The sequence below is a fragment of the Musca autumnalis genome, unplaced genomic scaffold, assembly GCF_047663935.1.
Source record: "Musca autumnalis isolate F117 unplaced genomic scaffold, ASM4766393v1 scaffold_4, whole genome shotgun sequence".
NCBI lineage: Eukaryota > Metazoa > Arthropoda > Insecta > Diptera > Muscidae > Musca > Musca autumnalis.
This window is the reverse complement of record NW_027411977.1, coordinates 38,170,864-38,235,789: the sequence shown is the minus strand read 5'-3', so window position 1 is coordinate 38,235,789 and position 64,926 is coordinate 38,170,864. Positions and strand designations below refer to the sequence as shown.

General features: G+C 35.1%; 3 protein-coding genes across 4 annotated transcripts; 2 read left to right on the top strand and 1 right to left on the bottom strand.

Moving 5' to 3' along the window:
• Positions 1-7,657: 7,657 nt before the first annotated feature.
• Positions 7,658-8,388, top strand: LOC141402886 (uncharacterized). The gene is made up of 2 exons (XM_073985012.1): positions 7,658-7,669; positions 7,735-8,388. Exons 1-2 carry the CDS (start codon positions 7,658-7,660, stop codon positions 8,386-8,388), a joined length of 666 nt encoding a protein of 221 aa, XP_073841113.1.
• Positions 8,389-13,837: 5,449 nt separating this feature from the next.
• On the bottom strand, positions 13,838-35,384 carry LOC141402885 (uncharacterized). The gene is made up of 3 exons (XM_073985011.1): positions 35,350-35,384; positions 14,548-14,602; positions 13,838-14,482 (listed from the first exon to the last, which is right to left on the bottom strand). The coding sequence occupies exons 2-3, from the start codon at positions 14,557-14,559 to the stop codon at positions 13,838-13,840; spliced, it is 657 nt and encodes a 218-aa protein (XP_073841112.1). The 5' UTR covers positions 14,560-14,602; positions 35,350-35,384.
• On the top strand, positions 35,301-36,581 carry LOC141401250 (uncharacterized). 2 transcript variants are annotated; one of them, XM_073981323.1, is made up of 2 exons: positions 35,301-35,870; positions 35,994-36,581. In XM_073981323.1, exons 1-2 carry the CDS (start codon positions 35,859-35,861, stop codon positions 36,282-36,284), a joined length of 303 nt encoding a protein of 100 aa, XP_073837424.1. In that variant the 5' UTR covers positions 35,301-35,858; the 3' UTR covers positions 36,285-36,581. The 2 variants fall into 2 exon arrangements, with proteins under 2 accessions (XP_073837424.1, XP_073837425.1); XM_073981324.1 differs by having other exon boundaries at positions 35,318-35,870; positions 35,997-36,581.
• The last annotated feature ends 28,345 nt before the right edge of the window (positions 36,582-64,926 follow it).

Here is a 64,926-nt window from a genome sequence, read left to right as displayed (position 1 = left end):
GTGAATAAACTCTTCCCGTTACTTTTATACCATAGAATCAGACTTCGATTAGATTTTACAGAATCAATATATTAAAAAATATTTGGAAATAACTTTAATCTACAAAAGTGTTTTCAGGGAAAAAAGTTATAAAATCCGCACCAAAAACATGGACTATAACGACGAATTTTTATTCTATTCCATTAAAGTGCGAAAGAATATTTTCTATTTTAAAGTCACATTTTTATACCCTCAGCCATTGGGCTAAAGACGGTCCGGCTGGCAGGCTGGTCAAAAATTTGGCATTCAAGATTTTGTTTTTCAAACATAGTTTAAGTTCGAAGATGGACCATATCGGTGGTCCACTAATTCCCGTACCTTCCCCACAAAAGTTCTACTATTATCGCTAAGATGGTGCGCACGACAACTCTCGAAGGGAATAACCGAATCGGCATAGATCAGATAGATTTGAAATTTCTTCAGCAGTTTGTCTTTACAGCCCCCTTTACGACGGTACAAATTTTTTCGGGGGCAAGTCCATACTTCCTGAGATAATGCCTTAAAAGCTCCAAGAAACCTTGACGGCAACAACTAAAATGAAAAATTGGCAAGATAACTCTTGCAGGATGTTTCTGATTGGTCCAAACTTTGCACATCGTGTTATTTCATCTAGTCATGTGTCAGGTTGGAATATGGACAATATTGGTCTAGCCCTTCGGGTACCTCCAACACTAAATTTAGGAAAAAGTGCAGCTTAACAGCTCATCTCGATTATTTTTAAATTCGTTCCAAAAAGTTCTTCTTGAAGGCCCTGTTACGACGGCGCAACTTGTTTAGGGAGGGCAAGCCCACTCCTCCTGAGGTAAAGGCCCAAAATCTCAAAAAAGCCTGCCGGTACCAACTACCTTGGGTAGTATATAAGATAACCGTCGAAGGGATAAATCTCCCACAGTCTCTCTTTTAAATGTTTCGGAACATGTTTTGTGTGCGGCCCTAGTTAAAACGGTAAAATTAAATTTCTGATCAATAACTTCATTGTTTGAGCCAAATCACTTTCCATCGAGCGATTTCCTTCGCTTTGAATAATGGAAATGGTCAGCATTTTTCCACATTTTTTCGTTTTCATCGATAGAGTGAAAACGTGTAATGCATTTTTGAGCTCGCAACTCTTTCAATATTGATCCACTCTCATATTTTTAAAATTCCCGGGAAATCCCGGATTCCCGGGAATGACGATTTTATGATTCCCGTTTCCCGGAAATGATAAAAACCGGGAAAACCCAAAACCCTAATTGAGGTACATTCCTTCAAGTACCTCCTCCGCAGTACTTTTGAACTTTAAATACATGACATGTCATTAATGTCCGCAGATAACAGTTTCAATTCACACAGGCTGAGGGTATATATCTGTTGGCAAATCCGACTAATACTTTTTTACTTGTTTTTTACTACTATGCCTATTTATACCCTACCTCACACTGTGGTAAGGGGTATTATGTCTTTGTGCATTTGTATTTAACATGCATAATACATTGCGATGGGCCCATAATTCCTTTTGGTGATATAGAATGACTTCCTTCCGTTCGTCCGTTCTCAACGTACAGGTCGCTTTTATTGTCTGATTTAGCTGAAAAGTGCGCAGTACATAAAGATTCGCATGTGTCGGGGTGACAGGTGCATTGCGGTCTTGTCCAACCTCAGGCCCTCAAAAAACAAACATCAAAGCGAGTGCATCTTTCAATGCTGAAAGGCATGTGGAGATGTAGAACATACGGACATGCCTGTGTGTATCACAAACTATCGAGGGAGACAGCAATTAATGATGATTACTGCAGTTTAGAAAGCTCGTAATATATGTACTTCTGCACCATCAAACATTAAGCTCTGAAGGATTTTTGCAAACAGTCAAGCGGCGCTACTAGCATTAAAAGCAAACACTATCAAAGCTAGTGAAAGAATGCCGAGAAGAATATGCTAAGTTAGAGCGTCTGACTAGAGTACCAAAATCTACATCCTTAACATCAAAGGCACAAAGTTCCTGATTGGCCAAAATCAACGGAACCTGTCAAGACTTATTCGAGTACTAATAGATATTTTTGTTCCAACAATTCATTTGTTTTGTTCAAGCAGTGCTATTGCAAATGCAAAAATACCATCGTTTGCTCCAAACATACAAAACAAAAACAACTTGTGAAATACCTCAATATTGTAAAAATCATTAACAATACATGTGGTAGGAACTATCATAATCTAGAATTTTTGCAAAAACTATTGTCAGCCCAGAAAACCAGTTACTGAAATTTTTGATTTGATCATATATAATTCTCGTATACACTTTTGGCATAACTTAGGTATAAATGTGGTCTGTTCCTTTACTTTTGAAAATGGTAAAATGGTGTAAGAAGTAAAGGAACTCTTGTCGAGTTAAAAGTTGTAAAACTTGAAGATTCTTGAACGTAAAGGAACAGAGCTATTATGAACATTGACAAACACTACACATGACCAGATTTTGCCAGGTCTAACTAAAAAGACAGCAAATTGAATGAAGAAACATATCTACTCCATTGCGCTCATCCTCCACGCACCTACCCCAACATAAGGAATACCATAAAACCACAAAAAATATGAAACATGAATATGAATGCGGAATCTATCACTATCTTTATAATACATATTTTGCTCTTCGAATATTGTTGCATCAATCATATTTTTTTTCTCTGCGTGTATACAAAGTCGTGGACCTATACCGGGGATTTCAGATAAATAGTTGAAGACTAAATACCAAAATTTAAATAGCAATATTAGTGGGATATTGAGCTCACAACTCAGGATATTTCTAGTTTTTTTATCTCAAGAAGATTGGACATGCCCCCGAAAACAATTGACCGTCGTAAAAAGGGTCGCAAGCGCAAGCTGTTTCCGAAAATTTATGACAATTGCAAAATATTTGTACAATGTTATTCCACATTCGCGGAACTTACAAAAAATGTACAAAGTTTTAAATGTAACAATGGTCCATTTACCCGTCATAAAATTACATAAAAATTTGTTTTCAATCAAAATTTCACAATAAAAATTTTTATAATAGTTTGCATGTTATGCCAAACGAACTATGCTCATATTTTGGCTAAAATATTGAAAAAAAAAACCTATAGGAGTACTCCATCCATTTTTCTCGAATCTCCAAAGAAAATTTGCGGATTTTGCTTTATCGACTTTCCCAGGAAGAAATCCTTACCAAATAATGGGTTTTAATAGTATTTTTTGGTAGTCGTAGCTACTTACAAACCTCTCTACCATTTTTTTAACATTCTGTGGCCACAAGAAGTTGAAAAATAAGCTAAAAATTGTATATTTTTAGAACAGTTGAGGTGGATTTTGTTTTTAATTTCAAAACACTTCATATTTTTATTTTATTTCGCTCTCTACTGGATTTGATCATGATTTATAGCCGAACACACTACACATTCGACCAAGCGTACGAACATTAAGGCTTTTTTAGACGCACATGTGCACCACAGAGCGTTGAACACAAATACCTAGGATTTGTAGTCAGATAAACATGCTCTGTGCCACCGTAATCATAACTTCCCAGCAAACTAAATGTCTGATATCCTACACATCGGAACAGTTTCGGAATCAAAATCGTTCAGATTTCGTTCTGATTTCTAAACGATTTTTCGTAGGGGAATTCGTTCAGATTTCGTTCCGATTTCGGAGAGAATGTCGGAAGTAAATTTCCCTTCGAATATGCTACTGTTTTTCTTCCTGATAGGCTGACAGACATATTCGTACACAAAGTTTACATTGTTCTACTATAACTACAAAATAATAACAACAGTGAAAATCATTAGATGCGTTTGAAATTACAATCTTCCAATAAGAAACATTACAAAGAAAAACTGATCATTAAAAAAGAGACGTCAGAAACAAATTTTTTTCCTTCGATATTCATACGACATTATTCCAAAATCGTTTAGAAATATTTACAAAGATTCGGAAGGTACCTCCGATTTTCATACGACATTATCCCAAAATCGTTCAGAAATTTTTACGAGAATTCTGAGGAAAAAGTTCGCATTTCGAATTTCCCAAGAATTTTCTTCCGATTTCGTTCCGCATTCTGACCGAAATCGATCCGAAACTTCACTTCATACAACTTTCGTTAAGATATCGTTACGATTTCGGATCAGAAATCGGACGTATAGTCCGAATTTTGTTCCGATTTTGGTACGATTGGTTTGCTGGGTTAGTAAGGAATAATATAAGTAGTTATTTTTGTTCACATTACTTTGTAATGGGTATTTATCAAAATTTCATTTGGATGCTAAGATGTAGCATCTTAGTATCTAAAAACCTATAAAACATCGGTAATTTACGCGGAGTGCCCACAATTTTTGTCCGCATCAGGTTTCAGTGTTAATGACTAAGTGAAAACTCGATTAAATACGAGATATTTTCAAAAACAGGTGAGGATTCTCCTATTTTGGATTTTTTCGTATCTCGTGTTATAGTAGATGGATTCTCACGGGTAATGATTTATTAGATCCTATATTTAAACAAGTAAAAAGTCGGTAAGTTCGGCCGGGCCGAACTTTTTTATACCGATCACCATAAAATAATCTTAATTAAAATGGAATAAATTGTTTCCTTTCACAATTTTAGATGGAAACATTTTTCGAAGAAGTAAAAAAAGTATCAGTCCCCAGCAAAAATCCTCATTACAAACTTCCTTTCCCACCCATTATTTTAACAAGGCCATGTCAAGCGATATATCTGGTTATTTTGTAACCACTGAAATAAGTAGTCAGAATCTACTCAGTATCTACTTATTTCAGTGGTTACAATCTACTTTGCTCAGTGGTTACAAAATAACCAAATATTTCGCGCTACATGCCCTTGTTAAAATAATGGGTGGGAAAGGAGGTTTGTAATGAGGATTTTTGCTGGGTCGGCTTACCCTCAGCCAATGTGAATTGAAACTTTAATCTACAGACAGATCGATTCAGAATTTTGTGACCCTTTTTTGGACATTTGAACTTGTGGATTAGGAATTAACTGCACTAATACACAAATGTTGAACTTTTGTGGGGGCGGTACCCTTAAGGAGGACCAATATGGGCGATTTTAGAAGTTAAACTAAATTTTGACAAAATATTAGGAGATCTAAAGTTTGGACCAAATTGGTTGCCCCGTTCGAGAGATATCATCCTACAATTTTAGTGACATTTTTTAAATATTGGGAAGAAGTTTCGGAAGTTGTGGACCGGTATTGCCCCATGAAACTAAGTTTGGACACAATATGACGAAGGGCATAGGGGTTTTTACACCTTTCGGGCTGTTTTCACAAGAAATACGGACCATGAAAAAAACTTTTACCGTCGTAATGGAGGTAGCGAATGCAAGCAGCTTCAACAAACAAAGTGATTCGAGAGGAAGTCTTAAAGTGAACTTACCCGAAATTTTGTGTGGGAGGTACCCGAAGGAGTCGAAAAACAGAGTCCATATTCGAAACTGATCTATATCTGGTGGATATATTAGGATGTGTAAAGTATTGACCACATCGGCCACTTTCGTTATCGTGCGCACAATTTTTCCAAACATTTTTTAACTTTTGTAGGGGAGGTACCTGAAGGAGTGGACCGATATTGCTTATCTTCGACCGAATCGGCTGATCCGTTTGAGAGCTATCTTGCGTTCCAACAATTTTCGGAGGAAGTATGGACTTGCCCTTGATGAAACTTGTACCGTCATATGTGGGGCAGTGAATACAAGATGTTACAGGAAAAATAAAAGCGATTCGAGAGCAGGACCTAAACTGAACTTTTCCGATATTTTGTGTGGGAAGCACTCGAAGGAGTTGACCGATTGAGTTCATATTGGAACCTCATCTAAGTCTGGTAAAAAGTTCACGATGTGCAAAGTATAGACCAAATCAGTTACTCCCTTCAAGAGTTATCGTGCTCACAAATTTTCCGAACATTTTCGAGCTTTTGTGGGGGAGGTACCGGAAGCAGTGGACCGATATAACCCATCCTCGAACTTAAACTAAGTTTGGACAAAATATTATAACTGCAGGGGGCCTCAAAAGTCAAATCACGGGTAGTTTCGTCAAACAATGTAGCTAATACCCTTAAATTATCGAAAATCGGGAAGTACTGTTATATGGGAACTATACCACAACATGGACCTATGTTGACGAATTTTAGTGAAGAAGTTTCGTGACCACAGAAAACTTCAAATGTCAAATTACAGCTAGTTCGATTTTTAGTGGAGATGTTTCGTGACCACAGAGAACCTCAAATGTCAAATTACAGGTAGTTCGTTTAAAAATTGTAGCTAAAATCCTCAATCTACCCAAAATCGGGAGGTATCGTTATATGGGATCTATATCAAAACATGAACCTCTGTCCATAATTTTTGGAATATAAGTTTGTTGATCACTAGGAACCCTAAATGTCAAAATATAGCTAATTCGGTTTGAAAATGTAACTAAAAACGTCAAAATTCCTGAAATCAGGGGCTATACTAAAACGTGAATCCATATAGCCCATCATCGAACTTGCAAACAAAAGTCGCAACTTCCAAAATTTCGTGGAGACATTTTTGTGGATTCCGGGAACTACAATCCTATAAATGATTGCTTGAAAAACTAGTTTGCGGAACGTGACTACAAAAAATATCAAAAAACACATAAAATCGTTCTTCAAAATGTCAGCATCTTTTAATGGTATACGCAGATCAAACTTTGAAAAGTTATACATTGATCAAATTTTGAAAAAAATTATACATTGTTCTATATTTTGTTACCTTCTTCTTTTACCTAGAATATCGTGAAAAGTGTGGTTTAATCATAATCGAGAAAAAACAAGAAAATATACATTGGATTCAACCCAGTTTTACCTATTTTCAACATTCATTTAAGGCCAATATTTCTTTCCAAGTCCAAAAGCATTTCTTTTTATCCAAAATCATTTAATTTGTATAATATATAATCACAATTCGCGGGTTATAAAGGGTAAACCTCGGCTTCAACTATGTTAAAAATATCAAAATCAAAAATATTGCCCTCTTCAGCATAACGACTGGGGGTATAATTAGCACGATTATTATAACTATTGGTACCTTCCTAAATCTTTAAAAATAACCATTTATTGCTGTCTTCATTTGCTCTTATAACCCGTTAACAAAACCATTTAATGATATCGTGGATACTCCCAAAAAATCTTAAAAAAATATCCGTTTCATGACCACTTCCCAATGTAATTTTCTTAAAAACGGAACTGATTCCATTATTGGGTGAACACAAACACAGTTTGAAAATTCGAAAAGAATGTTGAGTTGCAGCCTTTGTGCGGCTGAAACTGAAACTTGTTCATATTAAATAACACGTTTAATGAGCTCTAATTAATCAAACAACCTAATCTGTGCGTACTGCAAAATATGTCAAAACACTTGAAAATCGTATCCCATTGTAAGCGCAAAACATCGAAGTCTTAAAGGTCATATCAAAATAAAAGGAAATCGAAACATAAGAAGCTTGTAATGGCAACCAAATAATTGTCACACGAAAACATTTCAAATTATATAAAATAGCAAACGTTTCAAATTGAAATTATCATTCACTTCAGGCATTTTCCAGTGATAACAACCGAACCAACCAACCAATCACCTCAAGATGTTCAAATTTGTAAGCAATTTAAATTAAGGAATTTATTTATAAGAACTTCTAAGCTAAGTAATCCTTCATTTTAGGTGTCTTTCTTTGCTTTATTGGCCGTAGCTGTGGCTGCACCCGGCTTTGTGGCTGAAACTCATGTTGTCCAACCTGTGGTAAGCAAAGTGGCTCATGTTGTTCCCTCGGCTGTGTCTCACCAAAGTTATAGTCAAGTACATAGCACCAGCCATGTTGTTACCCCGGTAGTCAAGACTGTAGCCGCTCCAGTTGTGCACACCTATGCTGCTCCCGCTGCTGTAGTCAAGACTGTAGCTCCTGTCGTCCACACCTACTCAGCTCCCGCTGTTAAAACTGTTGCTGCCCCAGTTGTGCACACCTATGCCGCTCCTGTGGTTAAAACTATTGCCACTCCAGTTGTTGCCAGCGCTGTGACTCACCACTCCAACAGTCAAATTCACCATCACACTTCTGTTGTATCACCAGTTTTTAAAACTGTTGTTCCCGTTGTCCATGCTGCCCCAGCTGTCCATACCTACTCTGCTCCCGTCGTTAAGACCATCGCTACCCCAGTTGTCCAAACCTACACCGCCCCTGTTGTCAAAACTATTGCCACACCAATCGTAGCCAGAGCTGTATCCCATCATTCCAATACTCAAGTTCATCATCACACCTCGGTTGTTACTCCTGTTATTCATGCCACTCCCGTTGTCAAGTCTGTCTTTGTCCATTAGGAGGGAGATAGAAGTTGAATGATCGATAATTTGTTTGTTGTTTTTATTCTTTTCCGATATAAAGAAAATATATATAAAGTGTGAAAAAATCGATGTCAGTTTATTTTCTAAGAACGGGCAGGTTTCCTGGTACCTTCTGGTCTTCTATAAAAAATACCTGGACTTTCAAAAGAAACTTTCTGAACTTCTATAAGGAAACATTCTAGTCTTCTATAATGAGACCTTCTGGTCTGTTATAAAAATACCTTCTGGTCCTCTATAAGAAGACCATCTACACTTATATAAGAAGACCTTCTAATCATGTATAAGAGGTTCTTCTGGTTCTCTATAAGGAAACCTTCTTGTCTTCTATAAGAAGACCTTCTGGTCCTCTATAAGAAGATCATTTGACTTATATAGGAATATTTGCTGGTATTCAATAAAAACACCTACTGGTCTTCTATATAAGAAGACCTTCTGATCCTCTATAAGAAGACCATTTGACTTATATAAGAATATCTTTTGATCTTCAATAAAAACACCTACTGGTCTTCTATATAAGAAGACCTTCTGATCATGTATAAAAAGGTCTTCTGGTTCTTCTGCTCTTCTAGAAGGAAACTTTCTGGTGTTCTATAAGAAGACCTTCTGGTCCTCTATAAGAAGACCTTCTGGTCCTCTATAAGAAGACTTTCTGATCCTCTATAAGAAGACATTCTGGTCCTCTATAAGAAGACCATTTGACTTATATAAGAATATCTTCTGATCTTCTATGAAAAAGAACCTTCTGGTCTTTTATAAAAGGAACATCTGGTCTGTTATAAGAAGACCGTCAGGTACTCTTTATATAAAAAGTCCTTTGTACTTCTATATGAAAACCAGCAGGTGTTTAAAAGAATGCCCTTTGGTTTTCTACAGGAAGGCCTTCTGGTCTTCTACAAGAAGACCATCTGTTCTTCTATAGAACAGCATCTGGACTTCTATAATGAGATATTCTGGTATTCTATAAGAAAACGCTCTTCATTTGTAGGTAGACCTTCTACAATACTTTCTTCTATATGAAGACCAGCATGTTCTTAAAAGAAGACCTTATGCTCTTCTACAGAAGACCATCTGGACTTCTTTAAGATCTACTGGTCATCTATAAGATGAACCCCTGGTTTTTTATAAGAAAACCTCCTGGCCTTTTATAAGAAGACCTGTTGGTCATCTATAAGATGACCCTCTGGTCTTTTATTAGAAGACCTCTTGCCCTTCTATACGAAGACCTCCTGGTCTTCTATAAGCAGATCTTCTGGTCTTCTATAAGAAGATATCCTGGTCTTCTATAAGAAGACCTCCTGGCCTTTTATAAGAAGACCACCAGTACTTTTATAAGAAGAACACCTGGTCTTCTATAAGAAGTCCACCTGTTCTTCAATAAGAAGACCACTTGGTCTTCTATAAGAAGACCACTTGGTCTTCTGTAAGAAGACCACTTGGTCCTCTATAAGAAGACCACCTGGTCTTCTATAAGAAGACCACCTGGTCTTCTATAAGAAGACCACCTGGTCTTCTATAAGAAGACCACCTGGTCTTCTTAAACAAGACTACCTGATCTTCTATAAGAAGACCAACTGGTCTTCTTTGTTTATGAAGGCCACCTGGTCTTCAATAAGGGGACCACTTGTTCTTCTATAACAAGACCACCTTGTCTTCTATAACAAGACCGCCTGGTCTTCTATAACAAGACCACCTGATCTTCTATAAGAATACCACCTGTTCCTCTATAAGAAGACCACCTGTTCTTCTATAAGAAGAGCACCTGTTCTTCTACAAGAAGAGCACCTGGTCTTCTATAAAAAGACCACCTGATCTTCTATAAGAAGACCACCTGATCTTCTATAAGAAGACCAACTGGTCTTCTATAAGAAGACCAACTGGTCTTCTATAAGAAGACCACCTGGTCTTCTATAAGGAGACCACCTGGTCTTCTATAAGGAGACCACCTGGTCTTCTATAAGGAGACCACCTGGTCTTCTATAAGAAGACCATCTGAAGAAGACTTTCTAATCATGTATAAGAGGTTCTTCTGGTTCTCTATAAGGAAACCTTCTTGTCTTCTATAAGAAGACCTTCTGGTCCTCTATAAGAAGACCATTTGACTTATATAGGAATATTTGCTGGTATTCAATAAAAACACCTACTGGTCTTCTATATAAGAAGACCTTCTGATCCTCTATAAGAAGACCATTTGACTTATATAAGAATATCTTTTGATCTTCAATAAAAACACCTACTGGTCTTCTATATAAGAAGACCTTCTGATCATGCATAAAAAGGTCTTCTGGTTCTTCTGCTCTTCTAGAAGGAAACTTTCTGGTGTTCTATAAGAAGACCTTCTGGTCCTCTATAAGAAGACCTTCTGGTCCTCTATAAGAAGACTTTCTGATCCTCTATAAGAAGACATTCTGGTCCTCTATAAGAAGACCATTTGACTTATATAAGAATATCTTCTGATCTTCTATGAAAAAGAACCTTCTGGTCTTTTATAAAAGGAACATCTGGTCTGTTATAAGAAGACCGTCAGGTACTCTTTATATAAAAAGTCCTTTGTACTTCTATATGAAAACCAGCAGGTGTTTAAAAGAATGCCCTTTGGTTTTCTACAGGAAGGCCTTCTGGTCTTCTACAAGAAGACCATCTGTTCTTCTATAGAACAGCATCTGGACTTCTATAATGAGATATTCTGGTATTCTATAAGAAAACGCTCTTCATTTGTAGGTAGACCTTCTACAATACTTTCTTCTATATGAAGACCAGCATGTTCTTAAAAGAAGACCTTATGCTCTTCTACAGAAGACCATCTGGACTTCTTTAAGATCTACTGGTCATCTATAAGATGAACCCCTGGTTTTTTATAAGAAAACCTCCTGGTCTTTTATAAGAAGACCTGTTGGTCATCTATAAGATGACCCTCTGGTCTTTTATTAGAAGACCTCTTGCCCTTCTATACGAAGACCTCCTGGTCTTCTATAAGCAGATCTTCTGGTCTTCTATAAGAAGATATCCTGGTCTTCTATAAGAAGACCTCCTGGCCTTTTATAAGAAGACCACCAGTACTTTTATAAGAAGAACACCTGGTCTTCTATAAGAAGTCCACCTGTTCTTCAATAAGAAGACCACTTGGTCTTCTATAAGAAGACCACTTGGTCTTCTGTAAGAAGACCACTTGGTCCTCTATAAGAAGACCACCTGGTCTTCTATAAGAAGACCACCTGGTCTTCTATAAGAAGACCACCTGGTCTTCTATAAGAAGACCACCTGGTCTTCTTAAACAAGACTACCTGATCTTCTATAAGAAGACCAACTGGTCTTCTTTGTTTATGAAGGCCACCTGGTCTTCAATAAGGGGACCACTTGTTCTTCTATAACAAGACCACCTGATCTTCTATAAGAATACCACCTGTTCCTCTATAAGAAGAGCACCTGTTCTTCTACAAGAAGAGCACCTGGTCTTCTATAAAAAGACCACCTGATCTTCTATAAGAAGACCACCTGATCTTCTATAAGAAGACCAACTGGTCTTCTATAAGAAGACCAACTGGTCTTCTATAAGAAGACCACCTGGTCTTCTATAAGGAGACCACCTGGTCTTCTATAAGGAGACCACCTGGTCTTCTATAAGGAGACCACCTGGTCTTCTATAAGAAGACCATCTGGTCTCCTATAAGAAGACCACTGGTCTTCTATAAATAGACCACCTGTAGTGGGATTCTGTAACTCATTTTTGCTGTTACCGACAAAAATCGGTAAAATTAAATCGCAAAATTATGACTAAAAACATAAAGGAAAGTTGGCATCACTGTTTGCGTCGGTAGAAGCTAGCGACTACTTTTTATTCATCGTTAGCTTACCGAAAATTTTCGTTAATTATCGAAATTATAAGCATTTTAATTTTACCGACAATTATCGATAACAGCAAAAATGAGTTACGGAATCCCACTACTGGTCTTCTATAACAAGACCACCTGGTCTTCTATAGCAAGACCACCTGGTCTTCTATAACAAGACCACCTGGTCTTCTATAAGAAGACCACCTGATCTACTATAAGAAGACCACCTGCCCTTCTATAAGAAGACCACCTGGTCTTCTATAAGAAGATCACCTGTTCTTCTATAAGAAGAGCACCTGGTCTTCTATAAAAAGACCACTTGTTCATCTATAAGAAGACCACCTGGTCTTCTATAAGAAGACCACCTGGTCCTCTATAAGAAGACCACTGGTTCATCTATAAGAAGACCACCTGGTCTTCTATAAGAAGACCACCTGGTCTTCTATAAGAAGACCACCTGGTCTTCTATAAGGAGACCACCTGGTCTTCTATAAGGAGACCACCTGGTCTTCTATAAGAAGACCACTTGTTCATCTATAAGAAGACCACCTGGTCTTCTATAAGAAGACCACCTGGTCCTCTATAAGAAGACCACCAGGTCCTCTATAAGTAGACCACCTGTTCTTCTAAAAGAAGACCACCTGAGAAGACCACCTGGTCTTCTATAAGAAGATCTTCTGGTCTTCTAGAGAAGAACTCCTGGCCTTTTATAAAAATACATCCTAGTCTTCTATAAGAAGACCTTTTAGTCTTCTATTAGAGGTATAATATGACATTCTCATTTCTATAAAAGGACCTAATTGTCTTCTATAAACAGATGTGCTTGTCTTTAATAAGAAGAGCTACTTGTCTTTCATAAGAAAACCTTCTGCTCTTCTAGAATAATACCTCTTGGTCTTCTATAAGAAGCGTTCATGGTCTTCTATAAGAAGTCCTCCTGGTCTTCTATACGAAGGCCTTCTGATCTTCTATAAGCTGCCTTCTATAGTAAAGCGTATTATCTTCTAATTTCTACAAAAAATATCTCCTTGTCTTCCATAATTATATTTTGGTCTTCTAGAAGAATACCCTCTGATGCTCTAAAAGAAGACATTTTTGTCTTCTAAACGAAGTATATTGGTGTTCTATAAAAAAGGTCTTCTGTTCTTCTATAATAAAACTTCTTGTCTTTTATTATTATGTATTTATCACAGAGTACAAGATCTTCTATACATAGACCATCTTGCCTTCCATTAGGAGAAAATCTGGTCTTTAAGAAAAAAACCTTCCAGATTTCTATAAGAAGACCTTCTTGTCTTCTATAAGAAACCCTTCCGGTCTTCTATGACAAGACCATTTGTTGTTCTACAAGAAGCCTTTCTGATCATCTATAAAAATATCTTATTGACTTCTATAATAAGAAATTCTTTTCTTCTATAAGATCTTCCTATTTTCTACAGAAAAAACTTGTAGTCTTCTATAAAAAGTCCTTGTATGTCATTTTCTATAATAAAAACAGTCAATCTTTTTCTTAACATTTTTATATATTTTCTTTATATCGGAGAAGAACAAAAAACAACAAACAAATTATCGATCATTCAACTTCTATCTCCCTCCTAATGAACAAAGACAGACTTGACAATGGGAGCGGCATGAACAACAGGAGTAACAACCGAGGTGTGATGATGAACTTGAGTATTGGAATGATGGGATACAGCTCTGGCTACGATTGGTGTGGCAATAGTTTTGACAACAGGTGCGGTGTATGTTTGGACTACTGGAGAAGAGATGGTCTTAACGACGGGAGCAGAATAGGTGTGGACAACAGGAGCAGCATGAACAACAGTTTTAAAAACTGGTGATACAACAGAAGTGTGATGGTGAATTTGACTATTGGAGTGGTGAGTCACGGCGCTGGCAACAACTGGGGTAGCAATAGTTTTAACCACAGGTGCGGCATAAGTTTGAACAGTTGGGGCAGCAACAGTTTTAACAACAGGAGCGGAGTAGGTGTGGACGACAGGAGCTACAGTCTTGACTACAGCAGCAGGAGCAGCATAGGTGTGTACAACTGGAGCGGTTACAGTTTTGACAACAGGAGTAACAACATGGCTGGTGCTATGCACTTGACTATAGCTTTGGTGAGACACAGCCGAGGGAACAACATGAGCCACTTTGCTTACCACAGGCTGGACAACATGAGTTTCAGCCACAAAGCCGGGTGCAGCCGCAGCTACGGCCAATAAAGCAAAGAAAGATACCTAAAATGAGGGATTTCTTAGCTTAGAAGTTCTTATAAATAAATTCTTAAATTTAAATTGCTTACAAATTTGAACATCTTGAGGTGGTTGGTTGGTTCGGTTGTTATCACTGGAAAATGCCTGAAGTGAATGATAATTTCAGTGTGAAATATTTGCTATTTTATATAATTTGAAATGTTTTCATGTGACAATTATTTGGGTGCTATTACAAGCTTCTTATGTTTCAATTTTCTTTTATTTTGATACGACCTTTAAGTCTTTGTTGCTTTGGCTCTTACAATGGGATACGATTTTCAAGTGCTTTGACATATTTCGCAGTACACACACAGATTAGGTTTGTTGATTAATTAGAGCTCATTAAATTGTTTATCAAACATGAACGAGGTTCAGTTTCAGCCTCACAAAGGCTTGTTTAATATTTTTTAAAGCAAGCCAATCATTTATTGATGTTCAGTCATGAAAGGAGTCAGTTCCGTTTTTTTATGTTAACTGCCAACGGAAACAACAGTGAACATGGGCTTTTCAAATTTTCAAGAACAGCCAAGGACATAAGAAGCAATTTTTTGGGTCAAACCAAAGAAAGCAATAAACGTGAATTCTTTAAATATTATAGGAGCAACCTTATGTCGATTTTGTAAAGATTTTTAGAAGCAAACAATACCAGCACTGGACATCGCTGTCAGTAGACCAAGTCTCAAGTTACCAATTCGATCATGCTGTCATAGATAAATAATACCCATTAAATCGATGTACAATCAGTTCGAAGGGACGAACAAGATCACCTGGTCATCTATAAGAATACCTTATGGTCTTCTATATAAAGATCTGGTTGTCTTCTATATGGAGAAATTGTGATATTCTATGACAAGAATGTGTGGTCATCTATGAGAATACCTGGTGATCTTCTATAAGAAGACCATTCGGTCATTTATAAGAAGATCTTATGACTTCTATAAGAACACCCAGTGGACTTCTATGAGAAGACCTTGGTCTTCTGTAAGAAAACATTGTGGTATTATAGTCTTCTATAAAAACACCTTTTGGTCTTCTAAAAGAATACCTGTCAGTCTTTTATAAGAAGAAGGCCTTTTGGCATTCTATAAGAATATTTTTGGTATTTTATAAGAAGACCTTCTAAACTTTCTTAAAAAGACCTTCTGGTTTTCTATAAGAAGGCCTTAAGGATTTCTATAATAAGAACATTTGGACTTCTGTAAGAAGAAATTTTTTCCATATATTAGAACACTTGTTGCTGTTCTATAAGAAGATTTTTTGGCCGACATATAAGAAGGCTTTGTGGTCTTTAAGGGACGACCACAAGGTCTTCTATAAGAAGACTTGTTGGTCTTGTAAAAGAAGGCTTTGTGGTCTTCTAACAGAAGAGTTTTTGCTGTTCTATAAGAACAATTTGTGGTTTTATATAAGAAGATCTTGTGGTCTTTTATTGGAAGACTTTGCGGTCTTCTATAAGAAGGTCTTGGGGTCTTCTATAAGAAGGTCTTATGGTCTTCCATAGGAAGGTCTTATAGTCTTCTATAGGTAGACTTTTGGTCTTCTATAAGATGGCCTTGTTATTTCCTATAAGAAGGCCTTGTGTTCTTTTATAAGAAGGCCTTGTGGTCTTCTAAATGAAGGCCTTGTAGTCTTCTATAAGAAGACCTTCTGGTATTCTACGAGCAGATCTTCTCTTCTTCTATAACAAGACCTACTGGTTTTCTATAAGAAGATCTGCTGGTCTACTATTGGAAGATCTTGTCAACTTCTATAAAGAGACCTTTTGGTCTTCTATAATATTACCTTCTGACTATATACAGGAATATGTTCTTATATAACAAGAGCATTTGGTCTTCTACAAGAAGACCTTCTGGTACTCTATAAGTAGACCTTCTGGTTCTGTATAGGAAGACCTTCTGTCTTTTATAAAATGTCCTTTCGGTGTTCGTAAAGAACCTTCCGAACTTATTTAAAAATCCCTTCTAGTTATTTATGAGAAGACCTACTAGCTATATAAGAGAACATTTTCTGCCCTTCTATAAGAAGGTTTTCTGATTTTTCCAGCTTCTATAAGAAAATCATCTAGTCTTCTATAAGAATACATTCTTATAGATCGCTTGGTCTTCTATAAGAAAACATTCATGTTTACTGTAAGATCTATAGTGTTCTATAAGAAGACCTTCTGTCTTTAAATAAGAGGGCCTTTTAGTCTTTTCAAGAAGAACCTAAGGTCTCCCTTATAAATATTTCCTAATCTTAGGGGCCACAGTAGTGCAGTGGTAAGCGCCTCAGCTCAGAAGGTCTGCGGTTCCATCCCTGATCAGAACATCAAAATTTTCGGCGGTGGCAAATACCCTCACTGAGGATTCCTCAATGTAATTTAGGCGACATTTTCTGAGTAGTTCAGCCAAGAAAAACTTCTCTACAAGTGGTGTCTTTAGACACGCCGTTCGGACTAGACGATAAAATGTAGGTCATATGAATCGGTATGCACTCATTGATACGAGAGAAATCTGTTTTTCCCTTCAGGAATTCGGTGGAAACATGTTATGTATAAGATTACAATCTTATGTAGGAAAACCTTTCAGTCTTCTATAAGATGACCTTTTGGTAATGTATGAACAAACCCGTCTTTTCTTATTTCAGGAGACTTTCTAGTTTCCGTACGAAGACTTTCCGATTTCTTATTGGAATGTCATGTGCCCTTCGGTAAGAAGATAGCAAACTCAGATTAATATGGGTTATGAAAGTCTTTTCTTTCCTTAACCATTTTTCGCCAAACTAATCACCGTAGGATTTTTAAAGCTTTTGGGTCATTACGCCAGGAAGTACATACTTGCGCACGAAAAACATTATATCATGGTAAAAAGGTCTATAAGAAGTTTAAGACCATCTACGTAAAATTCTTAAAGTCCACTTAAGCGGAAATTTTGATTATTTCTGATAAAAGATCTTCGAAGGAGTTGTCCGATTAATCTCTGACAATGATTTTAATTTGAGCGAACTTGTATTATGTGCAAATCTTGGAACAATGTCAGTCACATCTCCTAATGGTAGGATTTTAGAGCTTTTGGATCCCAATGTCTGACATCATGGACGTGCCCACGAAAAATATTGCAAACATTTCAAAACGATCCTCGAAAAGCTCTTGAACTCCACCTAAGCGAAAATGTTGAACTTTTGTAAGGGAGGTACACGAAAATGTTCTTCGATAATAGACTTTTTGGAACTCGAGGTATGTACGTTTGGAAGGAATTTTACGAAGCGAAATCTTTAGACCAAAACCGACATTTAATTCGTCTGTTATCGTGCTCATCGAGTTTGTTGGGAAACATAGTCCATGTTTTGGTTTACTTTTTCTTATTTCCCACACAAGATTCGTATAAAGTGAAGTTCAAGAGCTCTTCTCGGATCGTTTTGAAATTGTTCCGCACCAAAAATTATGGCGTTTGGAACAAAAAATTGCCTATTTTTGCCAAGTTACGAATAATGTGGCGTATGGAACAAATTGTTTTAAAGGACTTGGTTTAAAAACTGAAGAATAATAGTTTCTATATCCAAATATTCTTGAATATTGTATTGTTATATGAAAACGAAAATTTATCAATCGTTTAAACAAAAAATCCCTGGTTTAAAGACAAAATTTTGATGTAAGTCCACAAAAATATACGCAAAAACGTCCATTCGAAGCTAGTGTGGACACCGACTACAAAAAATGCTTTTATAAGAAAAACGTGTTTAAATGTTTTTTGTTACCTTAGAAATGCAAAATATCAATCCGTTTTGTCCGATCGAAATTTTTACCACAAAAAAGTAGTGATAAGTGGAGGCAATCCCTTAAATATGAGAAAAATAAATGTTTCATTTAAAGTCCTGATTTTTAAACTCCACAGTAGCACTTCACATAAGGGAGGTGGAACACGATTGATAAAAAGTGTTTTGGTTGAAATGTGACAAAACGCGTTCCATGTGACACAAACTGCCAAAAACATGAAAAAAAGATTCCATGGAACAATTCAACAACTTTTTGCAATTATAAAAATTGGCCATAACTTCTAGACTATCACAGATATCTGACTACAATAAACTACTGATATGTTCTATGAGTTCAGTTAAGTAGAACTGAGCTCTTAAAGAATTGGATTATTGCACCATTTTTATCCTGTATGGCCTTAAACATTAACTTGAGTTTTTCTCGAATCAGGCAAATGGCGTATGGAACACTTAAGCATGACACCGACGATATGTGAAGTTTAAGATCTCCTCTCATTGTTTTGATTCTTTTTTTCAGAGGGTTGTTTTAGCGGCCTCATTTACAACGGAACAATTTTTTCCGGAGTAAGTCAATACTTCCTGACATAATGGCCCATAAGCTACAAAACCTTGCCGGTACATACTAAAATGGATATTGTGCAATATAATTCTAAAACCTTTTCAAAAAATTCTTCCCAACTTAGTTTAACGTAATTTAATATTTTGAGTCCTTTATGAAGAAGTTTGTTTACTAAAGATGTTTGGTATATCGTCGGTGTCATGCTTAAGTGTTCCATACGCCATTTGCCTGATTCGAGAAAAACTCAAGTTAAGGCCATACAGGATAAAAATGGTGCAATAATCCAATACTTTAAGAGCTCAGTTCTACTTAACTAAACTCATAGAATATTTCAGTAGTTTATTTTAGTCAGATATCTGTGATAGTCTAGAAGTTGTGGCAAATTTTTATAATTACAAAAAGTAGATGAATTGTTCCATGGAATCTTTTTTCATGTTTTTGGCAGTTTGTGTCACATGGAACACGTTTTGTCACATTTCAACCAAAACACTTTTTATCAATCGTGTTCCACCTCCCTTATATGAAGTGCTACTGTGGAGTTTAAAAATCAGGACTTTAAATGAAACATTTATTTTTCTCATATAAATACAATAAGGACCATTATTATAGGTTTATTAAAACATTTATTTAAGGGATTTCCCCCACTTATCACTATTTTTTGTGGTAAAAATTTCGATCGGACAAAACGGATTGATATTTTGCATTTCTAAGGTAACATAAAGCATTTAAACGCGATTTTCTTATAATACAATTTTTGTAGTCGGTCAGCTTCAAGTCAAATGGACGTTTTTGCGTATATTTTTGTGGACTTACATCAAAATTTTGTCTTTAAACTATGGATTTTTTGTTTAAACGATTGATACATTCTCGTTTTCATATAACAATACGATATTCAAAAATATTTGGATTTAGAAACTATTATTCTTCAGTTTTTAAACCAAGTCCTTTAAAACAATTTGTTCCATACGCCACACTTTTCCGTAACTTGGAAAAATGGGCAATTTTTTGTTCCAAACGCCATAATTTTTGGTACGGAACATTTCGTTTTTGTCTATTTTTGTTCCATACGCCAAACGACATAGATATGGAACTAAAAAGTTCAATGTTGTTTTGTTCCATACGCCAGGCTTTATGGATATGTAACAAAACGACAAGATTTTTTGGGTCACAAAGCGGATATGGAACATACTGGCATCTGAATATCTCAGAAACTATAAGAGATAGAGAAAAACTCTGAAAGAGCATGGTTCAAAACCTTGTAAGGTACCTTTATCTCAAAATGTCAAAAATGGCGTATGGAACACTTATGCATGACACCGACGATATGTCAATGATTTGGTATAGGCCCACATTACGGTACGTACAGATTTGAAAGTAAAATCGTGACGCAAAATCAATATATTTTATATACGGCATATTTATAGTGTTTCGTTTGTCTTTGTTGTTTTTTTCATTGGCTGAGGGTATATCTCAGCACAGCTGACAGATAATTTCTTACTTGTTTTGATCTCATTTGATTCCCCCTGAAGTTTTTTTTAAAAAAAAAAAATTATTTTTTGTAATTTTTTACGGGTAAATGGAATTATATTTAGAAACAAGTCGGATTTAAAATTTTTTAAATTCTTTGTAAATTCCGCAAATACTGAGTAACGTTTTACAAATATTATGCAAACTACTCATGGCATCCCTTAGCGATAACTTTTTTGTCACAATTGTGCTCATTAAAATAATTAGCGTTTTTATACCATCAGCATTTATGCTAACGAGGGTATATGGTAATATTCAAAAAAGTTTTGCAATCGTTGAAGTTGAGGTTTACCATTTAATAAGTCGCGAACTGTTAATATATTTTATAAAATATGAATACATTTATATTAATTGAAGTGTTTTAGCCACGATCTCATAATATGGACCATAACAAATAATTTTCGTGGAAGCTGCGTTGGTGGTAATATGAAAAAATAGGTAAAAATGTGTTGAAGTTTAAAAGTTTTTTTGTGTTCTTTCTTGATTTTTGGTCAAACCACGGAAAATTCAGACATAAGCTCAAAGAAAGAATTGAAGAATACCCCGTGGGCAACATGGTTCTTATGTATGACTTCTCGATATATACGCTGCATCCCCCTAAAATCGATGCTGACATTTTGAAGTTTTGAAAACTGGGTTTTTCGAATTTTTCTTATAAATAGTGGGTGCAACTAGATAATAATCCAAACTAGTTTATAGGATTGTAGAACTCGAGATTCCACGTCGTTCGATGTATATCTCATGCGTGTGCTCCGTACAGCTTCCTAGTAATAGGAGTCCAAAGGCGAAAATTTGGTGCGTAAATTTTCTGAAAAACCCTATTTTTTGGCTTTAAAATTTACAACTGTCGTACAGGTACCCTTGAACCCCGCGTGATTTTAGTTTTTTTACGTGCCGGATCTAATGAGCTCTTCCGCGGTCGAATCCATCCACTAAAACACCGGATATAGATACCTTGAAATTGGGAAAATCTGCAAAAATATATTTTGACAATTCCGCGAATTGAACCGCGATTTTCTTTGACTATTGTTGCATAAATGTAATCCTTTACACGCGATTATAATATTTGCCAAAAAGGTGTGTCATAAATTACAAAGATTCAGGAGTAATATCCCTATTTATCCCAAAATAGAATGCGGTGGCACATCCGCAGTTCTTGATGAATCTGTCTAAAATAATTTATATTGACGTAATTTTAATAGGGGGCCATTGAAATCGGATGCACCTTATAATCATATGCACATCGCGTCATTTTTGCCCACTTGAAGGTTTTTTGAATAGTAAGATGCAACTGATGGCACACTTTGGCCGCTGAATGAAACATGGGAAAATCCATGCATATTGATAGACATGGACTCCCTGTATCCGAAAAGCACATGCACCTCAACCGATTTAAACCAATTCGCGAATTATACGGTTTTTAACTTCTATGTTTTTTCTTTGATTGTAATTTCAATATTACTCTCTACTTCTTATTTCTATTGCTTATCACAGAAAGCAAATCTACTTTCACGATGACTAATTACTTTTCTCGTAGAAGTTTAAGCAAAATACATCAGGATTTGGATCGAAATTTAGCGAAATAATAGAATAACTCCCAACATTTATTTTTCAAATTTTTCCTATTTAACCAAAAATATATTTTGAAATAATTTCCAACACTAAGTTTCCGTTGTTTGTTGTTGCTGTAATATGCAAGTTATAAACGCGATCTTTATAATTTTGGTCTCACATTTTTCTACGCGTTGTCTAGATTCTGTACGTATTTTTAAATTATTTTTTTAGAGATTTTTTGAACTCTGATTTACAATAAATAAAATTTATTCCAAGATTTCTTCAATATTTTTTGATTTTCCGCGAAAATAAAAATAAATTTAGCAACTATTTTAGCATCTACGGATAGATATAAAATGCTGCTAACGAATTCATATATACATGTTCTTATTACAACACAATAGGAATTTTTAAATATTTTTTCTTTACAAGAGAGTAAAACCGCATATAACTTTTGAGTGCAGCATCCAATTTTGTGAACGCGAACAGATTTGAAACCACGATTTTTTTCGTAACCCATGTACCAATAATAGCGGATGTGTTCGCCAAAAAAGTTTTTAATTTTTTTTCTATGTAATTGTAAAGGAAATTTACCATATACACTTTCATACAGGCAGAATGTGCCTCATCCAAATAATGGTTGAAGATTGCCTGGCTGGAGCGCACGATAACTCTCGAATGAATCAACCGATTCGGTTCAAAATTAGGCTTTCGTAATATTTTAGTTTAAGTTCGAAGAATTTTTAAGCACGATAGCTCTTGAATGGAGTTACCACTTTGATCCATACTTTGCACATCGTAAAACTTCTACCAGACCTAGATGAGGTTCTAGTAGGGACTCAATCGGTCCACTCTTTCGGGTACCTCCCACACAAAATTTCGGAAAAGTTCAGTTTAGGACCTGCTTTCAAATCACTTTGATTTTTGTTGTAACAACTTGTATTCAATGCCTCCCATACGACTGTTAAAGCTTAATCAGGGGCAAATCCATACTTCCTACGAAAATAGCCTGAAAGGTGCAAAAACCCCTAAGACACCGTGTGTAATGGAGCGCAAGATAATTCTCGAACAGATCACTTTAAGACCTACTCCCGAATCACTTTGTTTTTTTAAGCATTCGCTGCCTTAATTACGTTGGTAAAAGTCTTTCAGGGGCAAGTACATACTTCTTGAGAAAACCGAAAGGTGTAAAAAATACCATATGTTATGGCCGGAGAGCACTATAACTCTTGAATTAATCAACCGATTTGATCGACAATTTGGCTTTCGTCATATTTTGTCCAAACTTAGTTTCAGTTCTAAGAGGGGCAATGCCGGTCCACAACTTCCAGTTCCTAACATTTAGTTTAGCTTCTAAAATTGCCCACATCGGTCCTCTCCTTAGGGTACCTCCCTCACAAAGGTTCAACATTTGTGTCTTAGTGCTGTTAAGGGTCTGTTCGAAGACCGTTTGGAAATGTATACCGATGCTGTTCGTTATGGTCCTGTTTACAGCGATATTATGTTTTCCGTGGACAAGTCCACGCTTCCAGTCACACTGGTCCAAAAGTTACACGATGACCCACTGAAATAACTTGTGGGCGGGATATCTATCGAAAAGATATGATTCTCAAAATAAAATTCACTTTCATAATGGTCTTTGTCGCTCCATTCCATCAAGTACCTCCTCCGCAACACTTTTGAACTTTAATCCTAATGCGTATTTTTGTCGGCAAGTATAAATATTCAAAAAGGCCCACAAACCTGTAAAAGACCCTAACAACAATCGATCTGTCCGTACATGAAAGTTTCAATTCACCTGGATTGAGGTTATATCACTGTCGCAAAAGCCGACTAATACTTTTTTACTTGTTATAATAATTTATTGTTAAAAACAGAAGTAAAACAGCGATAAGCTTTCTCCGCAACAACCAAAAATTTGCTCGCGATCGAATTCGTACTGAGGAACATTTTTTAACCTATGTACAAAAATCGTTGATGTAGCGCGAAAAGAAAAATTTAAAATTTTCGGAAATGGAATATGAAAGAATTGGCAATGTTTCCCATATCTCGGCAAAATCGAATAGTATTTTTTTTTACTTATTTCTTTCGTAAGAAGACCTTTTAGTCATTCTCATGATTCTGTTGTTCGTAAGTGAACCTTCCGGTTTTCTTTAAAAACAGCAATATTTTTAGTAGCAATATAAAATTACGTTGAACTAATTTTGGAATCCATTTTTGAAACGTTTTTAGAGCTATCTTGCACAATAGCCATTTGTACAAGGAAGCCGCAAGGACAACCTGCTGAAAAAAAATCAAGACGATCCGAGAGGAGCTCTTAAACTTCACTTTATCCGAAGGAGTGGACGATATAAAATAATAAATGTGCACAGTTTTCACCAATCAGAAACTCCCAGCGAGAATTACTTGCGGATTTGCCATTTTTGTTGGTGCCGTCAAGGTTTATTAGAACTTTTAAGCCAATATCTGAGGAAGTATGGACTGGCGCAAGAAAAAAATTGTACCGTAGCCGCAAGGACAACTTACTGAAACAAATTTCAAAAACATCCGAGAGGAGCTCTTAAACTTCACTTTAACCGAATTTTGTGTGGGAGGTACCCGAAGGAGTGGACCAATATATTCCATATTCGAACCCGATCTATATCTAGAAGGAATAATACGATGTGCAAAGTTGACCAAATCGATTGCTCCCTTCGAGTGTTATGGTTCACACCATTTTACAGAAATTTTTTTAAGTTTTGTGGGGGAGGTACCCGAAGGAGTGGACCGATATGGCCCATCTTCGAACATAAACTAAGTTTGGGCAAAATATTATGAACTGCAAAGTTTTGGAACAAATAGGTTAATTCGTTTGAGGGTTATCGCACCAGCCAGGCAGACAGACGAACATAGCTAAATCTCCAAATTGTCTGAAACTAATTTCGTCCAAACATACTTGGAGTCTAAAATCATTTTAGGTGGTATCGAAGTGTATATACCCTCGTTAGCCTAAAGGCTGAGGGTATAAAAACTTCCGATCTTCTTTAGGGTGTATTCTTAGAATGTCTATTTTAAATTCATTAATTTATTTTCTTGCTATGACTAGCTCTAAATTCATTATAACTTATATAGGGTGCAGGAATAATTTTTGGCAGCATTTGATACATGATTGGCCTTGCGGAAAATGTAAGGTGCGCCGGTGTATGTATGGGACTATTTATGACTGGAGTTTGTCCCTTATATGAAATTGATAGATCCGGAGACATCTGACTGTTACTTGTTGTTGTCATACTTGAGAATTTATCCACGTCCAAGGTATCTTTGGAAGGTGGAAAAACAATTTTCGATTTCATAGGATTTGAAGAAATCTGTTGAGGGCTATATGTTGGAGTTAATATTCTAGTTTTCGCCGTATCCATAACCGATCCATGGGTAATTGTTTGATGGGAATATGCCGATGATCCATGGGCTGTATTGTGGCGTATAATACCAGCCGAAGTGGTGCCAATTAGAAGTAGTAAGGTGTATAAGAACTAAGAACGTAAAAATACATTTAAAATGTTGTTCATCTTTGTTGGCAAAAAGTCAAACTTACTTCCATTTCTGGCTATTCGTGATAGAAAGATCTGCAACTTCCGCTTGCGAATTAGTAAATAATTGGCTTTCTCAATAATTATTGCATATTTATATACAAATATTTATTATTTCGCTTAATAGAGGGAAGCAAAAACAATTTAATTGGGAGAAGTGCTCCCTTGAATTTGAATCATGAAACATATGCCACAGCTACATCCACTTGTCTAATTAAAATTGAATATTTCAACTTTTGACATTTCGCATGGATTTTAGAGGCCACTTTTATCGTGGATAATCTCATATGTCTATTTATGTTGTTGTCAAACAACAACAAACACAGTTCATAAATTTCTTTCCTCTTTATTCCACATATCTGTGGATATTGATTTTGAGATCTATTAATCACTCAAATGAGTTTTCGATACTTTTTTTTATAACAGCCTCAGCTGCCAACTCAAAACAAAAAATGTTTTTTGTTATGGCATCGTTTCGTTGAGAGCTTTGGTTTTTGCTTTTTCAATTGCACCAATATTCAAAATCTATTGAAATTAGCTTTATGCAGACAGACAGACAAACGCACATACAGCCTCAAGCAGTTCCAGCCTAAATACTTTATGGTGGCGCACTTTATAACCGCACAATACAACACGCTTCAACTTTAGAGTGTTGAGTTTAATTTGTGCTTTGGAGTCACTCCTTACTTTGACGACTGGTTATTTTGACGCTGTTACTGCTTCAATGTGCTGAGTAATATGTTCGGTTATTAGCACTTATTTTATCACACTGTGTTATTATTCGGCTTTTAATGCTTAATAAGATTCAGAGAATCGTCTGTGGGTGCTACGTTAAGCGGGTGAATATAGCATGAGTTGCTTATTAAAATGTCACGTTTATAAATTATAGTTAGATGGGAAATAGGTGGGTGAATTAGGGGTTTTGTGTTTAATTTTAATGGAAAATTTAGTTTTTGGTATCTTTATACCCCGACTTTTTATATTCATCCAAATAAATTCCCAAAATTTGGTTGAGTATCCATCAAAGCTGTAGCTAGGTTGTAAAAATTTTTGACAACTTTCCAATAGATTTTCATCAGCTTTCCCAGCTGGCATGACCAAGTTATTAGCAACAATATGCATATGCACCCCGCAATCTCAATCAAAGATATACATATTAACTCACAGCGTCTAAGAGTTTCTTTCGATGTCAATGCTAAAATTGGGTAGCTGGGTTATATATTTTTGGAAGTATGCAAATTTGTTAATTACTTATCCTACTCGAATTGTAAGAACGTCACAGTTTTCTTAAAAATATCTGCCGGATTTCTATAAAAACAAGTAAAAGGTATTACTCGGCATTGCCAACAGAGATATACCCTCAGCCTATGTGAATTTAAACTTTCATCTACGGTCATATCGCATGTACCTTTAGTCTTGTCATTATTTTGTGGCCTTTTTTGGATATTTGAACTTGCCGACGAAAATATGGATTAGGATTAAAGTTCAAAAGTGTTGAAGAGGAGGTACTTAAAGGAATGGACCGAAATAGTCCATAATGGAAGTGGATCTAATTTTCGGAGTCGTATCTTTTCGATAGATTTCGTATAACTTTTGGACCAGAATGCCAGGAAGCATGGACTTGTCCACGGAAAACATAATATCGCTGTAAACAGGACCACATCGAACAGCATCGGTATGCATTTCCAAAGAATTTTCGAACAGACCCTAAGCTGCACTGGAACACAAATCTTAAACTTTTGTGGGGGAGGTATCCTAAGAAGAGGACCGATATGGGCCATTTAAGAAGTTTAACTAAATTTGGACAAAATGTTAGGACATTCAAAGTTTGAACCAAATGGGTTGATCCTTTCAAGAGACATAGTGCATACCATTTTAGTGACATTTTTAAATATTGGGGGAAGTAGCGGAAGCTGTGGACCGGTATTGCCCATCTTCGAACTGAAACTATAACAAAAATATGAGGAAGGCCAAATTTTGGACAAAATCGGTTAGTTCGAGTGCTATCGTGCACTTCAGCCACTATATATGGTGCCATAGGGGTTTTTATACCTTTCGGGCTGTCTTCTCAAGAAGTATGGACTTGCCCCTGAACATTTTTTTACTGCCGTAATTGAGGCAGGGAATGCAAGTTGCTTCAACTAAAAGCAAAGTGATTCGAGAGCAGGGCTTAAAGTGAACTTATCCGCAATTTTGTGTGATAGAGGTGGAGAAACATATTCCATATTCGAACCTAACCTATATCTGGTAGATATATAAGGATGTGTAAAGTATGGACCAAATCGGTCACTGCCTTCAATATTTCCCTTCCGAATATTTTTGAAAATTTGTGGGGGAGGTACCTGAAGGAGTGGACCGATATGGCTTATATTCCAACTTAAACTATGTTTGAACAAAATATTACGAAGGTCAAATTTTGGACCAAATCGGTGGATCCGTTCGAGAGTTATCTTGCGCTCCAACCACTACACACGGTGTCATAGATTTTTTTTGCATCTTTCAGGCTATTTTCTCAGGAAGTATGGACTTGCCCCTAGTGAGACATGTACCATCGTAAGCGAAGCAGTGAATACAAGTTGCTACACGCAGAAACATTTATGTTAGAATATGTTTAGATCCAAACAAATATATGTTTGGGACCGGTTGCAAACAAATATATGTTTGCTGTACAAATGAACATTTTCGAACTTTTGTGGGGGAGGTACCGGAAGGATTGGACCAATATAACCCAACTTCGAACTTAAATTAAGTTTTGACAAAATATAATGAAAGCCACATTTTTGGACCAAATCGTTTCATCCGTTCAAGAGATATCGTGCGCACCAGTCAGCCAGACAAACGGACGAACATTGCTAAATCGACTCTAAATTGTCTGAAACGAATGTCGTCCAAACATACTTGGGGTCTAAACAATTATTTCGATGAGGCACTCTTTGCCCGTATGAAAGTGTATATACTAGGGTTATAACTTTTCGAAATTTTTTCTCAAAAATGATTTCCTGTAGTGAGAATGAATAAACGTTTGCCTATTAATGCCTAAAATAACATTCATTACAAAAAAAAGGTTCCGCACAAACCATTTTGAAAAAAACATTGTTGAAACAATTCTATGAAATGAAAAAAAAAGAAATTCTCAAAAAATGATTTCCTGTTGCACGAATGGATGGTATTTCACCTATTAATGACTACACGCAGAAAAAATTATGTTAGAAATATGTTTGGATCCAAACAAATATATGTTTGGGACTGGTTGCAAACAAATATATGTTTGCAACATTTTGTAACATATCTCAATTTGATATGTTTGGGTAAAACATATTTTTTATGTTAGAACATCTTTTTCTTGGGTGGAGAGAGGATGTTCGTCAACGAGAGTAATAACAGTGCTCTCGCGGCTGCGGAATGCTGTTTTATAATAAAGAGTTGTGTGTATTGTATAATGGAAGACGTAGAAGAAGGGGGTTTTAGTGCTTTGATGTATGTGTATGCGTCAAACTGGTGTGTTCCTTGTTTTGTTGTTGTTAACCAACGTGGCGGCAGGCGAAGAGGATAAGAAGAAATATGAGTAATTTTGTTTTTTCTCACTTCAGTGTTTTAGTTGCCAGCGTAGCGTCAAGACGGTAAAGTGAGTGAATAAATCAGTGTTTTGTGTTTTCTTAAAGAAATTGTGCTTTTTAGTAAATTAAATGCCCAATACATTTTATAATTTAATCGGAAAGTTGAATGGAATTATTTTATTGGACAAGGAAGAAATCGCATTTAATATTGGTAATTACATACATACTTATGTATATTTGAAATATGGTATATCCATATTTATTTATTATATTACATAATTATTTGATTGTAGATGCCGATTCCCCGCTGATGATTTCAACTATGAGGACAATTTGTTTTATTTCACAACTAAGGAGAAGCGTTCAACTACGTTTCTATATATTTTTCTTTTTAAAAGTGTGACTATTTACAAATTATTTCAATCAGTTTTTCTTTTATTAAAGTGTGTTATGTATTTCTTTGGAATTTTGTATGTACCTATGTGTTTGTTGTTCTTTTGCCTTTCAATAAAAAGCCATAACATTTGTGTGTATACTTAGAGATAGCCAGTGAATTCTTACTGAGAGCAAGTGAGCACACATTTTAAAGTGGCAAACAAACATATAAAATGTTTTCACCCAAACATAAAATAGTTTCCACCCAAACATATCTTTGTTTGCATCCAAACATATATATCTTTGCACCCAAACATAAATATCTTTGCACCCAAACATATATTTGTTTCCACCCAAACATATATTTGTTTGCAGACCCAAACATATATTATGTTTGGGACTGTTGCAAACATATATGTATATGTTTGCTTCAAAATACGTTTGGGACATATGTTAGAGAGGCCGTTTTTTTTTTGCGTGTACCTGTACTCCTAACAAATCACCCTATTAAACCATTATTTTACTAGACTGAATCCAGTAGAGAGCAAAATAAAAATGTGGAGTGCTTTGAAATTGCACACAAAATCACTTCTTCTGTTCTAAAATACACGGAGAAAAAATATGCAGCAAACAAAAATTATGTTTGGGTGCAAACAAATAATATGTTTGCAACAGTCCCTATCATATCATATGTTTGGATCCAAACTTATGTTATGTTAGTGATTTCAATTTCAAAACACTCCACATTTTTTTTTTGCTCGCTGCTGGATTTGAACATACGAACTATTGATTTGTAACCAAATACACTATTCATTGTGCCACGCATACGAACATTAAGGGTTGTTCCAACGCTTAGATGTGCACCTTTTTAAAAAATAAACAATTATTTTTCAACTTACTGGTAAAGTAATTTATTTACAAAAATTTGTAATGGGTTATTCGGCTTATGTGGTTTCCAAATTTTTGCTGGGAATGGTTTTATACCCCAATGGGACGAAATCCGTTGGCTAATATTTTGTCCAAACTTAGTTTAAGTTCGAATATGGGGTATATCGGTCCACTCCTTCCGGAACCTGCCCCACAAAATGTCGAAAATGTTCGAAAAATTAGGGCGAACGATAACACTTGAAGGGTGTAACCAATTATATCCATACTTTACACATCCTAATATATCTACCAGATATAGATCAGGTTCGAATATGGACTATATTTGTCCACTCTTTTGGGAGTGAAAATTTCGGATAATTTCGACGGTAAAAATTTATTCAAGTCCATACTTCTTGAGAAAACAGCCGGAAAGGTGTTAAAAACCCCATGTCACCATATGTAGAGGCTGGAGAGCACCATAACTTTTGAACTGATCAACCGATTTGGTCCAAACTTTGGTATTCGTCATATTTTGCCACAGTTTCAGTTCGAAGTTAGGCAATATCGGTCCACAACTTCCGGTACTTCCCCCGAATATTTAAAAGATATCACTTAAATGGTATGCACGATATCTTTTCAACAAATTTGGTCCAAAGAATCTCCTAATATTTTGTCCAAATTTAGTTTAACTTCTAAAATGAAGATACCTCAAAATTTTTGTTTATGTGCAGTTTAATTTCGGTGGTCCTGTATAAGCGATATTATTTCTTTCGTGAGCAAGTCCATACTTACTGACATAGTGTTCCAAAAGCTCTATGTTATACGGTGACCAACTGGAATTACTGGTGGTCACAATGTCTATCGGAAGGAATTACTTCCAAAATAAGATCCACTTCCAAAATGGGCTATGTAAAAAATATTTTTTGTGTATTGAGTTATTTTACTCGGATCATCAAAAATTTTGGCGAATTCGAATATAGTATATGTTTACCAATACATACATACATATATTCCCACAACATCCCTGAATGAACAAAGGAGACTTCTCTTATACGTATCAACGAGTGCACGCCGATTCGTATTGAATCAATGATATGGTCTTACCGTACCAGTTGTAGAGAAGTTTTTCATGTCTGAAATACTCAGCCTATACTGTAAGGATGGACCCTATATTGGTCTTCTGTCAATAGAGGACCCATAATGGGTATTCTATCAATAGAGAACCCTAGATGGGCCTTTTAGGACACTCAAGGTCCCTTGAAAGGTCTCCATCTATGGAAGACCCTTGACAAGTCTTCCTTCTATAGAAGACCCTGAATGAGTCCTCTAACTACAGAAGACCTTTTAAAAGTCTTCCATCTACAGATGAACCTTGAATAATTTTCCATCTATAGAAGAACCTGCCGTCTACAGAGGACCCTTGGCATGTATTCCATATACAGATATGTCTTTCATCTACAGGAAAGCCTTGAAAGCTTTTCGATCTATATAAGGCCCTTGAAAGGTCTTTAACCTATAGAAGACCCTTGAAAGGTCTTCCATCTACAGAAAACCCTGGAAAGTTGAGTGTGGTCTTCAATCTACAGAAGAAAGTCTTTGGATGGTCTTCTATCTATAGAAGATCTACGATAGGTCTTCTATCTACGGGAGACCCTTAAAAGGTCTTTTATAAATTGAAGATCTTTTAATGGCCCTTCGAAGACTCTTGAATGGTCCTTCGAAGACCCTATAATAGGTTTATTGAAGACCCTTGAATGGTTCTATTGAAAACGCTTGAATGGATTTATCAGAGACCCTTGAACGGGCCTTGGAAATGTCTAATAAAGGTTCTTGAAAAGAGTTCTATATACGATAAAAACTGTGCATCATCGAAATAATAATTTCCGACCTCAGATACCTCTTAAACTAAATTTCATAACTTTTCGCAGAAGTACAATTTCAGGACATGTCTTGTGGGGTGAAACTTCATATTTCCTGAGATAATTACCCCAAAGATGCAAAAACATAGCACATCGTAATAGGCCAGGCAACATCATCAAATTTTCAACGGTGGGGAAATGCCCCCCAGTAATTGTTGAGTACTTCTGTCATGTAAAACTTCTCTGCAAGTGTGTCGTAAGACACGCCGTTTGGACTCAGCGCTAAACAGTAGGTCCAATTGAGCTAATATGAATCGGGGTGCACTCATTGATATGAAAGAAGTCTCCCTCGTCCCGTCTGGGATGTTTGTGGAACAATTATATAGTTGTAGTTCGAATATGGATCACATCAATTCACGTTTTGGTTTAGCACTATAACGGTAACTTCAGATCCGAGGCGTTTTGAAAATTTCAGCATTTAACACTTCCGTTCACCATGCATTGGAAACATCTGCGACGAAACTTGATGGTGTAGACAATATTTTAGAGTAGCCTCCAAGCACCTCCGGGTTCTCTGTGGACAGATTATCTACCTCAAAATATTGTTATTGGTCTCAGGACATACATATTCCTGTCAAATTTTTTGACATCGAAAGTTTGGCAAAACCAAAATTAACACTTTTTATTTCTCCCAATCCTATTTTATTTCGATGGAAAATACATTCTCTCTCATATTCTCTGGATATATCTGTCGTGTGATACAACCTGTAGGGTAGAACTATATGTCGCCTTTTGTATACCCTCCACCATAATATTGAGGGTATTATTAAATTTGTCATTCCGTTTGTAACACATCGAAATATTCATCAGAGAACCTATGATCAGGTTGGAATTCTAAGTCGGTATAACCATGTCCGTCTGTCCGTCCGTGTGTTGAAATCAAGATACAGCTCGCAGTTTTTAAGATAGAGCTTTGTAATTTGGTATAGTAGTTTCTATTACTCTTAGGATGTTTGGTGTTGCAAATGGGCTATATCGGTCCACGTTTTGATATAGCCCCCAAAAAAACGGTACCACCCTATTTTCGGTATTTTGAAAGTTTAAGTTTAATTATCACACCGAAATGGCTGAAATTTGTTACTTAGTCTTCTTTGGGGGTATAAAACTTTCCTCCAGGATTTTGTCGGTATAGATCCACGCCTTCATATAGCCCCCATAGAACGGTACCTCCCGATTCCCAGTATTTTAAAGGTTGTGGCCTCAATATTCTACCGAAATGGCGAAAGTAGGTATTAAGTCTTCATTTGGGGTATTAAATATTCATTATGAATTTGTCGGTATAGGTCCTCGCCTTCTTATAGCCCCCCATAGAATAGTATCTCCCCATTTCTACTATTTTGAAATTTGTAGCCCCAATATTTCACAGAAATGGCTGAAAGTTTGTATTTAATATTCATTTGGGGTATTAAACATTCCACATAACATTTGTCGGTATAGGTCCACGCCTTAATATAGCCCCCATAGAACGGTGCCTGCCGATTTGTGATATTTCGTAGGTTATGGCCACAATAATCCATCGAAATGGCTAAAATTTGGTATTTAGTCTTCATTGGGGGTGTTCAACTTTCCCATCTAAATTTGTCGGTATAGGTCCTCGCCTTCATATGGCCCCATAGAACGGTACATCCCAATTTTCGGTATTTTGCAGGTTGTGGCTTCAATATTCCACCTAAATGGCTGAAATTTGGTCTTCATTTGGGGTATAAAACTTTTCATATAAAATTTGTTGGTATAGGTTCAGGCCTTCATATAGCCTCCATAGAAGGGTACCTCCCGATTTTCGCTATTTTGAAGGTTGCGGGCTAATATCCCTCCGAAATGGCTAAAATTTGGTACTTAGTCGACGTTAGAGGTAAAAACCTCTCCGACTGAAATTCGTCGGTGTAGGTCCACATTTCGATGCAGCCCCATAGAACCGTACCTCCCGATTTTCGTAATTTTGAAGGTTATGGCCTCAATATCCCAATGAAATGACTAAAATTTGTTATTTAGTCTTCCATGGGGTTATAAAATATTCGAGAAGAGAATTATGAGTATAGGTCCGCGTCTTTCTATATCCCCCATAGAAGCGTACCTATTGATTTTTGGTATTTTTAGATTTTAGCTACATTATCTTGGTAGTTAGTCTTCTTTGAGCCTAAAAACTTCCGCCGGAAATTCGTCGGTATAGATCAACGTTTTGATATAGCCCCCATAGAACGGTACCTCCCGAATTTCGGTATTTTGGAGGTTGACATTGTTCGGCCCGGCCGAACTTAACGCCGTTCTTACTTGTTTCTTCAGTAGCAGTATGACACTCCTTGTCGTACCACAAGTTTGTTAGTGCAGGTTCCTAGATCCCAAGTACCCATTTTAAGACTCTTTGAGTGGGAATTCTTTGCCAGTAAGTGGAGAAATGTATTTTGCGGCTGTCTGTTGTTGACAGTTCTCTTAAGATCAGAAGACCTTTGGCAGGACTTATAGAAGCTGGAAAAATTTCACAGGTATTCTATAGAGGGGAGGCCTTTCTCGGGCCCTTTAAATAAATAAGACTTTTCACAGGTGTTCTAGATAACGACGAACATTCTCATGTCTTGTAGAAACATATGACCTTTCACTAATCTTCTGGGAAAAAGAGCTTTCACAGGCTTTATGAAAGCAGAAGACACAGGAATTACACAGTCTTCTAAATAACGAACACATTTCAAAAGTCCTGTAGACTAAGTAAAACTATTTAAGATTTTCTGCGAGAGATGCTTGAAAAGCTCCATATCGTGAAACAACATTGGCATAGGTCCGATAAAACCCATAAAATAGTGTCCTTTGCAAATTCGGTCAATACCAACAGATTTGAATTTGATTAATAATATTCGCCAAGATATTTTATTCTCCACATAAAACTTTATAAGCCGTGCCTTTTATTTCTTAAAATTACAGAGTTGAGCAAATATTACTTGGGTACATGACTGGTTGGTTGGTTATCTGTCTATCTGTCTGTTCGACGAACACAACCTTCACTTTTTTTAACAAAAAAAAAAATACAAAAAAATAAAATAAAAAACGACATGAACATGAGCGCGAAAAAAAGATTGAAACAATTGCCAAGCATTGTTTTTTTTTCTATTGAATGCTTGCCGGCAGTGTGAGGGAACGGAACTTAGCTGATGGATTGGAATGAAGTTTCTTAAGTTACCTTTAGGTTTCGATATGTTGTTGTGTGTATTCTGACAACTGTATAACTGACTGACGATATTATTGTTGCTGTAATATTTGATTATTTACGTAAACAATTGTGTGCACATAGCCGGGCGGGCGGGCATACCTTCCTGCCAGATTTTCTAAGTAAATCACTCAATAGCGAGCGAACTTTGCTGCAGATCACCAATGCAGCTGCTTTCAGCTGCTCTTGAGTGTTACTTAAGAAGTCACAATAAACAAACACAAATAACCGGCATTAATGCCAAGCAAAGCCAAGTCAAGCAATTGCCACTCCAACGACAACAATAACCATAACCGATAAAAAACATTAACAACAAAATAAAACACGAACAAAAACAACAACTAAAGTGTAAGAAAAACTAAATTATTTTTTTGTTGATCCGAAACAAACAGTCAGTGAGCGGAGCTCTTTCAGACCATAAACAACGAACCAACCAACCAAGCAGCCAGCCAGCCAGTCATCCATCCAAGTTGTCCAACAACATGAACAACAAAGTAAGTCATTTGAAAAATATGTAATTAATATTTTGGTATCATAAATTTTGATTTGAAATTCTTCTTTTTCGTGGGGTCTATTAACACCATCTGTACCACTCCGACTCACTCGTCCATTTGCAGCAGCACCATTTTACAATTCCTTTGGTGGGTTTGCTGTGTTGCTGTGTCCTCTTTACAACACTGGGTCAACCGGTCACCTCCAAATCGTTGGTCATTGATGCTGCCCCCTCAGTTGTTTCCTATCAAGGCTCCTCACAATCCTATGCCCATTTGGTAATATCGCCACGAGGTCGAGCATTGGGCTATGTGGCACCCACAAATCTCAATCACACGGTCCACCACACGGAGAAGGTGAAAGAAAGTTTGGATTTTTTGGATATACGACCGGTTTATAATAACCACAACAATTAGCTGAAGCGGAAGCGAAGCAGGGTGAAGGGCGAACAAAATAGTGCGTACAACTTAGTCTCCCTCCGTCCCGCTAGGTGGTGTGCCCTAATGTTTTTTAAATGTTAATTATATTATAGTTTTATGTGTATGTATTGTATTGTTGTAATATGTCTGTATGTCTGTCTAGTGATCATTAAGCTTGTCCGTTTTGTGCATTACATATTATTTAAATGGAATTGTGTAAAGAAGAAAAGTGAGTGTCTATTTTTGGCAAAAACAAAATTAAAACCAATCGATATTGAATGAATTCATCCAAAACATCCGCATATCTTGTTATTTCTTTTTCTTCTCTTGTCTTTGTGAGATGAATGCCACCAAAAGCAAGCAATTCGTAGTTGTATGAGACTTGGTGTAGTTTTGTTGCAACTACCTTTGGTTTGTTTTTTATTAAATTCAATGTGAATTGTGAAAAATTTGCGACCAACCCACCAAACGGGTTTCCATGTTCTAAAAATGCAGACTATAAATCTGGAAATCTTTGACATAGACACTGTATAGCCACGGCAAAGAAATGGAATGTGATTTCTACACTCGAAGAAAATCTATTGTAATTTTAAAATATATTGAATAGAACGGAGTGTTGTATCAACGGAAACCTATATAAATTTCCTTTAAGAGATATCAAGCCCCAACACACCTAAAAATTTTGATTTTTAAAGAGTTTTTTTTCAAGTCCCAAAAGAATTCATAACGTGGATTTTAAAAAAAAAAAAAAAAAATCCAAGTCCAAACAGAATTCAAACTTTAAATGTACTAATTTTTCACAAGCCCCAACTGACCTCAAAAGATGGATTTTTAAATAATTTTCTACAAGCACCAAATGACCTCTAAACGGCGATTTTTTAAAAAAATTTTTTACAAGTCCCAACTGACTTCAAAACGTAGATTTTTTAAAAAAATTTTTACAATCCCCAACTGACCTCAAAACGTGGATTTTTTAAATAATTTTTTACAAGCCCCAACTGATCTCAAAACGTGGATTTTTTAAATAATTTTTTAAAAGGCCCAATCTACTCAAAACGTGGATTTTTTAAATAATTTTTTACAAGCCCCAACTGATCTCAAAACGTGGATTTTTTAAATAATTTTTTACAAGGCCCAACTGAACTCAAAACGTGGATTTTTTAAATAATTTTTCACAAGCCCCAACTGACCTCAAAACGTGGATTTTTTAAATAATTTTTTACCAGTCCCAACTGACCTCAAAACGTGGATTTTTTAAATAATTTTTTACAAGCCCCAACTGACCTCAAAACGAGGATTTTTTAAATAATTTTTTACAAGCCCCAACTGACCTCAAAACGAGGATTTTTTAAATAATTTTTTACAAGCCCCAAATGACCTCAAAACGTGGATTCTTTAAATAATTTTTTACAAGCCCCAACTGACCTCAAAACGTGGATTTTTTAAATAATTTTTTACAAAGCCCCAACTGACCTCAAAACGTGGATTTTTTAAATAATTTTTTAACAAAGCCCCAGCTGACCTCAAAACGTGGATTTTTTAAATAATTTTTTACAAAGCCCCAGCTGACCTCAAAACGTGGATTTTTTAAATAATTTTTTACAAAGCCCCAACTGACCTCAAAACGTGGATTTTTTAAATAATTTTTTACAAAGCCCCAACAGACCCCAAAATGTGGATTTTTAAAATAATTTTTTACAAAGCCCCAACAGACCCCAAAATGTGGATTTTTTAAATAATTTTTTACGAGCCCCAACTGACCTCAAAACGTGGATTTTTTAAATAATTTTTTACAAGCCCCAACTGACCTCAAAACGTGGATTTTTTAAATAATTTTTTACAAGTCCCAACTGACCTCAAAACGTGGATTTTTTAAATATTTTTTACAAGTCCCAACTGACCTCAAAACGTGGATTTTTTAAATAATTTTTTACAAGTCCCAACTGACCTCAAAACGTGGATTTTTTAAATATTTTTTTACAAGTCCCAACTGTCCTCAAAACGTGGATTTTTTAAATAATTTTTTACAAGTCCCAACTGACCTCAAAACGTGGATTTTTTAAATAATTTTTTACAAGTCCCAACTGACCTCAAAACGTGGATTTTTTAAATAATTTTTTACAAGTCCCAACTGACCTCAAAACGTGGATTTTTTAAATAATTTTTTACAAGCCCCAACTGACCTCAAAACGTGGATTTTTTAAATAATTTTTTACAAGCCCCAACTGAACTCAAAACGTGGATTTTTTAAATAATTTTTTACAAGTCCCAACTGACCTCAAAACGTGGATTTTTTAAATAATTTTTTACAAGTCCCAACTGACCTCAAAACGTGGATTTTTTAAATAATTTTTTACAAGTCCCAACTGACCTCAAAACCTGGATTTTTTAAATAATTTTTTACAAGTCCCAACTGACCTCAAAACGTGGATTTTTTAAATAATTTTTTACAAGTCCCAACTGACCTCAAAACGTGGATTTTTTAAATAATTTTTTACAAGCCCCAACTGACCTCAAAACGTGGATTTTTTAAATAATTTTTTACAAGTCCCAACTGACCTCAAAACGTGGATTTTTTAAATAATTTTTTACAAGCCCCAACTGACCTCAAAACGTGGATTTTTTAAATAATTTTTTACAAGCCCCAACTGAACTCAAAACGTGGATTTTTTAAATAATTTTTTACAAGTCCCAACTGACCTCAAAACGTGGATTTTTTAAATAATTTTTTACAAGCCCCAACTGACCTCAAAACGTGGATTTTTTAAATAATTTTTTACAAGCCCCAACTGACCTCAAAACGTGGATTTTTTAAATAATTTTTTACAAGTCCCAACTGACCTCAAAACGTGGATTTTTTAAATATTTTTTACAAGTCCCAACTGACCTCAAAACGTGAATTTTTTAAATAATTTTTTACAAGCCCCAACTGAACTCAAAACGTGGATTTTTTAAATAATTTTTTACAAGTCCCAACTGACCTCAAAACGTGGATTTTTTAAATAATTTTTTACAAGCCCCAACTGACCTCAAAACGTGGATTTTTTAAATAATTTTTTACAAGCCCCAACTGACCTCAAAACGTGGATTTTTTAAATAATTTTTTACAAGTCCCAACTGACCTCAAAACGTGGATTTTTTAAATATTTTTTACAAGTCCCAACTGACCTCAAAACGTGGATTTTTTAAATAATTTTTTACAAGTCCCAACTGACCTCAAAACGTGGATTTTTTAAATATTTTTTTACAAGTCCAAACTGTCCTCAAAACGTGGATTTTTTAAATAATTTTTTACAAGTCCCAACTGACCTCAAAACGTGGATTTTTTAAATAATTTTTTACAAGTCCCAACTGACCTCAAAACGTGGATTTTTTAAATATTTTTTTACAAGTCCCAACTGTCCTCAAAACGTGGATTTTTTAAATAATTTTTTACAAGTCCCAACTGACCTCAAAACGTGGATTTTTTAAATAATTTTTTACAAGCCCCAACCGACCTCAAAACGTGGATTTTTTAAATAATTTTTTACAAGCCCCAACTGAACTCAAAACGTGGATTTTTAAATAATTTTTTACAAGTCCCAACTGACCTCAAAACGTGGATTTTTTAAATAATTTTTTACAAGTCCCAACTGACCTCAAAACGTGGATTTTTTAAATAATTTTTTACAAGTCCCAACTGACCTCAAAACCTGGATTTTTTAAATAATTTTTTACAAGTCCCAACTGACCTCAAAACGTGGATTTTTTAAATAATTTTTTACAAGTCCCAACTGACCTCAAAACGTGGATTTTTTAAATAATTTTTTACAAGCCCCAACTGACCTCAAAACGTGGATTTTTTAAATAATTTTTTACAAGTCCCAACTGACCTCAAAACGTGGATTTTTTAAATAATTTTTTACAAGCCCCAACTGACCTCAAAACGTGGATTTTTTAAATAATTTTTTACAAGCCCCAACTGAACTCAAAACGTGGATTTTTTAAATAATTTTTTACAAGTCCCAACTGACCTCAAAACGTGGATTTTTTAAATAATTTTTTACAAGCCCCAACTGACCTCAAAACGTGGATTTTTTAAATAATTTTTTACAAGCCCCAACTGAACTCAAAACGTGGATTTTTTAAATAATTTTTTACAAGTCCCAACTGACCTCAAAACGTGGATTTTTTAAATAATTTTTTACAAGTCTCAACTGACCTCAAAACGTGGATTTTTTAAATAATTTTTTACAAGTCCCAACTGACCTCAAAACCTGGATTTTTAAGTAATTTTTTACAAGTCCCAACTGACCTCAAAACGTGGATTTTTTAAATAATTTTTTACAAGTCCCAACTGACCTCAAAACGTGGATTTTTTAAATAATTTTTTACAAGTCCCAACTGACCTCAAAACGTGGATTTTTTAAATAATTTTTTACAAGCCCCAACTGACCTCAAAACGTGGATTTTTCAAATAATTTTTTACAAGCCCCAACTGACCTCAAAACTTGGATTTTTTAAATAATTTTTTACAAGCCCCAACTGGCCTCAAAACGTGGATTTTTTAAATAATTTTTTACAAGCCCCAACTGACCTCAAAACGTAGATTTTTTAAATAATTTTTAACAAGCCCCAACTGACCTCAAAACGTAGATTTTTTTAAATAATTTTTTACAAGCCCCAACTGACCTTAAAACGTGGATTTTTTTAAAGAATTTTTTACAAGCCCCAACTGACCTCAAAACGTGGATTTTTTAAAGAATTTTTTACAAGCCCCAACTGACCTCAAAACGTGGATTTTTTAAATAATTTTTTACAAGTCCCAACTGAACTCAAAACGTGGATTTTTTAAATAATTTTTTACAAGCCCCAACTGACCTCAAAACGTGGATTTTTTAAATAATTTTTTACAAGCCCCAACTGAACTCAAAACGTGGATTTTTTAAATAATTTTTTACAAGTCCCAACTGACCTCAAAACGTGGATTTTTTAAATATTTTTTTACAAGTCCCAACTGACCTCAAAACGTGGATTTTTTAAATATTTTTTTACAAGTCCCAACTGACCTCAAAACGTGGATTTTTAAAATATTTTTTTACAAGTCCCAACTGACCTCAAAACGTGGATTTTTTAAATAATTTTTTACAAGTCCCAACTGACCTCAAAACGTGGATTTTTTAAATAATTGTTTACAAGTCCCAACTGACCTCAAAACGTGGATTTTTTAAATAATTTTTTACAAGTCCCAACTGACCTCAAAACCTGGATTTTTTAAATAATTTTTTACAAGTCCCAACTGACCTCAAAACGTGGATTTTTTAAATAATTTTTTACAAGTCCCAACTGACCTCAAAACCTGGATTTTTTAAATAATTTTTTACAAGTCCCAACTGACCTCAAAACCTGGATTTTTTAAATAATTTTTTACAAGTCCCAACTGACCTCAAAACGTGGATTTTTTAAATAATTTTTTACAAGCCCCAACTGACCTCAAAACGTGGATTTTTTAAATAATTTTTTACAAGAACCAACTGACCTCAAAACGTGGATTTTTTAAATAATGTTTTACAATCCCCAACTGACCTCAAAACGTGGATTTTTCAAATAATTTTTTACAAGCCCCAACTGACCTCAAAACGTGGATTTTTTTAAATAATTTTTTACAAGCCCCAACTGACCTCAAAACGTGGATTTTTTAAATAATTTTTTACAAGCCCCAACTGACCTCAACACGTGGATTTTTTAAATAATTTTTTACAATCCCCAACTGACTTCAAAACGTGGATTTTTTAAATAATTTTTTACAAGCCCCAACTGACCTCAAAACGTGGATTTTTTAAATAATTTTTTACAAGCCCCAACTGACCTCAAAACGTAGATTTTTTAAATAACTTTTTACAAGCCCCAACTGACCTCAAAACGTGGTTTTTTTTAATAATTTTTTACAAGCCCCAACTGACCTCAAAACGTGGTTTTTTTAAATAATTTTTTACAAGCCCCAACTGACCTCAAAACGTGGATTTTTTAAATAATTTTTTACAAGCCCCAACTGACCTCAAAACGTGGATTTTTAAATAATTTTTTACAAGCCCCAACTGATCTCAAAACGTGGATTTTTTAAATAATTTTTTACAAGCCTCAACTGACCTCAAAACGTGGATTTTTTAAATAATTTTTTACAAGCCCCAACTGACCTCAAAACGTGAATTTTTTAAATAATTTTTTACAAGCCCCAACTGACCTCAAAACGTGAATTTTTTAAATAATTTTTTACAAGCCCCAACTGACCTCAAAACGTGGATTTTTTAAATAATTTTTTACAAGCCCCAACAAACCTCAAAACTTGGATTTTTTAAAGAATTTTTTACAAGCCCCAACAAACCTCAAAACGTGGATTTTTTAAATAATTTTTTACAAGCCCCAACTGACTTCAAAACGTGGATTTTTTAAATAATTTTTTACAAGCCCCAACTGACCTCAAAACGTGGATTTTTTAAATAATTTTTTACAAGCCCCAACTGACCTCAAAACGTGGATTTTTTAAATAATTTTTTACAAGCCCCAACTGACCTCAAAACGTGGATTTTTTAAATAATTTTTTACAAGCCCCAACTGACCTCAAAACGTGGATTTTTTAAATAATTTTTTACAAGGCCCAACTGACCTCAAAACGTGGATTTTTTTAAATAATTTTTTACAAGCCCCAACTGACCTCAAAACGTGGATTTTTTAAATAATTTTTTACAAGCCCCAACTGACCTCAAAACGTGGATTTTTTAAATAATTTTTTACAAGCCCCAACTGACCTCAAAACGTGGATTTTTTAAATAATTTTTTACAAGCCCCAACTGACTTCAAAACGTGGATTTTTTAAATAATTTTTTACAAGCCCCAACTGACCTCAAAACGTGGATTTTTTAAATAATTTTTTACAAGCCCCAACTGACCTCAAAACGTGGATTTTTTAAATAATTTTTTACAAGCCCCAACTGACCTCAAAACGTGGATTTTTTAAATAATTTTTTACAAGCCCCAACTGACCTCAAAACGTGGATTTTTTAAATAATTTTTTACAAGCCCCAACTGACCTCAAAACGTGGATTTTTTAAATAATTTTTTACAAGCCCCAACTGACCTCAAAACGTGGATTTTTTAAATAATTTTTTACAAGCCCCAACTGACCTCAAAACGTGGATTTTTTAAATAATTTTTTACAAGCCCCAACTGACCTCAAAACGTGGATTTTTTAAATAATTTTTTATAAGCCCCAACTGACCTCAAAACGTGGATTTTTTAAATAATTTTTTACAAGCCCCAACTGACCTCAAAACGTGGATTTTTTAAATAATTTTTTACAAGCCCCAACTGACCTCAAAACGTGGATTTTTTAAATAATTTTTTACAAGCCCCAACTGACCTCAAAGCGTGGATTTTTTAAATAATTTTTTACAAGCCCCAACTGACCTCAAAGCGTGGATTTTTTAAATAATTTTTTACAAGCCCCAACTGACCTCAAAACCTGGATTTTTAAATAATTTTTACAAGCCCAAACTGACCTCAAAACGTGGATTTTTTTAAATAATTTTTTACAAGCCCCAACTGACCTCAAAACCTGGATTTTTTGAAGAATTTTTTCAAGTCCCAGCGGAGCACAAAACTTTACATTTTTGAAACATTTTTGAAGACACGAGACCTCAAAACATATTTCGAAACTATTTCTTTACAAGCCCAACACATAGCTCGAAGCGTGGATTTTTACAGAATTTTACCTTTTTAAGCCCCAGAAGACAAAACCTGGATTTTTTTAAAGTTTTTTCTTCAAGTCCCAACAAATTTTTTTAAGCCCGAAAAGACAAATAAACTTTTATAGTACCTTTCTTTGTAAAATTCTCTCACTAGACGCCAAAATGACCTTGGTGCGAACCCAGCCAAAACAGAGTTGGTAATCCCCCCCGAGAAAAGAAACTTTACTGACATCGAAGTACATTAGAGTGGTGCTCGACCATCGAGTTAGATAAAAAATTCCTTTTGTCATCTAAGTCGATGGTCGAGCACCACACTAATGTACTTCGATGTACACCGAGGAAAAAACGAAAAGTATAGGCAAAATCTGGGGTCTCAGACAGTAGTCTGTTCTTTCTTAACTTATGAATGCAACGAATAGGTGAGTACCTTTGTTAGACTGAAGAACAGAGGAGGTGAATGAGACTACATTTTGCCAAATCTTGACTTCGTAATCATCCCGGTAGGACAGACTATTTCGGGTTTACCTAGCAATTTTCTCCGATGCACAGTGCGATATATGTGCACTTTAGTGGAACTTTACTCAAATTTTGAAGTACGTACAAATCATGATATTCATATGAAAATCCATAGGTAAGTATCCCACCATAAATACCTCATACTTAATTTTGCAATTTTCCCCGCGAAACAACCAGAAATGAACGTAAAAGTTGAGCTTTTTATTCATTATTTTTTTTTATTTATAAATAGCACATCGATTTGCTTAAGTTAATAAAGCGATAGTAACAAATGGTAATCCAGTAGGCTATGACTTTTCGTTCTTGTTGTATATTGGAGGAAATTGTGATTTTTTGGTGTTAACAGAATTGCAAAATATGATTTAGTTTTTGTGTTATTCGTCCGCCAAAAAATTGCTTTTTAATAAGTTCTTGAGAAAAAAATATATATATTCTTTGGAATATTTCTTTATACCCAGCGTGGACCAGCGTACTAAAATTTATATCATTTGAAAGGTAGGAACTTCCTCTATTGGAAAATTAAAAAATTAGCTGCGATTATTTGCGATTCTTAGTAATATGCCATGATTTTCAGTATGACCCCATATAACCGTATTTTTCAAAAGTGGAGAGAAGAACCGACATTGGAAGCTATTGTTGGTTTTGTTGTAGAAAAAATGGGTTCGCCAGTTCTAACAAATGATGCTCTTAGTAGTTTGAAAACTACTCTTGCTGTTGTAATTGATACTATAAAGAAAAAATGGAAGAAATGTGGTCGAAATTTGACTTTTTTATACCCTCCACCATAGTATGGAGGGTATATTAAGTTTGTCATTCCGTTTGTAACACATCGAACTAATCATTTGCGACCCTATAAAGTATATATATTCTTGATCAGGATAAAATTCTAAGACGATCTAGCCATGTCCGTCTGTCCGTCTGTCCGTCTGTTGTAATCACTCTAGCGTCCGCAATAATTGAGATAGAGTGCTGAAATTTTGCACCCGAGGGTCTTTTTTCCATAGGCAGGTCAAGTTCGAAGATGGACTATATCGGTCCACACTTTGGTATAGCCCCCATATAACGGTACCTCCGGATTTGAGGTATTTTGACGTTCTTCGCCACATTTGCCGACCGAATCAGCTATAATTTGGCACTTAGGGTTCCTAGTGATCAACAAACGTATATCCCAAAGGATATGAGCATAGGTCCATGTTTTGGTATAGCCCCCATATATCGGTACCTCCCGATTTTCGGTATTTTGAGAATTTTAGCTACAGTTTTTAACCGAAATAGCTGTAATTTGACATTTGAAGTTCTCAGTGGTCATAAAACATCTCCAACGAAACATCGTCAACATGGGTTCATGTTTTGGTATAGCCCCCATATAACGGTATCTCCCGATTTTCGGTATTTTGATTAGATTATATTAGATAACACTGTGCAACCAAATGGAGGTGAAAGTCCGGGGCACGGAAAATTCCTCTTGGGGAAGAAAGGCCTTGGGGAGTATATTATAAACCCCGAAGGACAGGTCCGCCGTGAGTCGAAGTTCCGCGTTATGGCGTGATGAAATTTTTATTAGAGACCGTGTGGGCCATCAGGAATTAGCGTTATATCTTTGTTCACTGTTGCTTAAGTGCTCTGCAAAAACAACAAACAAAGATATAAGCTAATTTATGATGGCTTACAGGGTCTCTTGCAAAAACTTCATCACGCCATAACGCGGAAGTTCGACTCACGGCGCATCTGACCTTCGGAGTTATTATTATACACACACCAAGGGCTTTAATCTCCAAAAGGAATTATCTCTGCCCCAATATTTGTGTTCACAGTGTAATTTAAGCAATAGTGGGAGGCAGTAGGAGTCTATCCATTGTCGAAAAGTTGTTCCACCTAAAATTGTGAAAGGACCTTAATTATTCCATTTGAATTAAGACTATTTTATGGTGGAGGGTATAAAAAATTCGGCCCGGCCGAACTTAACGACTTTTTACTTGTTAGCAATAAAAATGCTAAATGGCTTGGATGTAACGTTAAATTCTCGAAGGCGGTAAATGATGGATTTCTTAGTAGTACAAATTCATCCAAACCTATAAAAGAATTTAAAAATTGTCATCCAAAAGTTCAAACCAGAAAAGTAAAACACATTGTGCAGACAACTATCTACGAGGAAAACGAAACTCTGCAGCTTTAGTAAGGGAGCTAGCGTTTGCTTCTCCAGAAAGGGTCATTGGTCGTAAAATTAATTCTGAAAATTTAAAAAATATGCTAAAGAAACACTAGATTTATATTTGAAAGACTATTTCTGGTACCCGATGCCTGTGACTGTGCATAAAGTACTTCACCATGGAAAATCGATTATAGACTCCTGCATTTTTCCAATCGGAGAATTTTCTGAAGAAGCCCAGGAAGCAAGGAACAAAGGCAGCAGAAAATATCGTGAACTTTTTTACCAGGAAAACTTCAAGAATTGACACAAATACGGACCTATTAAATCGGATACTTATTTCATCGGATCCATACATTGCAAGGCTTCGCAAAACACCAAAAACAAAACATAGTGAAATTACACCAGATGTCTTAGAATTGTTGGACTAATTTGCAAAACAGTGTTACAATATCATCCTCAGACAAAATCGTTTCATTTAGAACTGTGTACATTAAAAAAAGAAACAAAATGTATTTTACTTTATTGGCAATATAATATCTAAAGTATATGTTTTTCTAATCGTTACTTTTAATGCATGTATATGCTCGAAAGATGATTTATTATAACATTTTCTATTCACTGTATACAAAATGTAAAATAAATTAACCTAGTTGGCAATAATAATTTAACATCTAAAATATACCTTAATTTGGGGGACCTATTATTTGGGGCAATAGCAAGTCGGGGATATATGTCGATAATATTTGTTTGGATGTTTTCTACATTAAATGTCAAGTTGTACTTATAAATGGAAAATGTTAAACATTCAAAATATTTGGATGGGGGGATATACGAAATCGCGATGCTATCGTGATAATATTTTATAGAGAAGTTTTCTATCCACTAAAACCACGATATATAAATTTGCAGCAAAATCGATTGAAAAATGCATTTTATACGTAAAAAGTAGCGACACCGTTATATGGGGGCTACTGGAAACCGCGGGTCTATCTGGCCCATATTGAGCCCCATGCTGCCCACATACATAAGAAACATGTTTGCAAAATTTTGGTAACCTACGCCCTTTACATTTAAAGTTATTAGTAAAGTTCCACTAAAGTGATTATATTTCGCACTGTGCGATGGGTGGAGTATGGAAGAACTGACGGAAGTTGGTGTTGGAATGAACTAAAATCCCTTTCCTTTTAATGTGAACTTTCGGCTGTCTTAATATTTCCGGCATCACCTATTTGGTGATCTGTACATTTAGATCAATTTAATATTTCTTTCTATAGTCTTAAATTGAGATCCTTCAGTTCTCAAAAGTCCCCAGTTAGAAGTTTCGTGTGCCCAAATGTGTACCAGAACCAATTATAATCTACCGACGCAAAGCTTCAAGCAAATATCTGATAGACTACATTTTTACTATAAATGAGCTATGTAGATAGAGCGTTTATATAACTCTTTTTTTCTTTTTTTTTTTTTTTTTTTTTTTTTTGATTATCGACAATAATTGGTAAAACTAAAATGCAAAATTATGAATTCAAAATTTAAACATGAAATTAAGAAAATATGAACAAAATATGTTCGGTTCTTAGTTCGAGTTAATAAAAACATAAAGAGGAAACAAAAAAAAAACATTATTTCACAACATCCCATATGGGACAAGGGAGAAGATAAGCAAATCAATATTTCGGGTTGTGCCATATGAGAGCATTCAAATTTTCCTAAAACATTAATTGTGCCATTGGCTTTTTTGTACATCCTTCCCTGTCAATTACATATTTTTTATGTCGTAATTCATTATGCTGACGTCCTAATTTCTTTCCGTAATGTCTAGCTGGATGTAACTACTAAGTATCCGTTAAATTATGGATTATGTATAATTCTACCTAAATATAAAAACAATCTTGTACTTTATCAGAATTTGCATAAATGAAACGTGCTGAAATATGAGTCCTGACAAGGAACACTAACGAAAGAAAACAACCGAATATTATGCAATTCTAATTAGAAGGGCGAAATAATTTGATGTACAACAGCATGGCACATGACAACTTCCTTTGCGTTTTTTTGTGACTGTCATAATTGATTTTCTTGGGAACAATCAATGTTCACGAAAATATTGGAAAGAAAAGCCTGAAGAAATTATGCAATACCTAATTTTGCATAAATAATTATTGTTATAGTCCAGCCATCGTTATTGTTATTGTTCTTGTGAAATTGATTGATGGTATTGAAATTGGTGCAATGTTTTCTTCCTCATAACGGACTTGATGGTAATGAAAAAGTGACGAAGAAACCAAAGTGACATTCTCTTTTAACGATTAGTTAAATTATTGCTGTGCTAACCGATCACTAAATTTAAGAGCCTAAATCTACCAGATAACTATAGTTCCTTCGCGATATTGCTGAAACAACGGAAGTAGTTCTGTGAGATCTTCTGAGATTTCTCCATTCATAAGGTTGGATATATGTACATATGTATGTACATAATGGTCAATAGATCAAAACGGAACCATTACAACACCACCTTGTGGTAAGGGGTATTATGGCTTTGTATATTTGTATGTATGATTCAAAAGGAAACGACCTAGCCCCTTTGTTCCCTTTATATATGGGGATTTTTGAGTGAAATTGGACACTTTTTCAAAAAGTGATTTTTTATTTTCTTTATTTTTCGTTTTGTTGATGCAGCTCTTTAGCAAAACATTTTAGTATATTTTCAGATTTGTTTTTTACTTACGGTTTCAGAGATATCGCGACTAAAAAAGTCGAATTCAGTAAAATCTAAACGCAAAAAAATACTCATAACTTCTTTAAAATTGATTCAAATAAAAAATATATTTTTTGTGTTTTAATAAGCTATCTAATAAAAAAATAAAAAAACAAATATGCACATTGGGCTTGGTTGGATGCGATTTAATATTTAAAATCATTTTTTGTAAATGATTCTACTTATCATCTGGACATAAGCAGCACAAGACGACTTAGGTCATTTTTGATAAAAATAAAATTAATATATTGATTGATTCTCTTTCAAGTGAAAACGACGTAAAACTAAATGTGGTCTTTTGCATGCTACTTAATACAAGTCTTTTTGCGTAATTTTTAAGAAACAAGAGATCCATGGTCCAGAAAACACCAAGAACTGCTAATCATTCATTTAACTACTACGGTACATAATTGTTATGTAACCGCAGTACAAACAAAATGAATAAATAAGTACAAATTCATCAAATTCTAAAAGCACGTTATATATCTATAAGGAATAATGTATAATACCGCACACTATTTCTAAATAATATTGGTATGAAGAATATGTTGATTTTGTTTTAGTTTATTTTCGTCTTCGCTCATTATTTGACAATCGCCTACAAAAACTCAGACGAGGGGAACTAGAAAACTTTCTTGCCTAGGCAACACGCAGTATCATCAGGGGTCATTTGAAATTTTTTTTTTACAAAGTTTGACAGTTTTTAGCCTTAGCGTACTCAGGACAATTTAAAATACAACCATGTGTTGGGTTGTTTACAGCAGCGATCGGCAGCGTGCCCTTGCTGAGAGCAAAAGAGCATAAATTTCAATTTAAAATGCATGATAATTACGCTATTTTGCTCTCAGTAAGGACACGCTGCCGATCGCTGGTTTACAGTGACTTGAAAAAACACTTTGCAAAAAAATTGAATTTACATGTGAAAAATTCCGTCCGATAATTTTTTCACAAATTTCGACATGGATAATCACGGCAAGAGTGCACCGATCAAATATAGCACTATGAAAAACTGGTTCAATGAATTCAATCGTGGCAGACACTAGCCAAAAAACGAGGGTCGCCGAAAATCGGACGTTGCGCTAGAAATAAAAAAAAGTCGTGCGTGAACTGATAATGCAAGATCGCCATGTTGTATGCCGAGAGATATAGACATCCTTGGGCATTTCTTCAACCAACTAACATTTGATATTACATGTACACCTCGTTAGATCCAGCAAAATTGGACAATCGCTCAAAAGGATTAGTGGAAAGAAATACTGAATAAAAACATTCGCGGTGCTTCAAACGACATTTATAAGATCGTCACAGACGACAAATCTTTGATCTATACTTTGGAGCCTGAAACAAAACCGGAATCGACCCTTTGGGTCGTCGAAAGCGAACCAAATCCAACGAAAGTTATTCATGTTAGAAGCACTTCGAAGCTAATGGCATGTTGCTTCGGCAAAACTGACCGTGTTGCGGCTTGAGAAGTGTAGGACGGTTAATTCTGAGTGGTACATTACAATTTGTTTGCCTGAAGTCTCATGAGAAATGCGAAAAACGAACAATAGAAGACGAATCTTGCGGCATCATGACAACGCGAGCTCTCACACATCGACGTAAGCCAGCGCACATCGGTTTAAAATTGCTAAAGACGGAGATTAATGTCCAATTTACATTAGCAACTTTTTCGTCATTTAGAGCTGTTTCGTCATTTATTTGCTAAAACAGGCAACATTTTGCGTCATTTACCATACAAAAATAAATGACGATAGCTGCGTCATTTATTCTAAACACCGCACGAAAACACCATACTATTATATGCAACCAAGCTTTTTCGTCATAAACTACCAAAAAATGCAACTGTTTTATGATGTCTTTGTTTGTTTGTGTGTGTTGTAGAAAAACAAAAATACTCAAACGATGACAAAAGTGAAAATAAATGTTTAAAAAACTTGCAAAAAATAAGTTTTTTTGTTTTTAGAATTAATTTAAGTTATTTGATACACATTTGTGTTGTGAAATTCCTATTTCTCTGAATAAATATATTGTGTGCGTGTGTTTGTGTTATTGTATAAGTGTGTATGTGTGATTGTGTGCGTAAGCAAATAACGCAAAAAAACAGATGTAAATACACTTCATTTGATTCTAGGATTTCGTAAAACTAAATCATTTAATGTGCATATGTAAATTGGACTTAAGTCATTTGGGGGTTCAAAGCTTTGTATTTTTTGCATCTAGGTGTCACATTACAGTGAAAAAAAACAATTTCTGTCCTTTTTATGATGTTTTTTCCAAGAAAACTACCAAAGTTTTTGGGTAGATATTTTTTCATCTGAAAGAGCACATTTTAAGCTACTTTCGCAACTTTTGTTTAAAAATAATTGTTTTGTTTTAAAACTTACATAGTTTTTTTTTCAAACATCCGTCTATGAAACACTTGTTTTATTAAAACGGCACTACGACTTTTTCATCATTTTTTACATAACTCACAATGTGCAAAAAACGCATGGGGTTTTAGCGGAAAATCAAAAAGAACATTCAAGAACAAAATACAAAAAAAATGCTTACGACACTCTTTTATTCTACATTCCAATAAACTTCAACATTATGGAAAATTTGGACATATTTCGAGTATTTTTTAGACATATTTCTACAACACTTTAGTTATAACAATTTTTATACCCTCAGCATTTATGCTAACGATATACACTTTCATACGGTCAAAATGTGCCTCATCGAAATAATGGTTTTAGATCCCAAGTATGTTTGGACGAAATGTGTTTCAGGCAATTTGGAGTCGATTGAGCAGTGTCCGTCCGTCTGTCTGTCTGGCTGGCTGGAGCGCACGATAACTCTCAAACGGATGCACCAATTCGGTTCAAATTTTGGCTTTCGTAATATTTTGCCCAAACTTAGTTTAAGTTCTAAGATGGGCTATATCGGTCCACTCCTTCCGGTACTTCCACCACAAAAGTTCGTAAATGTTCATAAAATTTGTGCGCACGATAACTCTCGATTTGGTCGATACTTTGCACATCGTGAATTTGAGGTTCCAGTATGCACTCAAAGGGTCCACGCCCTCGGGTACCTCCCACACAAAATTTCGTTAAACTTCAGTTTAGGACCTGCTCTCGAATAGTTTTGATTTTTGTTGTAACAACTTGTATTCACGGCCCCCCATACGGGGGAAGTTTCATCAGGGGCAAACCCATGCTTCCTGAGAAAATAGCCTGAAAGGTTAAAAAACACCTATGACACCGTGTGCAGTGGTTGGAGCGCAAGATAACTCTCGAATGGATCTGCCGATTCGATCCAAAATTTGATGTTCATAATATTTTGTCCAAACTTACTTTAACTTCGGTTAACTCCTTCAGGTACCTCCCCCACAAAAGCTCAAAAATGTTCGGAAAAATTATGCGCACGATAACTCTTGAAGGGAAGGACCGAATTGGTCCATACTTTACGCGTCCTAATGTATCTACCAGACATATGTAGATCAGGTTTGAATATGGACTATTTTGAAACACAAAATTTTGGATAAGTTCACTTCAAGACCTGCTCTTGACACAATAACTATCGAACTGATAAACCGATTTGGTCCAAAATTTGGCCTTCGTCATATTTTGTTCAAACTTAATTTAACTTCTAAAATGGCCCATATCGGTCCACTCCTTAGGATAAAGTTCAATATTTGTGTCCAAGTGCAGTTTAGGATCTGTTCGGAGATCCTTTGCAAATTTATACCGATGATGTTCTTTGGGGTCCTGTTTACAGCATATTATGTTTTCCGTGGACAAGTCCATGGTTCCTGGCATACTGGTCCAACAGGTGTACGATAACCCACTGAAATGACTAATAGGCGCGATATCTATCGAAAAGATATGACTCTCAAAATAAGATCAACTTCCGTAATGCACTATGTCGGTCCATTCCCTCCTCCGCAAAACTTTTGAACTTAATCCTAATCGACATTTTTGTTGGCATGATCAAATGTCCAAAAAGTGACACAAAATTCTGAAAAGATCCTAAATACATTCGACCTGTACGTAGATGAAAGTTCCAATTCACATAGGTTGAGGGTATATCTCGGTCGGCAAAGCCGACTGATACTTTTTTACTTGTTTTTTCTAAAATATTGAGTATTACCTCCTTTTGATATATCCATACTAAAAATGACACTTTTATACAACAAACACTACGTTATCGCGGTTCACAACCACCAGTTCGAAAAACGTTGAAAATTTTCTCAACTTTAACACAGTGCAACAAGAAAAGTAAACAACATACGCCATTGCTATTTTGGATATTGGGTTAGAATGTCGTGCTCTTCAATCAAAAAAGTATCTTTTGACTTTTCAATTAAGCGCCTTTTTTCAATTTTAAAAACTGATCTCCATTTTGGTAAGGATTGATTCAGATATGGATATAAATCCCATATACGAGTATATTTTCGGCCGATATAATGTCTTTGATGCACAAAACAAGCTATGTATGTCCAATAGGATGACCCAAAAAAAGAAATTTTCTTTTTTCTTTTGGATTTCCTACACCCAATTTTTTTCTTTAAGTGTTTTAAATATTAATGTAGACCAACTAAGAATATAAAATAGTTAGCGGTGTGGTGATAATAAAGGCATTGCCCAAGTGATAATGCACTCTGCAAGGGAGCAGGTTCTTACAGTGATAAGAGCATAGAATAATAGAATATAGGCTAAGACTTATTTTGTAACTTAGTTCTTAAGACTCATTTAACATCAATAAAATCAGAACTGAATATTCAGCAAAGACAATGGTTGGTCCTTCGAGCCGGATTAAAAATAAAATATATACACCATATATATGAAATTTTATGGCGATCGGTTAAAGTTAACCCGTGCCTACATAGCAATCTTTGTTTCCATAGTAATTTGCATGGGACCAAAGACGCATTTTCACAAAAATTCTCTAAATGCCAAATTATGGTCCGATAGATGAAAAAACTTTACTAGTTCATTATTGTGGCCAAACAACGACAAAATCCGATCCGATTTTCAAATTATTTTTAGGTTGGCACGGGATTTTGGAGATAAGAAATCCAAAAAATCAAGATCTGTTAGATTTGGATATAGCTCCTATATATAGTTTCGGCTGTATTTATATATTGATGCACCAAACGCACTATGCCTGCACAAATTCAATGAAATTTTGAATTGTGTGGTTTTGAAATACATTTTCCAAATTATATCGAGATCGGTTCAGATTTGGATATAACTCCCATATATATTTTCAGGCGATTTAATGTATTTGAAGCACCAAACACACAATGTAGATCCAAATTTAATGAAATTTGGAGTGTGTGGCGAAATTCGATCTATTATATTATTATTAAATTGAAATTGGTCCATATTTGGATATAACTTTCATATATATTTTCGTCCGATATCATGTGTTTGATGCACCAAATACGCTATGTGTGTTCAATCTCTTTTCTAGTTCACACTTAATTTTCCATTTAAATTTTTTGTTTGTGAAATTTAACATTAATCTATTAATTTGATACCGTATAATTTGCTGAATTGATTTGACGTAATAATTATACAACATTTCTTTATAACTAAGTAATTGTTTAATTTACAGAAATAGTATCGATGCAAATCACGTTTCCTATGAAAATGTACTAATTGATTGTGTAAAACATTGAATTGATTGTGTAAAACATTTTTCTTCCTTGTAAAACACAATCAATAACAATCAATCAATTATTTTTGTTATTTATGACTGAAAATGCCAAATGCGGGGATTTTCACAGATATGTAAGGCGTACAGTGGTTCAGAATGGTTTTTTCCTGGTCAAAATTCTGTAACTTTTGAACGGTTAGAGTTTCATAATTCTTTTTTCTTCGACAGATAACACAATCAGCTTTCACACGAATTATAGGCGGTCAAATTCGGTCTGGTAGTTGCAGAGAAATTCAAGGTCAAAGTTAAACTATTGAGTTTTTTTTTAACTATTTTTCATCAAAATATGAGTGTTCTTGTGGTTTTTATATCTTCCTATGAATTAGAGATGATCAAACACCAACAAATAAACAATAAAATTTACAAAAAACTAAAAAAAAAAATAAAAAAAAATTCGAAACAATTTTTTTTAAAAATTTTTTAAAAAAAATTTGCAAAAAATTTTATTTTTTTTTCGAAAATTAGAAAAAACACTCCTTGGTGTTTTATACAACTTATATAACTCGTATAAAAACATATATACTCCAAAAATTTTAATTGGTATCAAAAAGCTGTAATTCATATGGAAACAGTATACAAAACACACACAATTTTACCCATGTAATTTCAATAAATTGCAAAAAGTGTTAAACGGACGGAGCGGCACGGGTACAAAAGTATATATGGGCTGAAAGAGGAGACCCCCGAGCATCTTTTCGTGAAAACAGAACTTTGTTCCATGTTTTTTTTTTGTTCCACAAAAGCTCTAGTCCACTAAATTTGGAATTTCTTAAAATTTAGTACCTGAGGAAAAATAAAATAGTTCATGTTGTGTAAATGCTACCACAATGTAAATTTTAAAGACCACAATCCTACCTACCTTACAAAAAAACAAATAACACAATATCTGTTATAGTTTCCGAGAAATAGCTACATCTTTCTCCAAAAATTTCGCCCACACCTTCCAATATTTTAACCTAATTTTTTGGTTTCTTTAGTTTCAATATGTTTACTATCGAATTCCATATAGAAATTAAATATCTTTGACAAATTTTGATTTGTGGCCAGGAAAATCGTTTCCTGAACCATTGTGCGGCGCTTGATTTTATGCTGTGTATTTTACCTTTTTCTATTATATAAAACTGAAATGACGTTCGTACGTGAATCAAAAACTCGACCAATTTACAATCAATTTGTTTTTTTTTTTTTTTTTTTTTTTTTTTTGGATATCGCGAAAAATCTGCGAAATTTTTTAAAAGTATTTTTTCAAGAAAGTAATTGTTCCCTTACATTTCGTTGGAGGCGTTTGTTGTCGACTTATTTCCAACTTTTTTTCAATTTTTTAGCGAAAAAAAGAAACTAAAAAGATCAAAGTTGTCAACGATTATCAGTGGTTTCGACTGATGCAATTATTTGTGGTTTATTATTTGGGAAAGTAAATACATTCCGGTGTTAACGACAAAAATGCCTTTTATGCGGTTGTGTTATATATTCTATCATATTCCAGTACCGCGAATCAGAAGATACGATATTACGGCAATAGGTTATCAAGAATACCCACAGCGCAGTGTTAAATTTGCCGTGTTTTGTGCTTCAAACCATGGATCTTTACAAATTTTTTATGTAAGAAATGTTAGAAAAACCAAGTATCAAAATTTTTTGTAGCTGAACTCAGAAACTACCGCTATCTGGCGGTGTCGTTCTATGGGTGCTATGCGAAACGCGGAGCTTCGCCGAAAAGTTTCGGCAAGAAATGTTTGAACCTCGTCCGAAGACCAAGATCAAAATTGCATACTTTTCTATTGCACTATGTGCCTAAAACCAACAAAATATCGAAAATTATGGCGGTATCGACCTATACCGACAATTTTTTACAGAGTAGTGGTATATATCTAAATTCCGAACCTTCAAAATACCGCAAATATGGTATTGTTCTATGGAGTCTATTTTAAAACATGGACCGATAAAATCCATCTTTAATAACAAAAGTACTCCTTTTATATTTATACTAGCTGACCCCGTCCGCGTTTCTGGCCGGTTTTTAGTTTTCCGTGTAAACATTTATAACCCATCTACATATTTATATATCTACACCTTTTCAGATTCAATTCGAATCATTTTAGTTGTAATTCGATAATTCCATTTTTAATCCGTAACATTTTATTTGTAATTCGATACATTTCAATTATAATTCGAATTATTCCATTTGTAATTCGAATTTATCTGTTTGTAATTTTAATTATTATATTTGTAATTCGAATTATTCCATTTGTAATTCGACTTATTTTACTTGTAATTCGAACTATTTTATTTGTAATCCGAATTATTCCATTTGTTCCTTTTTGTTCCTTTCCTTTTTATAAATGGAATAATTTTATAAATGGAATAATTCGAATTACAAATGGAATAATTGAATTACAACTAGAATAATCGAATGAAATGTTGCGATTTTCGAACCGAATTGACGTAACTATGGATTCTCCTTGAAACTTCATAAATTAAAATTTTTAGCAAAACTCTCATGTAATTGTATCTCCAGATTTAAAATAGAAAATAGTATAACTAACTTTTTGTTTCCGTTTGTAACACTTCGATTTTTTTATCAGAATAAAAATGAGTTAATGTAGCGATGTTCTTCAGCTGAAATCAAGATACAACCCGCAATATTTAACATTGAACTTAGTAATGAATTTCTCCTAGGATGTTTGGGTATTGGAAATGGGCTAATTCCCATGGAACTGTACCACCCGATTTTCGGTATTCGCCATTAAATCGGATTTAGTCTTCCTTGGGGTATAAGCATTCCCATTCTGTGTCCCGTTCTTGATAAAGCACCCGATGTTGGGTATTTTAAGATTTGAGCCAAATTATTAAACGGAAATGATTATAATTTGGTTTGTTGGTGTCCGTTGGGAGTCGTAAATACTCCTGCAGAGAATTGTCACTACAGGTCCACTTTTTGATAAAGCTCCCATAGAACAGTACTTCATGATTTTCTATAGTAAAGAGGTTTTGCCTAGTTTTCCCACCGAAATGGTTGTTGTTGGTCTCCGTCGTGGGTCGTAAACATACCTGCAGAGACTTGTCGGTATAAGTCCACGTTCTGATATAGCTACCATAGAACAGTTTGGAGGTTTCCTACCGGCATTGCTACAATTTGGTATTTAGTCTTCGTTGTGGGTAGAAGACATTCCCACATAGACTATTCGGTACATGTTTAGGTTTTTATATAGACTACTACAAAATTTGAAGGAAGGGGTTCCATGCGATTACGTGATTTCGTGGCATCTTTTGCATTGGTTCAAACGAAGTCGTGAAAGATCCGATCTTTTCATCAGCATTTGAACCCATGTAAAGGAAGTCGTGAAATTTTCGATCTTTTCATCAGCATTTGAACTCATTCCATCGATCCAATAGAAATGAATTTTGTGTTTTTATTTATACACATTTTTCTAAATATATAAGATTAATTATTTACAATAGGCTTGATGTTGTCGGAGACTCGAAGTCACAACCAACTTTGCTAAAACTCTCGTCGTTCTGATAATGTCATGGCATAGGGTTGGTGAAAATGACATGCCAAAGCTTTGGTGGAAAAGACATGCCAAAGCATCGGTGAAAATGACATGTCAAAGCATTGGTGTAAATTACATGCTTTGGTTCCGAAAATGAATAGCATCTTTTGGGGTCCACGGTCATATAAAATTCATCGATGAAGATGCTAAAAAGATGACATGCCAGATCACTTGCACCCAAGATTGAATGGCATTTTTGGCATCGAACATTTTGCTGGGATAGAACGGTACCTCCAGATTTTCAGTATATGCAAGGCTATATTTGGTATTTAGTCGACCTTGGCTAAAATCTGGTTTCAATATAAATTGTGGTGAATGGTAAAAAAGTTCGGAGCGGTCGAACTTAACGCCGTTTTTACTTCTTGTTAACAAAGTGTTGATTCACTGAATACTTTATTATTTTAAGCTCCTAAAAACGAAAACATCAGTGATTCATGAAAAATGAATTCGAAATGTTAGTTGAATTTATCTAGACTTGATCGAGTTATTCTGAGCACTGAAGTTAACGTTCATGGCGTGTTTGCAGTAAGAATAAAGTTTTCAAAAATTGGACGTAATCGCGGCATTCTGCTTCCAAAACACCCATTAATGCAGAGACCACCATTGCTGATGTATTGAATGTTAATATGTCTAATAATCTCTGAGATTTCGCGATTTGTTAAAACGCGATGTGGGGGAGGTCCTCCACCCACTCCATTTTCGGTATTCTCCCACCTTATGGACCGACACACAAAATTTCATTAAATTAGGTCCAGCCGATTCGGAAGTTTAATTTAGAATATCATGCCAGTCTTAAAGAACTTGACGTATGTACATGTAGATAGATTATAGAAACACCGCATTATTGGCCCTTCGTTTTAGTGACCAATGCTATTTTTTTAAACGTTCTAGTTATTTAACCATCTTTAAAATTAGGTTTTGCCAGATTTCTCAATCGATTTTTTGGAACTTCGGTCAAGCGACATTTAACATTATCGGGGTTGTACTGTATACCAAAATGTGTGGTTGGTCGCGCATTCCCACTTATTGACGCCAGTGTTTATAGCGTTTTTGTAGTCACGCTTACTAAAATTATAATATACTTACTTATAATATACTTAATATACTTATCCATAAATATACAATTTTGAAAAATTGGACAATTATTACCATAGTATTGCAAGCAATTTTTAAACAATACGTTCAAAAATACCTTTGATTTCACGTTTTCTTAAAAAAAATTGTGGGGAAGGTACCCTGGCCACTCAACTGACCAGTATAAAAAATAGCTAAAAACCTATATATGTATATATATATATAGATAATTGTTCCACAAACACCCCAGTAGGGACAAGATTGACTTCTCTCATATCAATGTATGCACCCCGATTCATGGGACCTACTCTTTATCACCGAGTCCGAACGGCATGTCCTAAGACACCACCTTTAGAGAAGTACTACATGGCTGACTCGGCGATAAACAGTAGCTAACATATCATTGAGGTAATATGAAGCGGGATAAACTCTCGTCCCTTCTGGGATGTTTGTGGAACAATTATTATATTTATACCCTCAGCATTTATGCTAACGATGCTATATACACTTTCATACGGGCAAAGTGTGCCTCATCGAAATAATGGTTTTAGACCCCAGGTATGTTTGGACGAAATGTGTTTCAGACAATTTGGAGTCGATTGAGCAATGTCCGTCCGTCTGTCTGGTTGGCTGGAGCGGACGATAACTCTCGAAAGGATGAACCGATTCGGTTTAAAATTTGGCTTTCGTAATATTTTGTCCAAACTTAGTTTAAGTTCGAAGATGGGCTATATCGGTCCATTCCTTCCGGTACCTCCCCCATAAAAGTTCGAAAATGTTCGGAAAATTTGTGCGCATGATAACTCTTGAAGGGAGTACCCGATTAGGTCCATACTTTGCCCATCGTGAAATGTGTACCAGACTTAGATAAGGTTTCAATATGGTACCTCCCACACAAAATTTCGGAAAAGTTCAGTTTAAGGCCACCTCGCGAATCGCTTTGATTTTTGTTTTAACAACTTGTATTCACTGCCCCCCATACGATGGTAGAAGTTTCATCAGGGACAAGTCCATACTTCCTGAGAAAATAGCCTGAAAGTTGTGAAAAAACCCTATGACACCGTGTGAGGTGATTGGAGCGCAAGATAACTCTCGAACGGATCTGCAGATTCGATTCTAAATTTGGCCTTAGTAATATTTTGCCCAAACATAGTTTAAGTTCGAATATAATCCCCATCGGTCCACTCCTTCAGGTACCTCCCCCACAAAAGTTCAAAAATGTTCGGAAAAATTGTTCGCACGGTAACTCTCAAAGGGAGTGGCCGAATTGGTCCATACTTTACACATCCTAGTTTATCTACCAGATATAGATCAGGTTCAAATATGGACTATATTTGTCCACTCCATCCGGTACCTCCCACACAAAATTTCGGACGAGTTCACTTTAAGACCTGGTATGGAATCACTTTGATTTTTGTTGAAGCAACTTGCATTCGCAGCCTCAACTACGATGGTAAAAGTTTTTTCAGGGGCAAATCCATACTTTTTGAGCAAACAGCCCGAAGGGTGTAAAAACCTCTATTGCGCCATATGTAGTGGCTGTAAATCCATTCTTTTTAGTATCTCCTCCGCAAAACTTTGATCTTTAATCCTAATGAACATTTTTGACGGTTCAAGCGCCCAAAATGTTTAAAATCACCCAAATACATACGTTTTTTTGTTTTTTTTTTTTTTTTTTTTGAAAAATTTGTTTCAATATACACAGGCTGAGGGTATATCTCTGTCGGCAAAGCCGACTGATACTTTTTTTACTTGTATTATTTAGAGCCCACGAAGTAATTTCTTACAATAAGATTGTTTGTTCCAAAGAGGAATTTTGATTTCCTGAAAGCTAATTTTCGACTATAGATAGCATTCTCTTACTTGTTTATATTTTATGTGTTACATTTTATATTATATAATTTATATTTTACTAGCTTACCCGGGTCCGCATTGCTGGCCCGTTGTTTGGATTCTCAGTGTGAAAATTTATAATATATCTAGCTATCTATCTGTCTATCTATCTACATATCGTTTTTCTTTCAATAGGCATTAATGATAGCGCTCTCAATAGTGGTGCGACATAGGCTTTCTCATTACTTCGACTGGACTTATCAGCTTCTTAGTTGTATCTTGTTATCCATCCATAGTATATTGAGGTTAGGGGTTCTGCTGTAGTATTTGGTAATATTTGTTTTTCTCCGCCATAATTGCTCGTAAAAATTAGCTCACAGAAGTATAACAGAAGTCTCCACTTGTTCAACAGAGATGTTCGTGAGAAATTTTTTATTTCAAGTGAGTGGCTATCCTTCGACTTTATGACGTTAGAAACCAAGTCATAGTTATGGTATCCCTACATCTTTGCAGGCAGGCATTACCTGGCTGATATCCGACTCAAATGTAAAACATGAAGTAAATTTCTGTCAACACACAATGTGTGTAATTTTTTGAGTCATGTTTTATTAACCATATTCTGACTCCACAGTGCGATAGAACACAAAAAACGAGAAGACACGTGTCTCGCCGTTTTTCCGTATCTCATCAACTTTCGCGGTTATAGGCCTCCAAAGGTTTGAGGCTTTGATGTAAAAAGGGTCATTTAGTCAGGGCTATATCTTCCAAACCGTTAGGAAATTTGAATTCATCTCAGAGGCAAAGTTGTACTCTTGTCTTAAAGAACAAAAATTGTGAACACATATAATCCATCAAACTTCATCTGCAAGGTCAAAATCGCAATAGTAAAATTGCTTTCAACATTTTTTCTCAAGTTTTGATATACAGCTATCAAACCGATCAAATTTGAAGCAAACAGCCAACTACAAAAATATACCTCAGATCTCAATAAACATCTTTCTAGAATATACGAACTCTGTAGAAACGGATCTTAATGGTCAAAATAGTAAAACAATTTCGATTTTTATCCTCTTTTCTCGTGTCCTCTCTTTTTTGGTCTTTTATCACGCTGCGGTGTCAGAATATGGTTAATAATTTTCGTGTTGCACAGTGCATATCCTAGCGACCAAAATATTTCCAATTAAAGCTTCTTAAAAGTTGTCCATATACAAAAATTAATAATAATCAGTAATACTATTTACGATAAAGTGCATTGTTCAAATGTAATTCACAATATATAAACAAACATTTTCAAACATATCGTCTGCTCCGTCGGAAAAGGTCGTAAGTCCCTTTCAATAAATTTTTCAGGAGGAAGAAAAAACATTCCAGCGCTTTCTGTATTAAAGATTTTATTATGGTAGTAAAGGCAGTATTTTTCGTTTATTTATTCCGCCTCAATACCTGTATTTTGTTTGATAAAATTCCGTCGCGTTTGAGAGATAATTGGATGTCGTTGGACTTACGACCTTTTCCTTGTACAGTTTTGTATTTTTGAAGGGACTTACGACCTTTTCCTACAATTTACGGACGTTTTTAAAATAAAAAATTTGTACTTTACAAAACAATGTGGAAAGGGTATTATAAGTTTGTTTTGCCCAATATTCGTGTAACATCGCGAAGTATTCGTCGTAGACCCCCTCCCCTTGCCATTTTTTCATATCTTGACGAGATAAAGCGATCTAGCTATGTGTGTCCGTCCATCCATTAACAATTGTAATAAAACTATAAGCCTCAATTTTGGACCGATCGCCACCATATTTTGTGGAGAGGTCGGGTTGCGACCAGAAGTGACCCCATTAGATGTTTGTTATGATCGAAAGGTGTAAAATGGACCAAACCCACACTATTTACCCGACTTTATAGTTGTCCTGTAGATCGCAGTAATATTCCGATCGGAGCGAAATTTTAAGAATGATTTGAGTTTAAGACAACGTATTAGCGGGTTTAATGGACCAAAACTTTTGTGTGAAATCTTATATATAAAAGACAATGTGTGTATTTTTCTATGTTCCGCATAGGCTCAAAAACGGCTGAACCAATTTTTTTTGAAAATTTCAGAGAATATACAAGGAACAACCTAGGTAAAATAGGCTTTATATTTCTTGAATTTCGGAGGGGGCGGGGGCAGGCCCTATTTTTCAAAAAACGCTTTTTTTGTAAAAGTTATGAAAGTATCGGTCAGAAAATTAATTTGCGATGCAACGGTTGTTGAATCTCCAGCCCTAAGTACTTATTCCATGTAATTTTCAGATTATGCACAGGGATGTCGCTTGGTTTAAGTAGGCTATATATGTATTTTGTTGAATTTCGGAGGAGCGGGTTACACCTGTGCCCTATTTGTTAAATGCGCTATATATAAAACTTCCGTTTCCCCAATCCTGGGTACATATTTAAGCAATAAGACCCGACCAGAGTAAAATTCTAAGTCGGTATAACCATGACTGTCTGTCCGTCGTTTGAAATTAAGATACAGCTCGCAATTTTTAAGATAGATCTTCGTGATTTGTTATAGAAGTTTCTATTACTTCTAGGATGTTTGGTACTGACGTCATCAGAGCTTTCAGAATCACCCTTAAAACTATAGGGAACTAGACCCATTACACCATCGTCTAATTCCATTCCAAATTCATACTGCTTTTTGTTAGCAAAAATCATGATGCCTTCTTAGTTTAATATCATTTCAATCAGTTATTATTTTAGAATCATTTAATAATACAAACATTGCACTTACCCGTCCGTTAGAAGGTATTACTTTATTGAATTCAGAATACAAACTAATCTCGTTATGTGAATAAATGTCCCTAGAGAAACCACAAATTACCATTTGATAAAGTTTAGTAAGATATACGACAGTAAAAATAGTAAAAATTTTGATTTTTTTTAAAAATTTTTCAATATATGAGGTATTTAAACACATACAGCATCCCAATTTGTATCAATGAAAAGGCCAGAAGTCCATCTTTCATAATCAGTTCGCTTATAGGGGAAAATAGATTTAAAAATGAAAATTTTCGTTGAAATATAAAAATGATCACACTTTTGTTCAAAAGTTTGGTTCACAGGCTCCGCCAAATATCATCCGATTATCATCCACAGGTGTAGGCTAGTTCTTTACATTGTACCCCAAACATGGATGACGTTAAACATTATATCTGAACTACATTAGCTGTAGTATTCTTTTAAAGTATACATTTCCCTGTGGACTTACGACCTTTTCGTACTCAAATTTGTACGTTTTGTGGACTTACGACCTTTTCCGACAAGGGCAAAACATATAGAAAAA